The sequence below is a fragment of the Adiantum capillus-veneris genome, chromosome 18, assembly GCF_014529385.1.
Source record: "Adiantum capillus-veneris isolate H3 chromosome 18, ASM1452938v2, whole genome shotgun sequence".
Taxonomy (NCBI): domain Eukaryota; kingdom Viridiplantae; phylum Streptophyta; class Polypodiopsida; order Polypodiales; family Pteridaceae; genus Adiantum; species Adiantum capillus-veneris.
Genome location: NC_140948.1, coordinates 132,684,336 through 132,747,408, shown reverse-complemented (window position 1 = coordinate 132,747,408; position 63,073 = coordinate 132,684,336). Strand labels below are relative to the sequence as shown.

The window sequence follows — 63,073 nt, the reverse complement described above, 5'->3', positions numbered from 1 at the left end:
GCTTACAATGCTACATTAGTGTAAGAAAATGTAAATGTTTCTTTTAGATGATGAATATTTTTTTCATATCAGACTAGTTCTCTTTTTATTGTGCACAAATTTAAGTAGTATGCATGCTAAGAATCATGTTGTGATGACAATGTCTCTCAAACACCAAGTATAATTTTTTACTCTACTTTGGGAGAATGAAATGGACTCAAGATTAGACATGCTTGCGGCAACTAAGCCCCCCAAGCCCCAAATGGATTAGTCATCCATTTTGGAATGATGTAGTAGGGTAAAAAGGGATCCTCTACCCGCTAAGAAACATAACTAATGACTAAGGCTTTATTTTCTTTACCTCATAGTCGAGGACGACTATGATTTCAAGAGAGAGGTAATGTCATAAAATCTAATATCTAGCTTACCCAAATGATTTTTTCATATTAAACTAATCATTTTAATGTGGGAGAATAAGCGGGAACAAGAATTAGAATAGAGACATGTGCTTCTAGACCTATCTCAGCAGGGGACCAAAAGGAGAGATGGTTGCATCTCAATACGGGCCCAAAAGGAGATGGTCTACCAAAGAGCAATGTGTAATAAGTGCTTCTAGACTTATCTAAACAGAGGACCAAGAGCAGAGATGGTTACATCTCAATACGGGTCCAAAAGGAGATAGGCTATCAAAGAGCAACGTGCATCTATTGGAGCTTAAAAGGACTTAGAGTTAGCTTCATTAAAGACCTCCAATAGTTAGTGTTAAAAGTCCTTTGACCTTAGGCTGAGCTTGAGGTGGGAACCCGACCTAAGCTTGAGGTGCTTCTCATGCTTGATGACTAAGGTGCTTGTCGTGCTTAATGAGGAAGGTGCTTTAGAAGCTTGAGAAGCTTCCCATGCATGGGGGGTAAGGTGCTTGAGTCAAAAAGAGACCCTACAAAGGAGGGGGAAATTCCCAAAGTTAGGGGAATCTTTGACTTAACCTCCCACTCACCCAAAGGGCACCCCTTTTCTCAAAGGGCACATGGGACACATGTCAGACTCTCCCTATGCTTAGCCACATGGTGTGCTTGAATGCTATTGGTTGGGCTAAAGAGGGGTCCAATGAGCTTCTAGTTCCATCCAAAAAATATCTAGATATTTTCAAGCTATCTCTCTCTCTCTAAGGGGTAAGGAGGACACTTGTCCAAAGACTACCCATGTACTTAAATGCATGCTGCATGTGATTGGCTAGGGAGAGAGGGGTCCAATGAGCTTGAAGCATGTGGAAAGGCTAGTACTCACCCCAAGAAAGCAAAAGGGGTGTTGGGAGGGTATACACCACATACACACTCATTTTGTGGATCATTCTCACTTGGTGAAAGTTGAGGAATTCCACCTCCTTCTCCAAGATTGTGAGAAGTGAGAGCCTACAACAGCACTCTTGGCTATGGAATGCAAATCCAACCAAGATCCATGCTTCAATGCTTAAGCTTGTCATCTTCTCCATCTTCATTACTATACTATTATGTGTGCTAGCAAGAAGAGTGATGATAAGTGAGGAACTATTTCTTTCTCCTATCGAATGTTTCCTCTTCCTCTTCCCTACCCTCATTCCCCGCTAGCTCTCTCCACCTTTGAAGGTGTTTGAGGCCTTGGGACTGAGACTTGGGATAGTTAATGCTTTCTACAAAGTTTATGTTATGATTGTGATGCATGAATCTTTCCATCTTCATTGCATCACCAAGGTCACAAGGAACACAAAGATTGTATTGTACCAAGTCTCTCTTGATGGGAGAAACTATAATAGAAATGCCTATTGGAGGGGGGACCGGCTCCGTATGAATCCGGTCCTCAATTGTTGTAATGTTCTCTAAACTCTCTCTCTTGCAAAAGTATTGTTCATGCCAAGTTAACTAAGTACCATGTTTATGTTGCTACCATCAATTAAGTTCACCCGCTATGCTCACAAAGTAATCTCACAAAAGTGCTTTATCTAATTTCCTAATTCTGCTACTCTCAAAGTTCATAGGCCATTTCCATTACATAAAACCTAATATCTAACTAAACCAAATGATTTTCTCATCTTGAACTGATCATTTAATGTGGGAGAATAAACTAGAACAAGAGTTAGAATATAGACATGTGCTTTTAGATTTACCTCAGCACTGGACCAAAGGCAATAGGTCCAAATGGGAGATGGTCTAGAAAAGAGCAATGCCAGCTAATGGAGCTTAAAAGACCTTAGGGTTAACTTCATTGAAGACCTCCAAAGGTTAGTGTTAAAAGTCCTTAGACCTAAGACCTTAGAGTATGTTAGACCTTAGACAAGTTAAGTCTGTGCTTGAGGTGTTTTTCATGCTTGAGTTGACTAAGGTGCTTGAGGTGCTTGTCGTGCTCGCTGACTTAGGTGCTTGAGGTGCTTGTCATGATTATGGGACAAGGTGCTTGAGAAGCTTGAAGGAAAACCAAGGCCTACGATGAGGGGGGCGAGCCATGCAAGTAGGGGATGAGAGAGAATGACCTTCCCCTCACTCTAGGAACACCCCTTGCTCAAAGAGACATATGGGACACATGTCAAACTCCTAGCTAGGTTGTCACCATAGTGTGCGTAAAGCCTATTGGTGGACTTTGAGAGAGGTCCAATGAGCATTTAGTTTAATTAAATAGTTATATAGGCATTATCAAGCCCTCTCTCTAAAAGGGGTAAGGAGGACTCTTGTCCAACTACTACCCATGTTGCTTGATATGTGATTGGCTAGGCTTGCAGGGATCCAATCAAATTCAAGGATGAGCTACAAGGAGGGGTCAACCAAAGAAAGCTGGGGGTGTGATTGGGGGTATACTCTCTCTCTCTCTCACACACACACACACACATGATCTCATTGTCACTTTGTGAAAGTGCAAGAACTCCATCTTCTTCTCGAAGCTTGAGAAGTTGAGAGCCTACACCAACAACTCTTGGATATGGAATGCAAATCCAACCAAGAGCCATGCTTCAATGATATGCTAGCCATCTTCTTCATCTCCATTGTTATGCTATTATGCGATGCTAATCTCTATGAGTAATGTTATGAGAGGACACTACTTCTTTCTCATAAGAATACTTATTATTCCTCTTCCCTACCCTCATTTCCTGCTAGCTCTCTCCACCTTCGAAGGTGTTTGAGGTCTTGGGACTGAGGCCAGGACAAGTTAATGTTTTCATTTAGCTAAGTTACGTGCATAATTGTGGTACATGAAGCTCTCTATATTCATTGCACCATTAAGGTCTCAAGGAATACAAAGCTTGTATTGTACCAAGTCTCTCTTTATGGAAGAAGCTATAATACAAAAGCCTTTTGGAGGGGGACCAGCTCCACAAATCCGGTCCTCAACTGTTGTCAAGTTCTCTAATTCTCTATCTTGCAAAGTATTGTTCATGCCAAGTTAATTAGGTATAATGGTTATGTTGCTACCTCTAATCAAGTTCTCCCTCTATTTTCTCAAAGTATTCTCATAAAAATTCTCACTAGAGTTTTCTTAATTCCGTTATTCTAAATGTTCATAGTCCACTTTCGTTACAAGTCATCTTTGACTCTAGAAAGTTTCTCTACTCTCATAGAACTTAGCGACATTGTTCTCTCTCGAATCCTTTTGCTAAATGCCGCTTTCGATTAGGCGGGGTTTCATAGATATCGTCATCTCCAAGGTCAGTTGTTGGTCCATCCTCAGGCACTTTGTGTGAGGCTTCCATCTTGTTGTTGCTTTCATTGCCTCCCGTGACCTGCTAGCAGCATAGAGCCGGTGATAGAAGGCTCTCGATAGAAGACAACTTGCGGTAGAAGACAAAATGTGATAGAAGACAAGGCAATAGAAGACAACAGGAGAGAGATGTAACGCGCACATGAGGCATTTGCGGTGCAATCGTTGGAACTATGAATGTGCTTCAGGCCGGCTATTGCTTTGCGCACATGACGACAGACGTTCATGTAGAGCTGCAAATGACATATTGCTGACCTTCAAAGCCTAGAGCAAACAGACAATCAGTGAGCTCCACATCAACTGGCGCAACTTTTCCAAGTCTGCAACGCGTGCAAAATAATTCCCTCCACTTGAACGCAATGAACGTTCGTTGAACATGCTGAAGGGGGGGCTCCATTGTGATAGCAACGTTTGCAAGGCATTTCTATCACTGCAAGGGCGTGGTGGGTCTTGCTGATGTGGAGGTTCCTTTTTCAATGCTCCATGTGAGCAACATAAGACAGAGATAGAGTGCGCACATGCACCAGCAATGGTGAGATTTAGCGGTGAGGATGAACGAGTGCAGTCAATTGGTAGTACGCGCACATGCCTAGCCTTTTTGTGAGAGAAATGAAGAGAGAGAGAGATGCAGTCAATGGCTTGCAGAGTGCTATGTCAAATCAGAGATTCTCCAACGACTCGAACGGCTACAACCGGCGTTGAATGGGAAGGCAAACCTAGTGTTGTGCCAATTGCAGCAGGTCAAGAAACGGTGTGTTTTGACAGGGGTGTGACGAGCCTGTGGTGGGCTCATCAGTCTTTTCCATCGGACATACCCGTCGATGGCGTGCATGTGTGCAACCTGAGAGAGAGAGAGAGAGAGAGAGAGAGAGAGAGAGAGAGAGAGAGAGAGAGAGAGAGAGAGAGAGAGAGAGGAGAGAGAGCCCCTAGCCGCCTTTGCCCTGTTCATACCTGCCTCATGACACCCCCTCCCCATTCCCCTATTGCCCTCGCGCCAACCCCTACTATTTTTCTATGCTGCCCACATCCCCCCTACGATGCCTGCTGTCCACTCCCCCCCCCCCGGTTTGTGCGCTTTCAGCCCGCTCCACCTGTCCCACCAGGGCTCAGTCTAAAAAACGGACTCTCATGCTCGTTGGAAGCTATGCAAGCACAGTCAACACAGCCACGCAAGCAGTGCAGCATGTCTCCAACGTGGCATATGAAAAGCGCACATGCTAGGCTGTATTGCGTCAACACCTCGAGCGCCGATTTCAGATGCAGAGCTGGCGCTGCTACCCTCTTTGGCAATATATTATCACAACAAACGTTGCCAGCAATTAAAATTTAATTGCCATTAAAGTTGGCTCCTCCAGTGGCCGACTTGGAAGTTGGCTCTTTTCCCCTCCCCTCTCTCTCTCTCTCTCACACACACAAAATATATGGAACACATTCACACACACACACACATGGAACACATTCACTCTCACTTTGGGTGGTTCATGAGATCTCCAGTGGCCGACTTGAAATTTGGCTCTTTCCCCCTCCCCTCTCTCCCTCTCTCTCAGACACACACTAAATATATGGAACACATTCAAACACACACACACACACATGGAACACATTCACTCTCACTTTGGGTGGTTCATGAGATCTCCATCACTCACTCACACACACACACACACAAGAAAAAAATCACAATGTTGATCAAGGGAGTAGACAATTCTCTCTCTCTCTCTCTCTCTCTCTCTCTCTCTCTCTCTCTCTCTCTCTCTCTCTCTCTCTCTCTCTCTCTCTCCCTCTCTCCGCATCCATACTATGAGTTCGTTCATGTGAATTGCAAGTGCTAATTCCCTCCCTTGCGGCCTCTCAATCCAAGATGCATCTACAAATTCCTAACCCCGGTATCTTCAATTATTCATCACTACAATGGTTGCATATATACAACAAGAAATCCAAGATGAATCTACAAATTCCTAACCCCGGTATCTTCAATTCTTCATCACTACAATGGTTGCATATATACAACGAGAAATCCAGAATTGAATAATGCTCGAAGCTCAAATTTCGTGGTCTCGAGTGAATGACTTCGTAACCGGCGAGGCAAAGTCTGAGAATTTTCCTAAGTCCTTCAAAATTAGCACGCACCATAGGAGAACACCAGAACAACTTAAGCGCATCACTATCGACACATGGATTGAGCGGAAAGTGTACGTGTATCTCCAACTTCAATCAACCTCTAATCATATTGTTATGATGGTTAATCGCAATACAATTAGGAATTTAGCCTACTTCATGCCAGGTTTTGGTGTGCATTTGGACCAAAGTCATCATCTACATCATCTCATACACAAAATTGTGTGATAGAGGGAGATGGTGCACCATTTGAAGATGGTAATGAAGCATCCCCACAAGGCCCATCAAACGGAAAAAAGAAGAGGCGTCCACCACTTAATAAAGGCATGTTTTTACGAGGTTGTCAATGTCACTTCCAAGTTAAGAGATTGGCAAATGAGCCAGATGTGGGCGTCATTTCGTACATCCATCCCTGTCACACGAATAGGGATGATGAGATGTGCCATGGTTCTTGTCATGATGGCAATTCTTCAAAGTTCTCTCCTTGGATATCTATGCACAAGAAAGTTTGGGTTGCAAACATGTTGTTTTGTGGATTCTCACCTCAACAAGTTATGGAAAATCACATTCAAGCATTGCACACCCACGCCACCTTTGAAAGCACTCAAACCTGGTTGACCTGCTCTAGGAACTCCATGCTCGACCACCACAAGTCTTGGGAGCCTGGAGCATTTATGGTTGATGATGCGGAGCAAGAGATAGCCGCTCTAAGGTATAGACCTTCCAAAACTTTATTGTTTACATGAATAACTATGTTGAGGCATGCACTTACAAAAGTTAGTGGGGTTTGTTTAGCAAAATTGTATTCCATCAACCTATTCTACTTTGTTTGTGGCATGTCAAGCGATGTTGGCTAAAATATCTTATTAGAAAGGTCAAGGATTGGTCAAAAAGAGTAGAGATGTTTTGGGCTTTGGGGGAAATTATGAATATGCAGGGTGCATGTTCAACAAGGGAGGAGGTCACCAAGGAGGAGGCAAAGTTGATGCTCGAGTCCTTCTACAACAAATATAGCCAAGAAATTGAATTCACCATGTACCTTAAGACCTATTGGGAGCCCAAGACAGGTGAGACAATGCCTTCACACATATCTCATGTATCCATATCCTTATCCCATTTCTCTTAACCCTTTTTTTCCTTATGGCATAGAAATGTGGGTGCGGGCAACACGCAATTTTCCTCATGCTAGACAAGATACGAATGGTGCCGAGGCATATCATGGCCAATTAAAGTCTAAGTTCCTTGGCTCCACTAAAAGGCTTTTTGCTCGGCATGTAGATTGGCTCTTGCACAAGCTAACCACTAGTGTCTTGCACTATTGGTTCGTTCAACAATTTGAAGGATAATGGATTCAAGCGCAAAAATTCCATAGAGGTGGTTGTTGAGAACTCCTACCAATGGGCGCTTCACATTCCTAATGGGCATGTCACCTTTGTGGATTCCTCCAAGGGGGTGGCTTTTGTGGAAAGTGTTTCATCCCCTGGCCAAGGGTACACGGTATTCAACTCCGATTGTGAATGGGCATGTTGCACTTGTAAGTGGGCTGAGCAAGGAAACATATGCAAGCATCAAATTAAGGTCATGATAATGAGAGGAGATACCCAATCCTCACTTGTGAAGCAATGCATGGACATGTATGAATCATGCAATTAGGCAGGCAACCAAGAGGAAGAATGGAGGCCCACACAAAAGCATTCTCTAGTGGCGGCTCTCCTCCTACAAGCATGGGCGTACCCATGCATGGAATAAGGGGAGCATGCACATGATGATTCTTCAACATCAAAGGTGAGCATTCAACCACTCCAGCAAATCTTTGATGAATTGTTAGTGACTTTGGAAGGAGACAAAGCACTCATCAAGGAAGCATGTGATGAAATAAGGTGCACATTGGCCCATGTGAATTTGGTGAAGGCACATCATGACATGGCAATTTTTTCTACTATGGAGGATGGCTTTGGCAATACCCTAAAGAGGGCAAAGCCGTTCATTGAGAAAAGATCTTCTAAAAGAAAGCAAGAGAGGGGTGTGCAGCCCTTTACTAGGCCCGAGAAACAACACAAAGTGTCCATGCAAGCTAAATTGGATAAGAAAGCCAAAACGACAACCCCAAATGTGTTGTAAAATTACATTGTATCATTCTTGCGGTAATGCTTAATATGTGACTTTCGCTCATGCAAGTTTGTGTGTGTGTGTGTGTGTGTGTGTGTGTGTGAGAGAGAGAGAGAGAGAGAGAGAGAGAGAGAGAGAGAGAGAGAGAGTTGATATTGAGGGAGAGAAAGGGTGGTCACTTTAAGGGAGAGGAAGTGAGTGCTCATATATATGTATGAGAGAGTCAAATAATAAACCAAAACACCATGAATTAACAAAGGAAACAATTGTCTTTTGCACATGGCAAGTAGAAGGAATCCCACGTATCTTTAATACAAAGCAACATTAAATTGCACATGTATTCAATCTTGTAGATCGTCGGGTAGCAGCAACATCATTCTTTGGCACTTTTCTATGAGGCCTCTTACCCTTTCTAGGGCCAGCCACGACATGGTGAGCAATGATAGGTCCTTCATCCTCAACATCAATGGAGTTTTCCACCTCTTCCAATGCATTCATGTCGGCCGCTACCTCATGAAGCACACCTTCAGGAATGTGAGGCTCCCCTTCATGTCTTTGTACGTGAGGAGGGGTGACCAAATCAACTACAGCCACCAAACATAATGATCAAATAAATGTGTAAAGCACAACATACATGCAAGAAGAATCTTGAGTAAGATTCTTTGTGTTACCTTCATTGAGGGGTTGATCTTCTCTCTTCCCTTTCTTGCACTCCATGTAACCGGCAATGAAGACAAGGGCTAGTTTGGAGTTGTGTGGAAGGGATGGATTGAAAGATCGCAATGCACACTTTGCTAATTCTATGTCCTTATTATCCCCACTCGTAGTATGTTTCTGAGCAAGGCACTGGTTGGGGATTTCCACACTATGACCATGCTCTTTTGAGAGGTGGCGTACCATACGCTTTCTGCCTACTATGCCTACAATGACTAGTCGTAGGTCCTAACATGCCGCGAGTTTGCAATAGAATATCTTCCGGTTTAAGGATAAATAAACAAGCTCCTTGTACTACATCAATTAAACATCCCATGAGCATGCATGTTTGAGCATGTTTATGCTTGTGTGTATTAGACATAAAAATGCTTAAACGTACATGGGCATAAACATACCCGTGCTTAGACACATGCATACATTACGAGCATGCATTCTTGAATAAACCTACGCATGCGTGTGCAAGGTTGTTCATACATGCACGGTGATTATGCATGTTTAAGCATGTTTATTCTTGTGTGTATTAGACCTAAAAATTCTTAAACGTGCATGGGCATAAACATACCCGTGCATAGACATACGTTACGAGCATGCATTCTTAAATAAACCTACGCATGCATGTGCAAGCTTGTTCATGCATGCAGGGTGATTATGCATGTTCAAGCATGTTTATTCTTGTGCGTATTAGACCTAAAAATGCTTAAACATACCCGTGCATAGACACATGCATACATTACGAGCATGCATTCTTGAATAAATCTACGCATGCATGTGCAAGGTTGTTCATGCATGCAGGGTGATTATGCATGTTCAAGCATGTTTATTCTTGTGCGTACTAAACCTTAAAATGCTTAAACATACCCGTGCATAGACACATGCATACATTATGAGCATGCATTCTTGAATAGACCTACGCATTCATGTGCAAGGTTCATGCATGCACGGTGATTATGCATGGTTAAGCATGTTTATTCTTATGTGTATTAGACCTAAAAATGCTTAACCATACATGGGCATATACATACACATGCATAAACAAACCCGTACATAGACACATTAAACCTACGCATGCGTGTGCAAGGTTGTTCTTGCATGGGTATGCACGGTGATTATGCATGTTCAAGCATGTTTATTCTTATGTGTATTAGACCTAAAAATGCTTAAACATACATGGACATAGAATCTAGACATACACATGTATAAACGTACCCGTGCATAGACGCATGCATACATTACGAGCATGCATATTTGAATAAACCTACGCATGCATGTGCAAGGTTGTTCCTGCATGGGTCATAAGTCTCCGAGTACTAGCAAAAGTCTGGTAAGAATCTGGTAAGGCATCAAGAACAGTCTACACAAGGGAACTATCTAAAATGACTTCACCTACAGAAATAAGTTGCTCATTGATATCCTTAACACCAGCAAGGAAAGTGTCCATATCATCTTCCTCATGCATAATCTTCGACTCCAGCTTTTTATGTAGCAAACCAATTTTAGCCTCATTGGACTTGAATAAAGACCAACCAAAATAACCCAAGCCTGTTTTGCAGATTTTACTGAATGATGTGAGGAACAATGGTGCACTTCATAGAGAACACAATCAATGCATGAGCCTGCACGTCCTTTACATCCCAACGAGATTGTTCTGCCATAGACAAAACAACTCTAATAGCAGCAATCCTTGCAACAAGACCTGCCACATCCTCAACATCGCCTGCATCCTCAGAACCAGGACATACATCAATGCCCTGCACAATATTCCAGATGCCCTTTAACACAAGGACATGTTGCATCGTGTAAGCCCACATAGGGTAATTGTCCCCATCCAATCTATCCTCAGCAGCAAACATCTGGAACACATCTATGTTGTTGTCAGCCATGGTAAATGTTGCACCTGATGTGAAAACTGCCCGAAAAGAGGAGAAATGAAGCGGGAACAACACGTGCTATATAGAACAAAATGTAAAAGACTGTAAGGCACCTGTTATGCAAAAAATGACACTGACACAAATTTTGCACAAAATGACGAAATAGCCTGTGCAGTACTGCCTGTAGTGGAAACAGAGGCCGAAATGAGCCTGAATCAGGAATTTGAGCAGACTAAGCTCTACGAGTTTACCCGAAATTTTTGTCGACCTGCGAACGCTCGCCAAAGCTCACTGAAATCGGAGAAAATGAGCAGGCGTATGTTGGAGATGCTAGCGACTAAGCCTGGGAGGACGCAAGCTGCTCTAATACCAAGTGTTGTAATTAGGGTTGTAGAGAAATGCATACAGCTTGGAGAAGATGAAGGAAGCTCAAGGCACACAATAGAGAGTGTGTCACTTAGTGTGCAATGGAAAGATAGATAGCCCTAGAGTGATGGGCGTATATACAATGCACGGGGAAAAAATGCCCGGGCGGTCCTAGTGTGCTCACACACATCACTACCACATGTATATGGTAACACATGAGCCATCTCAATAACATCTCCCGACCAGTAAATGAAGCAATTCTTGTACAAGACTAAGCTATGAATGAACTTATAGACAATCTTGGAGATGGCTAGCTTATCGACCCCGAAGTGCTCGCTTATCTCAATCAATCCAGTGCCACTTGCTAAGCGCAATATGGACTTGATATCATCTTCTCCACTAAGATCACTCTTCCACTTATTATATTGAATGCCTCTAGGATATCATGTCAGTAAAGGTGCTCGTAGGGAAACAAGATAGCTTGTTGTAGAAGGAAAACCGGCAATCGAAATACGTCTTCGAAGAGTTGGTCATCTCCTCGTGTAGCCATCACATAGAAGTTTCACTACTTGATTTCTTGAGGTCCATAGAAGTGATTCAAGCCGCCAGCGGGTCGCTATTTGATGACCCTTTGCACAAGAATAATCCCTCTTATGATTGGGGGATGTACAAATTTTTTTTTAGAGAGTACACGAACTTTGAAACACACGCACACACCCTATGTACAACGGCCTCACAAGTAGGGAGAGAGGCATCCCATCACATGCACACACCCAATTGGGAATAGTCCCTAAGCACTTAGAACATGTCTTCAGTTCACCAAGGAGGGATTGAACCCAAGACCTTAGGCACATAGGCTATGACTCTACCAACTGAGCTAGCACTCGTTGACATGATGTACAAAACTGGCAACCAGGTGCTTGGTTGTGGGTTGCCAACTTGCCACATGTGAGCTGGCTCTTAGCTCATACCATAACTCAAGAGGTCGGTGTCTAGTTGGAGACGTAGGAGTGAAAGACTCTTAAAAGGAGTAGTGGAGCCCACTAACCGTTGAATGAATGTTCATTGAGCAATAAACGATGGGCTGAGGAGCTCTACTCAACTAATAAAAGCTCTGCGTGTTGTTTACCTGCGTGAATATGTGAGAGAAGGCTATCGTGGGGACCTGGCAAATGGTGGCCTCATTAGGTCCTCATGACTGCTTCCCAAACACGTTGCAAGGCTAGAAAACGTTGCCAGAGGAAGATATGCAGAAAACATGATGGCTACGTATATCATTTTTCAATGAATAGAAATGAATGCCCAACAAAATTGCAGAGCAATTCCTCTACAAATCACATGTGGCCAAGTAGGAAACGCTTCAGCCTATGAGGGGAGGAGACAGAGCCTTTTCAAATGTTGGCTCACAGGCTGGAAGTACGGCCAGATGTCCAGCAAAGAAGCGATCTTGGAGTCCAAATGCGAAAGTGTCACACATCATTGACAAAGAAGGTAACACAAAATTTCTGCAAGCAATTGATTTGCACAAATAATGAATTTTGTCAGGTTTAGAATCCCATATAATTTCTAGTATGCATTCTTAATTAGCAAAGATAACTATAAACCCTCAAAGAAATAGGTGCACAAAGGGGGTGAACATTGTGAAAGAAACATATACTCTTACTAGAGAGAGAGAGAGAGAGAGAGAGAGAGAGAGAGAGAGAGAGATGTCCGAACCAACCAATCTTGGCAATGAATTGATAAAATACAATGGGGGCCTAGGGTGCCTATATACTAGCCTTGGGGACCATAAGTACCTCCCTAAGGAAATTTCTATACCCAAGATTTGACAAATAAGTAAAATAAATACCTAAAGCCATAATAAACAATTGGGATCACATTGGACCATTCACTCGAGATGCTCTGAACTTTAACACCCTCCCTGCAACTCATAGTTGGATCTAGATGCGATTGCTAGCTACATTGTCGATAAATCATGGTCTAAGATCCGAATGAATGTTGAATGTCATGTGATGTCCTGTGATGTCTAATGATGTCCTGTGATGTGACTGTCGATTGGTACATGTGCTAGATGTGTGTTCCTAGTACGTAGGTACTAACAGTCAGTGCCTGCTAAGATGGCTTATGGCCACTGTCTGTTTTGCATGCGTAATCGAGGGCGATTACAATGCTTTTAAGAGGGGTGTATGTCACAAAGTGATGACATGGCTGCCCAGAAACTGAAACCCTAATTGGTGTTGAAAACCAAATTTGGAAACCTAACCCTAAAACTTGCAAACCCTAAAACCTGCCAAAAACCCTAACCCTAAATTTTGTCCCTAACCCTAACCCTATAAGGCAGCAGGGGCTGAACCTCGAAAATGTGCAAACATGTTGACGTGGCACCGTACGACAATGTCCGGAAATCACGCGTTGGGAAAAGCAGCTTTTGCTCTACGCAATTTGAGATAGAGAGAGAGAGAGAATACTCTTACTTTATTTTCTAAAGCTCATGAGAGCTTGTGAGAGAAAGAAACTTTGCTTTTATTTTTAGGCTTTTGATTTGAAGCTTTTGGGGCTCTGCTTTTGGCATCCCTTGTAAATTAAATATGTGAGTTGGGCTCCCACTCTACAGAGCATCTGGACACAGAGTTTGAGAGTGAGACCCAAACCACTCTTGTACTTTGAACACTAATTAATACAAAAAGAAATACCGAAAGGGGGGCTAGTCTTTGGGGCCAATATCTCTAGACACAGAACTCCGTTGGGCCAGTGCAAATCTATTGTGAACTCTGAACTGTTTTGAAGTGGTTATTTGGGGCTATCATGATTGATTCTTGACTTGGAGTGTCCAAGTCTGTTACAAGGACCGCTTCACTGTGAGTCTGCTCCGCTCCTAGGAGCAGCTGCGGAGAGGCCTAGAGCCAGGGATTTCAAAATGACGTGATCACACTATAATTTCAGGTTAATAACAATAGAAATGCAAAATAACAAATATTTTGTTAATTGATATTCGTCTTTTTTGACCTCTAGGGAGACCTGGAGACCGGCTTGTAGCCCGCCGGGCTAATTAGTTGGTCCGCCGGGCCCGCCGTGGCTATATAAAGGTGACGCCGGTGCTTGTGTTTTCACAAAAGAGGTACATTGAAAAGTCTTCACCAAACTTTCTGGCAGCTTTTCATATTCTCAAAGCAGTGTAGCAGTAATTTTTTAAACCCTTCCTTATTTTATTGATGTTTTTTTGAGTTTTTTGCATTAAAACTTAAAGGTTTAAAATTTCTTTTATCAAATCATCGTACGTGGATGCACTGGCACATGGTTGCAATTTCGACTAGGTGTGTCATTGTATTATTCAAACCCAACATTAGTGTTATAATGAATATCACACACAAGCGTAGTAGTGAAGCCTGAAGGGAATAACCCTCAATCTACTCAAACATGAGTAAGCCAATACAACGGTGAATCAAATATGTGATCAGTCCATCCCAAAAGTAGAGATATCGACCCAAAGATTCACCTTCCTACCTTCTTTCATGAATCAGTCTAGTCCAAAAAAGAACTAATGACACATGATTGGAGCTCTAATCGAAATAGCAAGCAAATACAGCGGTGAATCGAACATGTGATCAGTCCATCCCAAAAGTAGAGATATCGACCCAAAGATTCACCTTCCTACCTCCTTTCATGAATCAGTCCAGTCCAAAAAAGAACTAATGACCCATGATTGGAGCTCTAATTGGAATAGCAAGCAAATACAGCGGTGAATCAAACATGTGATCAGTCCATCCCAAAAGTAAAGATATCGACCCAAAGATTCACCTTTCTACTTCCTTTCATGAATCAGTCCAGTCCAAAAAAGAACTAATGACCCATGATTGGAGCTCTAATCGGAATAGCAAGAAAATAGAGCGGTGAATCAAACATGTGATCAATCCATCCCGCCCAAAGATTCACCTTTCTATCTCTTTTCAAGAATCAGTTCAGTCCAAAAAAGAACTAATGACCCATGATATATAGAAGTTCTAATAAATATAGCAATCAATTTAGCAAATATAACAGTGAACCAAGCATGAGATCAGTCCATCCCAAATGTAGAGATACCGACCCAAAGATTCACCTTTCTACCGCCTTTCAAGAATCGGTTCAGTCCAAAAAAGAACTAATGATCCATGATCAGAGTTACATTAAGTTTTAATTTTTTTAAAAGACTTCATTTTTTTACCTTTAGTTTTTATTCTAAATTTTAAAGGATGACCAAATTTAGCGGAAGAGGTGATGTGATGTGATGTCTATAAAAGGGTTATATAGAGCCGCAGGGGGTACACGACGGGCCCGGCGGGATTCTTGCTTGTCCCATCGGGTTTCATATTAAACCCGCCAGGCTTGTTGGGATTGTTGGTTGTCCCGCCGGTTCTACGTTTTCTACCGGTTTTCGTAGATCATGACATTAGATATGTTATTAACATGAAAAAATAGTGATAATAACAACAATAATTAACATTTAACAAAATGTATCATCGCGTAATTAAAATCCCTGCCTGGAGCAGCGTCGGCCTACTTGCAGAGAGGAGCGCCTGAGACAGCCCCTTGTTTGGACCCCATGGTTAGCACTCAGAGAGGCCACTTAGTTGGTAGTAGGCCTGGGATCCCATGGCAGAGGGTCCAGCACGCACTTTAGGTGACTGGCTACAGTTCTCAGGCTTGTCAGAGGAGCTTCAGGGCATCCAGCTTCAGGGCATGAGAGGGGTGCAGAGCATGTGTCAGGACATCATAGAGGCAGTACTAGCTGAGTGGCTCACACCTCTCGAGTCAGCAGCGCCCAGATGGATGGGGGCCTTTACGCGACTACAGGTTCTCATCGTTGTTCCGGCTTGCTCAGAGACTGTACCCTCCCTGTTTTTTGAGATACAGGGTGAGGGTCGCTTGCACCGAGGACTTTGAAGACTGCTCATGTCACATGACACATCCAACCCTATGTGTCCGTGGACAAGCTACAACACGATAAGGGTTCCGTCAGTCCAGTTAGTCTAGATTAGCAAGTGTTCTGGCACTTTTGTGAGTCTGTTCGCGCAGACCGTGCATGCCCATGCACTTAGTGTAGATGCGTATCCTCTGGTTGCACACAACATGATTATAAGCATTCCCATCAGAATCCTTCAAGGAAATTTTCCAATGCATTTAACCTATTTTCCCTATTTTTGACATTTTTCACTTATTAATTTAAGTGACTTTTGTCGGAAAGTAGGTAGGGCAAATCGAGTAAGTTTGTATATAAGCAAACCTAGGCTAGCACTAATTGGCATAAGAGGCAGCAGGAGCACCTTGCTCAATAGACAACTTCTCAGCAAGATCCCCTTGGTGGCGTTTTTCCTCCAAGCAAGAACCTCACCTTCACCTAGCTTTTCATCAGCAAGCACCTATTGCCATACAGCTTCAGCCCTTGGGGTTTTCAAAAACCCCCAATGTCATAGCCTCCCCATTGCTAGCGTTTTTCATCCAGATTGCATCGCAAGACAACCTCAGCCCTAGCGTTTCCAGAAACCCCAAATCGACCCCATTTACATGGCGTTTTCAGCAGATAAAGCACCAACAGATTTCAGCCTTTGACCACCTAAAGACCAACAGATTTCAGCCTGCAAAGACCAAACCACATTAGCGGCCTGCATCAATTTTCAGCCCTTAGATCGGCCTCGTCATCCCCGTCGTCGACATTGGTCTATCCTAGACATGCATCAGTCACATGCATTCAATTTGTACCAGTTTGTTCAAGCAATCGTAGACCACTCTCGCAAACGAGAGTGGGGCCTTCGAAGGAGGGTTTTACGTCTCTGGTGTTGTATTCTCTTCTCTCTCTATCTCTCAGTCTCATACACTTTCACGCACAATGTCCATTCACTTTGTTTGTGTCCATTGAACTCTCTCATTAAGAACGGAAGGCTCTCCCTTTCATAAGAACAAAAGGAACCTTGAGCACAGTTTGGAGCACTCATCTTGAGCAAAGTTCAAACATTCATTCTGTTGCACGTTACATTGGTATTAGAGCTTTGGCAGTGTTCTGTATCACTCAAGGAAAGAACCACATAATTTTTTTTTCCTGTTGCGATCGCGCAAACCCAAGTTCACTTGGGCGTGCTGATTCCTAATCGTGTTTTTGAAGAGTGACAGGAATCCCAGGAAAGAAGGGCTTGTTGCGCCTCCCCTTGTACCTCTTTTCACTCATTGAGAGCGGACCATGTACTTAGCGACCGGCCAATCGACGTGAGGTGGGAAAAAGGAAACCTTGGTGTGAGCGCAAGGCCGCCAAGGGGTGGGCCCGCGGAAAAGAGCAGAACTCGGGTGAAGAGAAGACCCTTCTAAAACACAGGTTGCAAGCGAAAGAAAACCCTCAAGAACCTCAAGACCCTCAAGAACCCAAGAACCCAAGACCTGGAAGAGTCCAAGTTCCTCGTGAACTTAAGAATCAAAGATCATAGTGCATGGTCATTACCCGAAGCGGAATGGATACTTCGCATACAAGTGATGAGCATGAGAGAGATGATGAAGAATTTTTCCCACCAGGAGGTTTTTCTGACCCTCCCCCTTCTCCATCTACGCCACGGATTGTACCAAATCCTATGGAGGTGATGGTTAAGTCGATGATAGAGATGACGGCACAACAACAAGAAACGAATCGCGTTGCGATGGCACAACTAGAAAGAAAAGCAGAACGACACGGAGCCTTGGAGCGTGAACGCCAACTCAGACAAGACACCTTTGAGCGTGAGCGTGATCAAGCGCGCTTGGCAGCTGAAGAATGACAGGCCGAGCGTGCGATACAAAGTGAACAACGTATGGAAGAGTTGGTACAACATGTTCTCGCTTCGAAGTCCGAGCCAACCAAAGATATTGGTAGGTAGTTCCTCAAGTGGCGCAAGCCGGGATGCGGACTCCAACAACCCAGTCACAGAAAAGTTGACTTTCAATAAGTATGATGGTAAGATGGATGCTACGGTTATTCATTCTTGGTTGCATCAATTTAATGCTTATTTTGCGACAACTAAGAAGACAAGAAATAGCAAGGTTTTGACGGCAGCTAGGTACCTTGCCGGTGATGCCATCAATTGGTACCACGCATGGCAAGAGGCACAATTAGCCGCGCACCCAGAGGAAGCCGACGAATTCACGCCCCTTTCCTTCAATCGGTCTAATTTCCAAGACAAGCTCAAGGCGTGGTTTATGCCACCTCAGTACCTCGCACGATTGAAGGGCGATTGGCGCCCTCTCAAGGAAAATGGTATCCCGGTTATGTCTTTGCAGCTCGGCAATCAGTTATGCAAGTCGGATGATTAGCGCAAAGAGGCATACCTTTATGGATTGGACGAATATATCAAGTATGATGTCGAGGTGCTCGATCCAATCGATCTCAAGAAGGCGGTAGCGATTGCTCTCGTACAGGAGATGAAGCACAACAAGGGAAAGCCTAAGGAGAACAAGACTTCGACAAGTACCTCCCAGACTTATCAAAACCCTCAGAATGATAAGAATGGTAAGAACGGAAACTCTTCTAACCAATCTTCCAACAGTCTCTCAGAAAAGAATTCTTCCAATGAACCTAAGGATAAGGCTAACACAATTGCTAAACCTAAGCTCACTCCAGATGAAAAGGTAGCACAAGGAATTTTAGAAGGATACATCACGTCGGAAGAGCAAAGCACTTATTCTAAGGAAGGTCGTTGTTTTCATTGTCACATTAAGGGTCACATAAAAAGAACGTGTCCTAAGCTTGACTCTAATGAATCTAAAGAATCCACAGAATCCACTTCCTCTGTGAATGCAATTAATGATAACACGAGTATGCCCCAAGTTACTCCTGACCCTCCCATTGATAAGTCTCTCATTAAATGTTATGGTCATATGACGGGGCAGCGTTTTGTCATATTGTTTGACCCAGGCAGTATGCATGATGTGATCAGTCCCTCTCTTGTTGAGAGAGCCCGCATAGAGGTTAGTCAGAAATCTCCTCTCGAGGTCTCTGGCTTCGCTCCCGGTATGGACTCTCTCATCACGAAAGAGTGCCTTGATGTGTTGTTTACAGTTCAACAAGCTGCTTTCCGTAGAAATTTTTTTGTCTCTCCTCTCTCAAGATGCGATATGATTTTGGGCATTCTATGGTTTCGTGAGCATAACCCTCTCATTGATTGGGCAGAAAATACGTTCACTTTCAATGCAAAAAGTGACTCTCCCATTGTCATTCGTTGAGAGCAAGTTGTTCATTCTCCATCTCTCATTGCTAAAGTGCAGGCGAAGATTGAACCGATTCAGGAGAAGGAGACTCTTTCAGTCTCTTCTTCTCCAAAGCATGATACACAGGATTTGCATGATGATAAGCATGATGATTTGAATGATTATGATGAGCATGATGATTTGGATGACACTGACAAGCATGATGATTTGCATGATCAAGATGTGATTTCTCACAAGCATGATGATTTGCATGAAAATGGTGTGTTAGTTGATACTTTCTTTAGTGAAGCTAACCTCATTGCAGATTTGATCAGTCACGAGGAACCGATCTTGGCTTTCGAGTCGAGGTCCAAAGAACTCCTTCAAGAAGAACCGATCTTGGCTCTCAAGCCTAGGTCCAAAGATCCCTCATAGGAAGTTTTATGTGTTTGCATGATTAGTATGCACGCATTGTTCGAGTTTTTCATTCGTGATCGTTTCCTGTATTTTAGTCAGCGTCTTTATGTGATCCCTTTTCCTAGGCATGGCATATTGTACGTCGAGCATGTTTCACGCATGAATGAGCACGGATGTATGCGGATAATTCATGAAAAGCTGAAAAGTATGCATTCAAGGAAGTCACATTTCATGTCTCTTCCTTGGCACGACACAGTTGTAGAAAGAGCACATGAAACTATGAGCACCAAGCATGGGCATTTCCGTTGTGAATTGCCACAGTTGATTGCTTTAGATCGGAAGAGAGAGATTCAATCTCATTGTTTGCGTGTGTGTGGTGAACGGTTTGACACTCCGTCTCTTTATTCATCTACATTGCATGCACAGTCTTTGAGGAAGACAAGATTTTTTCCGATCACTTCACATGGAATAGGTATGTTCATGGTTTTGTGTTGGAAATGGTTTCAGAAATTTTTTAGCCATGGAGATGAAAGAAGCATGACTCTAGACGAAGTTGAAGCATCGAAGGAGCCTCAAAAGACTTTACGTCGCTTTCGGCGCGGCCCAAAGAAGCAAGCATTGCAGACCTTTATGAAGTTCAAGTACCACACGACCCACACATCAGAGTGGGCCGGCGAAGAGTCCCTTCCAGGATTCCGGATGTTATTGGCGCTCTCCCTCGACGCCATACAATTCGGTACCAGTACCTCACTTTGAAAAGGAGGGGATGTCACGTGACACATCCAACCTTATGTGTTCGTGGACAAGCTACAACATGACAAGGGTTCCGTCAGTCCAGTCAATCTAGATTAGCAAGTGTTCTGGCACTTTTGTGAGTCTGTTCGCAGTCCGTGCATGCCCAAGCACTTAGTGGAGATGCATATCCTCTAGTTGCACACAATATGATCATAAGAATTTCCATCAGAATCCTTCAGGGGAATTTTCCAGTGCATTTAACCTATTTTCCCTATTTTGGATATGTTTCACCTATTAATTTAAGTGACTTTTGTTGGAAAGTAGGTAGGGGAAATTGAGTAAGTTTGTATATAAGCAAACCTAAGCTAGCACTAATTGGCAGAAGAGGCGGTAGGAGCACCTTTCTCAAAAGGCAACTTCTCAGCAAGATCCCCTTGGTGGCGTTTTTCCTCCAAGCAACAATCTCACCTTCACCTAGCGTTTTCAGCAGCAAGCACCTATCGCCATACAGCTTCAGCGCTTGGCGTTTTCAGCAACTCCCATCGCCATAGCCTCCCCATTGCTAATGTTTTTCATCCAGATTGCATCGCAAGACAACCTCCGCCCTAGCGTTTCAAGGAACCCCAAATCGCCCCCATTTGCTTGGCGTTTTCAGCAGATAAAGCACCAACAGATTTGAGCCTTTGATCACCTAAAGACCAGCAGATTTCAGCCCGCAAAGACCAGCCCACATCAACGTTTTGGTTCTAGACATTTTCAGCCATTAGCGTTTTTGGGACAGCAACAGAGTTACATCAGATTTCAGCGAGTAGCATTTTTGGACAACACTAAAGTAGCATCAGTTTTCAGCCCTTAGATCGGCCTCGTCATCCCCGTTGTCGACATCGGTCTATCCTAGACTTGCATCAATCACATGCATTCAGTTTGTGCAAGCAATCGTAGACCACTCTTGCCAACGAGAGTGAGGCCTTCGGAGGAGGGTTTTACAACGTCTCTGGTGTCGTATTCTCTTCTCTCTCTATCTCTCAGTCTCATACACTTTCACGCATAGTGTCCATTCACTTTGTTTGTGTCCATTGCACTCTCTCATTAAGAACGGAAGGCTCTCCCTTCCATAAGAACAAAAGGAACCTTGAGCACAGTTAGGAGCACTCATCTTGAGCAAAGTTCAAACATTCATTCCGCTGCACCTTACAGCTCATTCTATGTGGTCCAAGCTCGTCGAAATGTTTGATCAGGATTCCATGATGCAATCGATCACCCTTATTAGACAGTGCCATCAAGTTTCCAATCGGAAGTTCGACGCAATCTTTTCTTATGAAGGTAAAGGTTATTCATGATCAACTATAGTCTATGAAAAGTGCATTGACAAGTACCCAAATAGTTACTTTGGTACTCACGAATTGCCTGAGGAATGCAAGAGGTTGTCGATGGGGGTTGACGTTGTCAGGTAGCGTTAGCTGCAACTTTTCAAAACGCAGCGAGGGTGGGGGATGCACCTTGGACTCCGCCACTAAGCACCACGTCTGGGAGCATTTTTGTCACGTGACACATCCAACCCTATGTGTCCGTGGACAAGCTACAACATGACCAGGGTTCAATTCAGTTAAGTCAGTCTAGAATAGGAAGTGATCTGGCACTTCTGTAAGTCTGGTCGCAGACCGTGCATGTCCAGACACTCAGTGTAGATGCATATCCTCTGGTTTCACACAACATGATCATAAGCATTCCCATCCGAATCCATCAGAATCCTTCAGGGGAATTTTCCAGTGCATTTAACCTATTTTTTACATTTTTCACTTATTATTTTTAAGTGACTTTTGTTGGAAAGTAGGTAGGGCAATTTTGCTAAGTTTGTATGTTGGGGTATAAAGCCCAATGTGGTCGCCCAGGTAAGTGGGCGGGCCACCAGGTATGTACACATATTCTTTTGTTAAAACTTAATAAGAACTCACTATGCTCTACACATTACAGTAGAGCGAGTTCACCATATCGTCGTGCTCTTCTTCTCGCACTCTCTCTCGCGTCGCACTTCTGCTCGTACTCCTTCAACTGGTATCAGAGCTCAGATCGAGGCTCGGGGCAGCACTGCAGGAGGCTAGAGTCACCAGCTCAGATTGGAGTGAAATTCGACAGGCGAAGACACGGCGAATTTCATTCTGAGGTCATCTTGACCACCGTTCGGCTTCGACAAAGGTCTGTGCAGGCCATTTTCGACTACGTGGTCTCAGTGGGTGCAAATCCGACTCTGCAAATTTGGGGTTTTTCGGCCTACTACTGCAGGTGTTGAGGATATCGACACTCCCAGAGTGTTGATTTGTGGCTGTCTACACATCGAAGGACGGCTCACAGTTCTTGGAGGCGTGTCACATACGACACGGGCGCATCTACACACAGACTGTAGGCGACATCCACTAGTTCATCAGGTAGCTTGTGTTTGCTACTTGATATTCTAGATTTCATCCTGACATTGCAGGTACTTCCACATGGGATGTATTGTCAGAGATGATGTATGTATGTTGAGGGTTTGCTGGCTATGAGTCACGCAGCAAACAACCGCCGCAGCGGTTACAGCATACAGTGGGAAATTTGTGGATGTATGACTTTGTGGGAAGTCTATGTACTGTCAGATTTACTGCAGCCTTTGTTGAGGGTCGAGTGAGGTTTTATTGAGATGGGGGATTCTCGAATGTTGAGATCCTTTCGGTGATACAGGTCTTGGAGCGATCCCTCGAGCACCCTTAGATAGGTAGCTAGGATGTATTGACTGTGAGTTAGATAGTTGGGATTGCATCTTTGCTTTACTGCCATTGAGGCATTGTCACAGTCTATGCTTACAGGACAATGACAGACAGTACAGGTGCAGGACAGGTTTACCCGTAGCTTACAGTGTCAGAGAGACAGTGTTTTTGAGCTGTTTTTGGTCTGTTTTTTGAGTACACCAGAGCCATTTTACAAAGGAGACTCTGCTGAAATTTATGCAGAATCTGAAGCTTTCTTGGTTCATTTGACTTGTTGATATTGGTTCAGAGGTCAGTTTACAGGGGAAACTCTGCCGAATTTTTCCCAGGAAAGTAAACCACTGTGAAGCGTAGCTATGGCTGGATCACAGGACACTGCTCTTTACAATATCAAGAAGCTTGATGGAACCAATTTCCCATTGTGGAAGAAGCAGATTTGGCACGTGTTGGTACAAAAGAAGCAGATAAAACCTATAAAGCTCAAGGGGATAAAACCAAAAGATATGGGCGAAGATGAATAGGAACAAAATGGATGAATTGGCACTTTCTACCATTATGCTGACTTTGGCAGAAAGCGTTTACTTCAATGTAGCAGACGAGATGTCGGCTTATCAAGCATGGTTAAAGCTGAGTGATCTTTATGAGAAGCAGAGTGTAGCTTCACAGGTATACTGGCTTAAGAAGCTTGTTGACTTGAAGATGAAAGAAGGGACACCTATGTCTAATCATCTGAATGAATTCAACACAATCTATAGTCAGTTGTCAGCTCAAGGTGTCAAGTTTGATGAACCTGTTAGAGCTATGTTCCTGTTGATCACATTTCCGGAAAGTTGGGACACTTTTCGCACAGCTTTGAGTAATTCTGCACCTCCAGATGGTTTGAACATAGCAGGTGTAGAAGGAAGTCTGCTTACTGAAGAAACCAATAGAAAGACAATGGACAAAGGCAAAGGAACAGCCTTAGTTGTCAGGGGTAGGACCAAAGAAAAGTACAAAGGTGGAAAGAGGAATCAGTCTCCTAGCAAGTCCCGCAGTGCTAAAGGCAAGAGTGACATAGAATGCTACCATTGTGACAAGAAGGGTCACATGAAAAGAGACTGCAGAGAATGGAAAGCAGAAAAAGGCAAAGAGAAAGCTGAAGACCATGGTGAGAAGAACAAGTCCTCAGTGAAGATTCAAGAAATAAATGTGACAAACACTGTTGCAGAGTATGACAGTCTAGTGTCAGGAGACATCTACTTTTTCAAGAATACAATGGACTCAGCTCTTCTTACAGCATCTGATGGAAATGCACTGAGTGACTGGATTATAGACTCAGGGGCATCACTTCATGTGTCTCCAAACAAGGAGTGGTTTACCTCTTATGTGACCACTAAAGATCATGTTCGGCTAGGCAATGGGCAGACATGTGAGATCTTAGGTGTTGGAGATGTTCAATTGAAGTTTCAGAATGGCTCTTCTTTCACGCTGAAGAATGTGAGACATGTTCCCGCAATTACAAAGAGCTTGATCAGCACAGGTTTACTTGATGATTCTGGCTACGCCACCACTTTTGGACAGAACATGTGGAAGATATCCAAGGGTTCTATGACAGTAGCACATGGAGTAAAGTCTGGAGGACTTTACATGATTTATGTATCAAATGTCTCTAAAAATGTAATCAATGTAACCGAGCAGCCTAACGTTTCTTTGTGGCATAGCCGGTTAGGACATATGTCCAAGAAGGGAATGGAAATCTTGTCTCGTTCTGGTTATTTGCCTGGATTTTCATTTAATGATTTAGAATTCTGTGAACATTGTCTATATGGTAAGCAAACACAGCAGTCACATAAGCATAGAAGCAGTAGAAGAGATACACAGTTGGCACTTGTTCATAGTGATTTGCGTGGACCTATGCCTAACCTATCTCTAGGGGGAGCTTCTTACTTTATGACATTTATAGATGATTACTCGAGGAAAGTATGGGTTTACTTTCTCAAGCACAAGGATGAAGCGTTTAGTGTTTTCAAAACGTTTGTGACACTTGTGGAGAATCAGAGTGGCAAGAAGCTTAAATGCTTACTCACTGACAATGGTGGAGAGTATGTTTCAAAGGCCTTTCAGGACTTTTGTGAGTCAAAAGGTATAAAACGTGAACTTACTGCTCCTTACAATCCTCCTCAAAATGGTGTTGCTGAGAGGATGAATAGGACCATACAAGAGAAGGTCATAAGTATGTTGTCTAATGCACAGGTGCCAAATGGGTTTTGGGCTGAAGCTGTATCAACAACTGTTCATCTTGTAAATAGATCTCCTAGCAAGGTTTTGCAGAAGCATTCAGTGCCAGAGATGGTATGGTCAGGCAAAATGCCCTCATACAAGCATCTCAGAGTCTTTGGCTGTGAGGCATATACTCACGTTCCAAAGGAATTTAGCAACAAACTTGAGCCAAAGAGTAGAAAGTGCATCTTTCTAGGCTATGGTAATTCTGGTGAGATGGGGTACAGACTTTGGGATCCCGAATCCAGAAAGGTTGTCCGTAGCAATGATGTTCACTTTACTGAATCCAAATATCATTCTAAACCAAAGAGGGTTGAGGAGATTAGAAGAGTTGTCTTCCAAGAAGATGGACCTGCACGTGCAAGACAAAATGTCAGGGCTCAAGAGGAGCAAGGACAGGATAGAGTGGAACCACAAGTTGTGGCTGAGCCTGAGCCACCTATTGTGCGTAGATCTGGACGTGTCACGTGACCTCCTGATAGGTTTGTTCCATCTATGAATTATGTCATGTTGACTGATTGCAATGAGCCTTCATGTTACAAGGAAGCAGTGCAAATGAAGGACTCCGGGAATTGGCAATTGGCCATGCAGTCAGAGATGACAACTCTGCATAAAAACAAGACATTGAAGCTAGTTAAATTACCACGGGGCAAAAAGGCTCTACCCTGTAAATGGGTTTACAGGTATAAGATCACCGCTCATGATAGTCAGCCAAAGTACAAAGCAAGGCTTGTTTCCAAGGGCTTTAAGCAAGAACAAGGCATTGACTTTGATGAAGTCTTCTCTCCGGTGGTCAAGATGACTACATTGAGATGCTTTCTTGCATTGGTTGCCATATTAGATTTGGTGTTGCACGAAATGGATGTCAAGACAACGTTCTTGCATGGTGATTTAGATGTGGAAATTTACATGCAACAGCCAGAAGGGTTTGTTGAGAAAGGCAAGGAAGATTGGGTATGCCAGTTGTTAAAGAGTCTTTATGGCTTAAAACAATCACCGAGGGCATGGTACCATAAATTCCACAAGTTTATGCTTTCTCAAGGCTACAAACGTAGTGAGTTCGATCACTGTCTATATACAAAGAAGTCTAAGGATGGTAGTTGGCTGATCCTTATTTTGTATGTGGATGACATGTTGATTGCTGGCAAGCACTTGGAAGAAATTTCATCTTTGAAGTCAAAGATGGCAAAATCGTTTACATGAAAGACATGGGTGAGGCAAGTCATATACTTGGTATGCGCATTGAGAGAGACAGATCAAAGAAGTTGATTTGGTTATCTCAAACAGAGTATATTGACAAGGTTTTGCAACGTTTCAATACGGAGAAGGAAAAGGCACTGAGTGTTCCATTGCCACCATATGTGAAACTTAGCAAACAGGATTGTCCTGTGTCTGAGGAAGAACAGGCTGAAATGGATAAGATTCCATATGCGTCTGCAGTGGGTAGTTTGATGTATGCAATGATTGCTACTCACCCAGACATTGCATTTGCAGTGGGAGTAGTAAGTCGATACATGTCAAACCCAGACAAGGAACATTGGGAGGCAGTGAAAGGAATATTGAGATACCTGAAAGCTACAAAGAGTATGCGTATATGCTATGGGAGTCAGGAGCTAAGTGTAAAGGGTTTTACAAACTCAGATTATGCAGGTGACTTAGACAACCGAAAGGTCTACGTTAGGTATTTCTTTACATTGGATGGTGGAGCAGTATCATGGCGTTTTAGATTACAAGATTGTGTTACTATCAGTCTACTACAGAGGCTGAATATGTTGCAGCATCAGAGGCATGCAAAGAATCAATTTGGATTAATCGACTAGTAACAGATTTGGGAATCAAAGAAGAGATGCCTGTGTTATATTGTGATAGTCAAAGTGCTATACAATTGGCTCGCAATCCAGTTTATCACTCAAAGACAAAGCATGTGGATGTGAAGTATCATTTCATCAGGGAAATGCTCGAGGATAAGCAACTTCAGCTTGTCAAAGTTCACACCACAGAAAATCCTGCTGATCTACTTACAAAAGGACTTCCCTCAGAGAGCTTTGCGCATTTTTGCAAGCAGTTAGGTGTAGGGTAGTACACCACTTCTCTACATCTCTTGTATATTAGCTTGTATAGTAGCTTCTCTCACACTTAATGTACCACATTGGACTTTAAGTGGGAGGTTGTTGGGGTATAAATCCCAATGTGATCGCCCAAGTAAGTGGGCGGGCCGCCATGTATGTACACATATTCTTTTGTTAAAACCTAATAAGAACTCACTATGCTCTACACATTACAGTAGAGCGAGTTCACCATGTATGTACACATATTCTTTTGTTAAAACCTAATAAGAACTCACTATGCTCTACACATTACAGTAGAGCGAGTTCACCATATCGTCGTGCTCTTCTTCTCGCACTCTCTCTCGCGTCGCACTTCCGCTCGTACTCCTTCATTGTATATAAGCAAACCTAGACTAGCACTAATTGGCAAAAGAGGCAGCAGGAGCACCATCGCTCAATAGGCAACTTCTCAACAAGAACCTCTCTTGGTGGTGTTTTTCCTCCAAGCAAGAACTCAGGTCCCCTAGCGTTTTTCATCAAGCATCGCCAGCATAACCTCAGCCTTGGCGTTTTCAGCACTCAGCAGTCCATCGCCATCAAGCTCAACAAATCATCGCCAGAAACCCTAGCATTCCCAGATTTGCAGCCTCAGCCCATAGCGTTTTTCAGCAGATAAAGACCAGCAGTTATCAGCCTTGACTGCCTCAAAAACATCAGATTTCAGCCCGCAAAGAGCAAGCCACATCAGCGTTTTTGGTCCCCATGATATTCAGTCAGTAGCGTTTTTGGGAACAGCAGCAAATCAGCGCAGAATCAACCATTAGCTATTTTGGAAAGCAATTCATAAGCATCAGATTTCAGCCCTTAGATCAGTCTCGCCATCCCCGTCGTCGTCATCGATCTAGCCTAGACTTGCATCAATCACATGCATTCAGTTTGTATCAGTTTGTGCAATCAATAGTAGACCACTGTCGCCGACAAGGGTGGGGCCCTTGGAGGAGGGTTTAACAAGGTCTTTGATGTCGTATTCTCTTCTTTCTCTATCTCTCAGTCTCATACACTTTCGCGCACAGTGTCCATTCACTTGTTTGTGATCATTTCACCCTCTCATTAAGAACAGAAGGCTATCCCTTCCATAAGAACAAAAAGGAACCTTAGCACAATTTGGAGCATTCATCTTGAGCAAAATTCAAACATTCAAACCGTTGCACCTTACATTGGTATCAGAGCTTTGGCAGTGTTCTGTATCACTCAAGGAAAGAACCACAAGAATCACAAGAATTTATTTTGCTTGTTGCGGTCGCACGAATCCAAGTTTTCTTGGGCGTGTCGATTCCTAATCGTGTTTTTGAAGAGTGATAGGAATCCCAGGAAAGAAGGGCTTGTCCAGTCTCCCCTTGTGCCTCTTTTCACTCATTGAGAGCGGACCGTGCACTTAGCGGCCGGCCAATCGACGTGAGGTCGGAAAAAGCAACCTTGGTGTGAGCGCAAGGCCGCCAAGGGGTGCGCCCGCGGAAAAGAGCAGAACTCGGGTGAAGAGAAGATCCTTCTCAAACACAGATTGCAAGCGAAAGAAGAACCGCAAGAACCTCAAGACCCTCAAGAACCCTAAGAACCAAGACCGCAAGAACCCAAGTACCTTGTGAACTTAAGAACCCAAGACCACAAGAACCCAAGACTTCAGTGGATGGTCATCACTCAAAGCGGAATGGATACTTCGCTTGGAGGTGATGAGCATGAGAGAGGCGAAGAAGAATTTTCCCCACTAGGAGGTTTTTCGACCCTCCCCCTTCCCCATCTACGTCAAGGATTGCACTAACGCTTATGAGGCTTTCGACAAGATGGTGATGGACATGAAGTTAGACCGCGACGCACGAAAAGCAGAAAGAGAATAAAAAAGAAAGGCCTACGAAGGGAAGATGGCAGCCATAGATTGTGACTACGAAAAAAGCGTGGCAGCCATACAGCGTAAGTACGACTTGGAAGCCAAAGAAAGTAAAGCTAAATTGGATCGTGAGAACAAAGAAAGTCAAGCCAAATTGGATCGCGAGAACAACCAAAGACAAGCAACATTTGATCGCCAGAACCAAGCAAGAAAAGAAAAGAGCGACCAACACATGAAAGAGTTCTTGTGACTCTTTTCTCAAGTGCAGGTACAGATGCAAGAGATTCAGAAGAAGAAGACTCTCTCAGTCTCTTCTTCTCCCAAGCATGACACACAGGATTTGCATAATTATGAGAAGCATGATGAATTGGATGATAATGATGAGCATGATGATTTGAATGATAATGATGAGCATGATGATTTGGATGACACTGACAAGCATGATGATTTGTTTGATCAAGATGTGATTTCTCACAAGCATGATGATTTGCATGAAGATGACGTGACTGTTCACAAGGATGATGAGTTAGTTGATGCATTTTCTAGAGAAGCTAACCTCGTTGCAGATTCAATCAATCACGAAGGATCGATCTTGGCTCTCGAGCCTAGGTCCAAAGAACCCCCTCGGGAAGAACCGATCTTGGCTCTCGAGCCTCGGTCGAAAGAACCCTCACAGGAAGTATTATGTGTTTGCATGATTCATACGCACGCATTGTTAGAGTGTTTCATTCCTGATCATTTCCTGTATTTTAGTCACCGTCTTTATGTGATCCCTTTCCTAGGCATGTTGTACGTTGAGCTCGTTTTACTCATGAATGAGCACGAATGTATGTGGATTTCTCATGAAAAACTGAAAAGTATGCATTTCAGAAAGTGACATTCCATGTCTCTTCCTTGGCATGACACATTTGTAGAAAGAGCATATGAAAGAATGAGCACCAAGCATGGACATTTCCGTTGTGAATTGCCATAGTTGATTGCTCTAGATCAGAAGAGAAAGATTCGATCTCATTGTTTGTGTGTGTGTGGTGAACGGTTTGGCACTCCGTCTCTTTGTTCATCTACATTGCATGCATAGTCTATTAGGACGACAAGATTTTTTCCACTCAATTTACATTAAATAGATATGTTCATGGTTTTGTGTTGAAAATGGTTTTAGGAATTTTCAGCCATGGAGATTCTTGAAGAAGAAAGAAGCATGACTCTCGACGAAGTTAAAGCATTGAAAGAGCCATACAAGACTTTCACTTTCGGCGCGGCCCAAAGAAGCAAGCGTTGCAGACCTTTATGAAGTTCAAGTACCGCACGACCCACACATCAGAGAGTGGGCCGGCGAAGAGTCCCTTCTAGGATTTAGTATGCTATTGGCAATCTCTCTCGACGCCATACAGTTCGGTACTAGTACCTCACTTTGAAAAGGAGGAGATGTCACGTGACATATCCAACCCTATATGTCCATGGACAAGCTACAACATGACTAGGTTCAATTCAGTTAAGTCAGTCTAGAATAGGAAGTGATCTTACACTTTTGTGAGTCTGTTCGCAGGCCGTGCATGTCCAAACACTTAGTGTAGATGCATATCCTCTGGTTGCATACATCATGATCATAAGCATTCTCATCAGAATCCATCAAGGGAATTTTCCAGTGCATTTAACCTATTTTCCCTATTTTTGACATTTTTCACTTATTATTTTTAAGTGACTTTTGTTAAAAAGTAGGTAGGGCAATTTTGTTAAGTTTGTATATAAGCAAACCTTGACTAGCACTAATTGGCAGAAGAGGCAACAGGAGCACCATCGCTCAACAGGCAACTTCTCAGCAAGAACCTCCCTTGGTGGCGTTTTTCCTCCAAGCAAGAACTCAGGTCCCCTAGCGTTTTTCATCAAGCATCGCCAGCATAACCTCAGCCTTGGCGTTTTCAGCACTCAGCAGTCCATCGCCATCAAGCTCAACAAATCATCGCCAGAAACCCTAGCATTCCCAATTTGCAGCCTCAGCCCATAGCGTTTTTCAGCAGATAAAGACCAGCAGTTATCAGCCTTGACTGCCTCAAAACCATTAGATTTCACCCCACAAAGAGCAGCCCACATCAGCATTTTTGGTCCCGAAGATATTCAGCCAGTAGCGTTTTTGGGAATAGCAGCAAATCAACCGCAGAATTCAGCCATTAGCGTTTTTGGACAGCAGTTCATAAGCGTTAGATTTCAGCCCTTAGATCGGTCTCGCCATGCCCGTCGTCGTCATCGATCTAGCCTAGACTTGCATCAGTCACATACATTCAGTTTGTACCAGTTTGTGCAATCAATAGTAGACCACTCTCGCCGACGAGGGTGGGACCTTCAGAGGAGGGTTTTACAACGTCTCTGGTGTCGTATTCTCTTCTCTCTCTATCTCTCAGTCTCATACACTTTTGCGCACAGTGTCCATTCACTTGTTTGTGATCATTGCACTCTCTCATTAAGAACGGAAGTCTCTCCCTTCCATAAGAACAAAAAGAAACCTTGAGCACAATTCGGAGCACTCATCTTGAGCAAAGTTCAAACATTCATTCCACTCCACCTTACAGTTTTAAAACGTAGTTGTAGGGGTGGACCGAGCGCTAATGGTGAGAGGCGCTGAAGATTACCAACGTTTTTAAAACACCGTCGACGATAGCTTCTCCTTCTCACCTCTTGCTCTTCTCAACGCGTGCGTGACGACTCCAAATCTTTAATACCATGTCAAAGTTGACAATGTGGAGGCAATGAACCAAGGAAGGAGAGAGAGAGAGAGAGAGAGAGAGAGAGAGAGAGAGAGAGAGAGAGAGAGAGAGAGAGGAGATTTGAAGAGACCAGACCTTGGCAATGAATTCATGAAATACAATGGGGGCCTAGGGTGCTTATATACTAGCTTTGGCAGCTATAAGTACCCCCTTAGAAAATTGCCCTACCCAAGATTTGACAAATAAGTAAAATAAATACCTAAAGCCAAAATAAACAATTGGGATCACATTGGATCATTGACTTGACATGCTATAAACTTTAACACCCTCTCTATTTCAGTGCGCGGTGCAGAGCGTGCGAGTGCGCGAGGTGCGGTGTGGGAGAGGGGAAGAGGAGACTCACAATGTGGGTTAGTGGATATCTCACGTTCTAGGCATTGAGTGAGTCTCCCTTATCCTTTTATCTGCCTTTACCCCAACAATCTCCCACTTACAGGAGAATGTGCCGATAAGTGGACCTACTAGCTAACTACTAGTATATACAAAGGATATAGGTGAGAGACTCTCTCAACCTATGCCCAGTGGCTCAATCATTCTCTCTGCATGCAACCGTATCGGTTGTAGTGGTAGGGAAACGTGCGTATTTACGCCAGAGCCTGCATGTAAATGTCACAGACAACTCTGTATGGTTCGCTAGAGGACAGAGGCAAAGGCAAGCTTGACAAGGATGAGAGTACTAGTGCCCAGTTAGCTGCCTTGGTACCCACGATGTCTGAGAGCATTTGTTATAAATGCGAGAAGACTCTTTGTTTGGCTCCGAAATGCGAAGCCAAAGGCAAAAGCAGGAACACACAAGAGGACAAAGGCAAAGGCAAGCTAGACAAAGATAATGGTGATAAAGAATTGACAAAGGAGATTGGCATGGCACATGTGGTGAAGACCACAGTGGTCACAATGCCAAATCTCTAGTCAGTTGGCGGTTGCCGCAACTAGCTTCATCCAGGAAGAGGCTTGTGAGCGGCAAGGAGGGGCAAAATGAAGCTCCCTACAAGTGATTGAAACCCATGCTTTGGAGTTCAACGGAGTTCAAGGCACATGCATATGGCAAGGAACCAATCAGACATATCTAAGACACTATGGATTGTGCACCAATTCATTCTTGTTGGCTAGTTAAGATGTGTTTCAAAGTTCATTGTCTAGGAATGCTTGGACGTGATGTGTTCACAGTTCACGAATGCGGATTCTTGGACATAGTGTGGTCTACAGTTCAATTTTCTATGAGGCAAAAGGGACTCAAGATGGCATTCTTCAAAGGTTAAAAGATTGGTGAAGGAATAACCGAGGTGTATCCAGTGGAGTGTACAGTTGCTGGGTGTCTACTATGAGCCACAAAATAAGAAGAAGAAGAAGACAAATTTTAACGTTGTAGCATCTCAAGTGAATAATTTAATGTGAATCCAATATTTTTTTTGGCTTAAGGTATTTATTTTACTTATTTGTCAAATCTTGGGTGGGCAATTTGCTAAGGTAGCACCACCTTGCCCCCATTGTATATCATCAATTCATTGTCAAGGTTGGTTGGTTCAGCACTCTCTCTCTCTCTCTCTCTCTCTCTCTCTCTCTCTCTCTCTCTCTCTCTCTCTCTCTCTCTCTCTCTCTCTTGCATTCTCCCCATTGCCACATCGTTGACTTTGACAGAAAGAAAAAAGGGGGGGAGGGGGGGGGCAGAGAGCGCGTGGAGGAAAGGAGGGGGTGAGCAAGTGAGAAAAGGAGAGGGAAGGGGGTGATGGAGATGGCGGCCGGTGAGCAAGTGAGAAAAGGAGAAGAGGAAGGGGGTGATGGAGATGGCGGCCGGAAGAGGTGTTTTAATAGGGGTGTAGCAGAAAGAGATGTGTAATACCTTCCCTTGAAGAACTTTTGACCACAAGAGTGTAGGTAAAACTATGGTTCTACAACAAACTATGGTTCCTTTAACACTAGGTTGGTAACCTAACAGGACATAAAAGTGTCCTTTGCAGGGTTTAAGAAAAACTTTACAATTCCTAGAAGATGACTCCATTCACAAAACCCTTCATTGACCACATTCACAATACCCATGTGCTTTTGGAAAAATTATAAGTATGGTAAAATGTACAATGCAATGGGAGAACCGAGGTATCAAAGTAAGTGCATTTGAACAAACAGCAAAAAACAGGGAATCTCATTAGTACATCACTTGGTATTCTAAAATAAAAATTGGTCTAGCCATTCTGACATTTTTCGAGGGATCTACAATATTATAGCTTTCAAATAAATGAGTGCTCACTACCTCAAAAATTCTACTAGATGGTTTACATTTTACTCCAAATTAGCATGTTCTTTAGACAGTTTGGGGTGTACGCACATGTCGGGCTACAAATACCTAAATGAGAGTTCAATTTAGTATACCATCCACTTCATGAGAACTATAACTCTTTCCTAGATGTCTTTGACACAAAGAAGCCAATTATTTGCCTTTTACATTCATAATGAGAAGGAGATTATTCACGACATTCTATTTCCCAACTACAAAACACTGTAATACTAGTAGGTTATATTGCAGAGGAAACAAATTGGAGGCTTGTATCAAGCTCTAATGATAAGGTATATATAATACACAATGAAAAAGAGATGGCATGAAAATAATATGCACAATAGCAATTAAAAAACATTATAGAACAAAGTATTTTCTTCCTCAAAGATAAAGAAATCTCTTAGTAGAGCGGTTCAAAGTAACACAAAGATAACATGTCAAGGCCCCAACCTATAACCAAAAACAAATGCTTCCATCTCAACATGCATAACTTGTTGGTATTATCACCACACTTCCACAAACTTGCACATACCACTCTTCAACCAACGTAAGTTACAATGAACATAGTTGCAAGGATAGATAGACCTAATGAACAATAGCATACAACCATTTGGAAAAGAACCATATGTACATTGGCCAAAATAGTAGCCATAATAAGCATTCTAACATCTTCAAAACTATTCATTGCATTGTAATATAGCCCTAGCCATAACAAGGCAACAATGCCATAATAACCATAACTTGGCACATGTTCCAATTCCATGTTTCAACAAAAACATAAAAGCTGACAAAAATACAAGGCAAGATAAAGACCAAGACAACTAATATATACCTAGATGAATCCAGGAAAAGATCAAATTCACCTATAACAAAAAAGTACAGCTATAAGCTCATGGTTGTCAACCACAAGACGATATAACCCTTTAGCTACATCATGCATAGTATCCACAAATACTACCACGCATGAACATATACTCCCACACACACACACCCCACACGCACGCACCCATGAGCATACACCCATACAAAACTCTGCGAACCAAGTTTCTGTCATTTGCTCTAGAGATGAAGGGTAGATTTGGCCATGATCAAGCCTAGCACAAAACAAAAGCATTAGATAGAAATAATTAAACCAACAAAGATAAAATTGATAGGGCTATTCACCTATCAACAGGTCGCATTAGATAGAAAGAATTAAACCAACAAAGATGAAGTTGATAGGGCTATGCACCAAGACGACTAAAGCCATAATAACCATAGCTTAGCACATGTTGCAATTCCATGTTCAAAATACATGGCAAGATAAATTATCATCTCAATACATATGCATAAAGCACCTCACAAACTTGATGCAAAGATATACATGGTGAAACACACTTCACAAGGCAAAGACATGAAGAAACCTAATCACCAAGTCTGGCACAATTTAGAATCCCTTCCATAACCAAGCATGTCATGAGTCTGATGCAAAAACAAAAATGCAAAGCACAATTCCAAGTGACAAAAGACTTGACAAAATGCCTCATATAGGTGATACATAATATCCATGTCGCACTAAAACTGGCCAAAATGTCTATCATCACTATCTGCTACCACTGCAATCAAAACACAATCTTCCATGTAATAGTTTCTTTAGCCACTACATGTGTATCCGCTGCTACCAAAAGGAAGGTATAAGTCGTTGCCTGCAGGATACCATAAACATGACGCAAAGGTGAGTAGGCTTATGATGCCATAACCATATCACAAGTGGGAAAAAACCATGATGATACATCCATACAAGCAAGAAGAAAGCTAATACAAAAGGTTTTTGCATAATAGACATACCTAACAAAACCCAGCCATGATAAGAAACCAGCTATAAACAAAAACCAACCATCGCCGAACACCAGCCATGAACAACAGCCAGCCATGAACAAAAACTAGGATTTTGCAGCAAAAACCAGCCAATAGCTTGAAACCTGCAAACCCTTTCCTGCAAACAAACAAAAAAAGGAGTCAATGAGCACAAAACCTGTTCTGTAGCAAAATACACCAGCATTCTGCAGCAAAAACCAGCATTTTACATCAAAAACCAGCCAATAGCATCCCACCTGCAAAAGCTTTCCTGCAGACAAACAAAAAAGGGAGTCAATGAGCACAAAAACCAGTCATGTATGAAAAAAATACCTACACATAAAGAGAGAGTGATACAGAGAAGTTACATAAGGGCGGATGACGTCGTCTAGAGACTCTTGAGCGCCCATCATAAAGAAAGTCGATAACAACCCTTGCATGGAATTCCTTGAAGCAAGGGTCAGCACACATAACCTTTTGACACTTACCACACCCCCAAATGGTGCGTGATGGCTTTGAGCTATCAACCTCCTTATGCTCCGAAAGAAGCTTCTTTCGCTTAGCTGAACAAACGACACAGTACTTGCTGGCTACATCATGCAAACGGATAGGAAAGTGACCATTGTATGCATCCTCAACAACTGGCCTCTTGCATACATAAGGCCGAAATGCATTGTCCACCAACTGCTCATGCATATGGAGCATAAATTCAAATCTACACACATCCTTTTTGCCATACATTTCCTTCCATATAATCCAACAATTTGTAAAAACAGAATCCATGAGACCCCAAAAACCTGCATGCCACCACTTAAAACCGTGCATTTTACTTTGCAAGCTATAGCCACTACCAAGAACCATGCTATGAAAGACATCACAACCAGCCTTGCATGCATTATATTTCACGGCAAGTGCCGGACATGAGAAAGGCAATCTCTTATCAGCAACCAAGCGCAACACCTCACCTTTTTGCACACCATAGCAATTAGAAGCAAAAAGAATCTCTTTTTTGTCCATCCAAGAACAAGCAACAAGACCTTGCTTCTTACAATAAGCAAACTGACAAGCACCCCGTGCTCTCTTACCCAAATGCAACATTTGGGTGGCGGGAAAGTGCTTCCTGTTACATACATAAGTGCTGGTGCCACCTTGACCTTCACTTCTTAGGTGCTCCAAAAGCTTCACAGATGTGAAGTACCTATCAAAAAATACATGGTGCCCTTTTCTTGGCAATGTCTTCACCAAATTTGCAACAACATAAAAAGACAATTCAGTACATGGCATCTTGTCGATCATAGATTTGAAATGCAAAATTGTACCCCGTGGCAGAGTCACATAGATTCCAAACCTGGATACCAAATTTATGAGGCTTTTTGGGATTGTAAACTCTACATGGATTCAATTTACACTTAGAAGGAATTATGCGTTCATCCACAGTCACACATTGACCTAAATTATAATGCTTTTCAAAAGTGTAATTCAACCTCTCCTCTAGCTCAAGCAATTGCCATAACTTGTGCTCTCTAGTTCCCCGAGGTGGTCTTTGTGCATTGTCCCGTAAATGCAAAAACCTTTTGATTTGCTGGAATGTAGTTTGACTCATCTTTTCACCAAAATTAGGAAATAGAAGGGAGACTCTTACCTCATCTTTCCAATAATGTTGCTTTGACGGCATGTAGTGTAGTGCCATGCCCAAAGCTACACCCATGAAACGTAGGAAAGAATGCCGATCTATTGGAGCCCATCTTCGCATGGAGTCATGCAACCGGCCACACCTTTGCCTCTCTTTCTCGGCATATGCATTAGTCTCACTAATAACATGATCAACAAGGTCAAGTGGAAAGAGCATCAAAAACAAATGAAACTCACAAAATTTACGTGGCATATGTCCCAAGTCTAGTCCCTTGACACCATTGAAAGGTGGAAGAGCCCGAAATGTACCATGTGGCTCTTGCTCTAATTCATCACCACTCTTCCACTGTGGAGGAATCACATCAACAAAATGTGCATCTCCATCAGGAGAGTCATCAAGTACAGGACCCTCGGCTTCCAATATTTCATTGTCACCACATTCAACCCCCTCACCTTCTGATGCATGCTCATCATCACTTTCATCATCATTAGCAACATCAAATGGGCTGCTTGAAGGGCCAGGTCTGCCCCCTGCATGAGAAGGCTTACATTTTCTAGGTCGGCCACCACATGCAGATTTACTATATTCTGGTGATACATTTTCAGGTGTGCCATTTGCAGGCATGCATGATGCTTTTGGTCTACCCCGCTTATGTGATTTAGGTGGTCTTCCAGGACGCCTACCAAGTGGGGTTGGGTCAAGTGGAGTCTCTTCAGCCTGTTCTTCAACATGCGTTATGTTCTCTTCCCCCCCAACAAGCGGGGAATCAAAATCATTGGCAGAGAGCGCGTGGAGGAAAGGAGGGGGTGAGCAAGTGAGAAAAGGAGAGGGAAGGGGGTGATGGAGATGGCGGCCGGTGAGCAAGTGAGAAAAGCAGAAGAGGAAGGGGGTGATGGAGATGGCGGCCAGAAGAGGTGTTTTAATAGGGGTGTAGCAGAAAGAGATGTGTAATACCTTCCCTTGAAGAACTTTTGACCACAAGAGTGTAGGTAAAACTATGGTTCTACAACAAACCTTCCTTTAATGTTGTACATAGGTAGTGAGCTAGCATTGTCAGCTGGCCATAGACAGTGCCCTGAAAATGGCGTCGGAAGAGAGAATTAGACCCAACAATAGAGATGCATGACAAAGAATTCTTATGGTAATATGCCTTTTCTAATGCATTTGGCATAAGTATCTTTCTGAAAATTCTAGAACTTGAACTCATCCATTTGAGGTGTGAAATTTTAGGTCTTCTAGAAGGAGGATTTCATGAATTTCAAGAATGAATAAAATCGTTGGGAGATCGAAAGTCCAAGAGCTCTACAATCTTGACTTGTGTGAGTGTGAATGGGCAAGTGCATCATGAGCTCATGTGAACAATTTGTACTTGTATTAAAATGGGGCTTGCAGAACTCAAAAATAAATGGAATCGTGATACACAAAGGAACTGTCCAATCTTGCATGAGCCGATCGGGCTTTGAGTATCTCCTTGGGACGCTTGATTAGCAACAATCATCACACGGTTTTAGCAGCACAAGTAGATTGGCCTTAATGAAGGACAAGTAAATTAATATCTCTGAGTGGAGATCGTTTTCGGCAGGAGAAGAATAGTGGGAACTTTTTGCCCTCTGAATTGACAAAGGAGATTGGCATGGCACACGTGGTGAAGACCACAGCGGTCACAATGCCAAATCTCTAGTCAGTTGGCGGTTGCCGCAACTAGCTTCATCCAGGGAGAGGCTTGTGAGCGGCAGGGAGGGGCAAAATGAAGCTCCCTACGAGTGATTGAAACCCATGCTTTGGAGTTCAACGGAGTTCAAGGCACATGCATATGGCAAGGAACCAATCAGACATATCTAAGACACTATGGATTGTGCACCAATTCATTCTTGTTGGCTAGTTAGGATGTGTTTCAAAGTTCATTGTCTAGGAATGCTTGGACGTGATGTGTTCACAGTTCACGAATGCGGATTCTTGGACGTAGTGTGGTCTACAGTTCAATTTTCTATGAGGCAAAAGGGACTCAAGATGGCATTCTTCAAAGGTTAAAAGATTGGTGAAAGAATAACCGAGGTGTATCGAGTGGAGTGTACAATTGCTGGGTGTCTACTATGAGCCACAAAATAAGAAGAAGAAGAAGACAAATTTTAACGTTGTAGCATCTCAAGTGAATAATTTAATGTGAATCCAATATTTTTTTTGGCTTAAGGTATTTATTTTACTTATTTGTCAAATCTTGGGTGGGCAATTTGCTAAGGTAGCACCACCTTGCCCCCATTGTATATCATCAATTCATTGTCAAGGTTGGTTGGTTCAGCACTCTCTCTCTCTCTCTCTCTCTCTCTCTCTCTCTCTCTCTCTCTCTCTCTCTCTCTCTCTTGCATTCTCCCCATTGCCACATCGTTGACTTTGACAGAAAGAAAAAAGGGGGGGAGGGGAGGGGGCAGAGAGCGCGTGGAGGAAAGGAGGGGGTGAGCAAGGGAGAAAAGGAGAGGGAAGGGGGTGATGGAGATGGCGGCCGGTGAGCAAGTGAGAAAAGGAGAAGAGGAAGGGGGTGATGGAGATGGCGGCCAGAAGAGGTGTTTTAATAGGGGTGTAGCAGAAAGAGATGTGTAATACCTTCCCTTGAAGAACTTTTGACCACAAGAGTGTAGGTAAAAACTATGGTTCTACAACAAACCTTCCTTTAATGTTGTACATAGGTAGTGAGCTAGCATTGTCAGCTGGCCATAGACAGTGCCCTGAAAATGGCGTCGGAAGAGAGAATTAGACCCAACAATAGAGATGCATGACAAAGAATTCTTATGGTAATATGCCTTTTCTAATGCATTTGGCATAAGTATCTTTCTGAATATTCTAGAACTTGAACTCATCCATTTGAGGTGTGAAATTTTAGGTCTTCTAGAAGGAGGATTTCATGAATTTCAAGAATGAATAAAATCGTTGGGAGATCGAAAGTCCAAGAGCTCTACAATCTTGACTTGTGTGAGTGTGAATGGGCAAGTGCATCATGAGCTCATGTGAACAATTTGTACTTGTATTAAAATGGGGCTTGCAGAGCTCAAAAATAAATGGAATCGTGATACACAAAGGAACTGTCCAATCTTGCATGAGCTGATCGGGCTTTGAGTATCTCCTTGGGACGCTTGATTAGCAGCAATCATCACACGGTTTTAGCAGCACAAGTAGATTGGCCTTAATGAAGGACAAGTAGATTAATATCTCTGAGTTGAGATCGTTTTCGGCAGGAGAAGAATAGTGGGAACTTTTTGCCCTCTGTTGGTATAAGAAAAAAGCAATTAAAAAATTACAAGCCATGGTAGTGGATGAGTATTGCCTTGTGGCAATTGGGATAGTGCTGAACAGATTGGAAGCTACTTGCAGGAGCTGGCCTGCAACGAGGGTGACCCATGTTTCATTTTGGAGCAGGTTTGGTACTTGAGATCAAGGTCACCTGCAGTTGATATAGAAAGGATCATTGTGGTTGTTTAAGGTTATGTCGTGTTTTTGGGTATATCGTATCTAAATACTCATACACAGACATTTTCTCATGTCAAGATGGTCATTCACGCATCAAGTGCATAGCTGCGTGTTTAGAACTTGCCTAGGAGTGCGGCATCCAATCCTCTGCCCTCAAAAGGCAGAGGTAATCTCTAGACTGGCAATTGTTTGTGTTAATTATGTCATCCTGTTATTACATATTTATTTGAGGTACTCATTGTTCTCTTGATCCAACACTTCCGATAACTTGCAATTGCATGCCTGTTAACTTTTGGCTTCTTGTTTGAATAGCCCAGGTTGTAATGCACTGATGACAAGAGGCTTCCTTTGGTTGACAAAAGACCCGCAAACAATTGCCAAAAACCAAGCCAGGCTTAGAAAGTTTGATCATAAAAACAGCTTGGCAGTTAGCTTGGCTTAGAACGTTTGATTAGAAATACTACTTTGTAGCTTAGCTTTGAGTAACTAATACGTCACAAACTCAGGGGAATAATGCGTGCTGTAAATCTGATCGAGTTCATGTTGGGTTTTACCTACTGACATGCATTCAATACAAAGCACATTCAAAGCAATACAATGAGCCCACTAAAAGACTTATTAGCATAAGAATGCAAAAGTAGGTGTACATCCACCATATATGGTGAGTAGATTGGTTTCTATGTACTCCATTGTTGGGGTCGAATGGCCTCGGATTGAAAGAATAAATGAATCTTGACAGAACAATCTCAAATTTCTTGTGCACAATGCCAAAAGCCCTGAACAAGTATCTAACGTATATGAAGATGGGCATTTACGCATTACGTGGGCACCTTCATGGTGCCAGTTTTTAAACTTAACTACAATATCTACATCCAAACATCTGCCTCAAATGCAGAGGGAGGTAAGTAATGTGTAGACAAGCTGTCGCTTGTGGTGATTATGGTGAGATGCAGGAGTACATGCCTCTTAAGTTTGGGCTTCTAGTTTGGAATACCTAAATGCTTTATAAAATACACTGATGACAAGAGGCGCCGGCCACTTTGGTTGACACAAGAGCCACACACAATTATCAAAAACCAAGTCAGCTAGCTTTGGTTAGAGAGTTTGATAATAAAACAACTTGCCCTTAGAAAAGATGTGTGAAAGACAACTGATCAGTGTGCTTGGAGTCGAGTCACTAATCAGTCAGGGGAACAATGAGTTGGTAGACGGCTGTACTAATTTCGATTGAGTTGACATTGGCTCGTATGTATTGACATGCATTCAATAGGAAACACGATTTAAGCAGCATGAAATTATGGAATTGAACATATTTCATATATAAGGTGTATAGATTGCTTGCTAGGTATGTACAATGTTGTCCCGAGAATGAAAGAATGAATGAGTTATCCATCGAAATGGATGAATGAACAAATGTGCGAGGATGTGTGTATTGGCTGGCATTAGGCAATTGTGTAATATTATAGCATTTCTGATTGATCTACCCAAACAAGGAAGCAATTTGTGTGAAGAAAGGTGGCTCATGCTTCCTAATTGTGAGTATAGTTGGCGTCGATAGCAATCCGGTGGTTGCTGATGAGGCTGGTGCTGGGGATGCTACCCACCTGCATACCACCCTTCATGATAACCACATTAGGCTGCCTGTCGCGAGAGGCGATGGAGAGCGTCACGCTTTCCCCAGGGCCTACTTCCTCGCTTTGGATCTCAATTCCAGTGTGGCACCGCTATTGTTGACGAAAGTAATGCGAGACATGGTGAGCAGAGAGAAATGAAATGAGCGTGGAGAGAGAGAGAGAGAGAGAGAGAGAGAGAGAGAGAGAGGGAGAGGTTTGTGAGAGGTCCGTGTGCAAGCGAGAGGAGTTGATGGTGCTAGGTTGGCTTAGATGAGTACAACGATGCTGCTTAAGAAGCCATAGAAGTTGTTACTGCAAGGAAGCTGCTGTTTGAGTCTAGTCATGCAGCATGGCGGCCCTGGATGCACCTTCGCTCTAGCAGCTAGGAAGGTGAAGCTGTTTGAGTCTAGTCATGGGAGTCAGCTAGTCCTTCAATATTACGCTCGCTCTTCTTCTTCTTCGTGTGCCTTCGGCCTCCACCACGTAGCGAGCTAGCCAGCATGCTTGCTTGTTGACGACGGCAAAGCCTCATGAAACGCGATTATTCCTCTTGGCAACTCAAATGAAGGATCGGAAAAATTCTATGTATGCTTCTTGCCAAACGCTTACAAGGGTTTTATGTCAATGAGCGATAGTTTGAGATATCACAAAGATGATAGTAATTTCTTTTACATTTTAAATTCAAAAAATTCATTAAATTGATATTTGCCTTTATACATCAATATGATATCTCTTTGTTGTACCTGACCATATTGGATTGGAGATAAAGGAGGAGAGAGTTTGCGGAAGCAAAAGAGGAAGGAGTGCCTATACAACCAAAGTCGACCTCAAAACTTTGTCCACGTTAAAAATAAGATCTATTACATATATTTAGTCTTTACATGCTACCTACAACTTAATCGCTTGATTAAACTTTGTCTACATCAAAAAATAAGATCTATTACATATATTTAGTCTTTACATGCTACCTACAACTTAATCACTTTATTTTTGTGGTGCATATCGAGTATGGTTTCGGAGATCAATCTCAATCTCACTATGGGAGGTGTTGAGTCTAACATTCCCCTCTTTAAGACCGATTACATAAAATTTTGACAGACCGATGGACAACATGTGGAGGACTCTGACACACCACGTGAAAACAAGAGTCGAAGCCCTCCCTGGACAACATAGGGTGCACATAATTCACTGGGACAATAGACATACTCAGCCTCAGACATCAGTGGGGTGCACAACATAAGGCTGAGCTAACAGAACAACTCATGGACATGTAGGTAGGGTGGCCTTATCTTCTGTACATACATAGGCGGTGTCTATACCCCTTACAGTTTTATTGACATGACATAACAACTTCAAACAAACTAAAAAGTGTAGACATAAAAAACAGGATCCTGAAAAAGGTTGGGTTTTACCAAGTTGAATTGGTTGACTTCACCACCTGGTATTGGTTTGATGACTTTCCAAAAACCCGTTTTCCTTAGGTATCCTTTGATTTTCATATGCCAGGTACTAAAGCTGAAGGTACCACTAAAACTTTTGGGAAACTTGGTCGTCATAATGCAGGAAAGAGTGAAATCGGAATGGCAAAAGTTTTGTTGGAACATTTTTGAGCAACGAGAATCTCAAATTCCAAAGCAACTTGATCATGCTAAAAAACTTTTGAGAAGCTGACAAATTTTGAACCTTTTTGTGCTGCAAAGAACAAATCTTTCAAAGCTAAGTCCACACAGAAATATACTTTTGTAGTTTCGTGGAAACTCATCAATGATGTCAAAATGCTGAAAATCTTGTAAAATGTGTGAAGCACCTCTAAAGGACCAAAATAGAGCTAGCCATATTCTGAAATCAACATCTAGTGAACTAAAAATGAAAAAGACCAATAAATCTTGTCAGCAACATTTATAGAAGTGGCAAGTGTTTTTTGTTTTGAATACCCCTATACAAGCCCATTCTGGGATAACGAGTGTGTCACAAATGCCTTAGCGTCCCATCCTCATTGATGCAAATCTTGCTCATTAGGAAGAGTGTGGCGTCTAGGAAGGCCTTTTTATTTAGCAATCCAAGGGAGTGAAACCTCTGGTATTAAGAAAGCAATCAAAGGATAACTTTTAAATTCAAACAAACAAAACGAGGGAAAGGGGGAACATACCCAAAACCCAAAAAAAGGCCCCTATATAGCAAAGGGTACCCACGTCACCCCTTTCGTCTCAGAATGTACCTTTAGAAACACCCAATCTCACTCGCAAACTGACGCTTGTACACAATTCAACATACACAATACGCTCGTTAGAACGCAGCATAACACACACCCAACTTTTCGCTTCCCCTTGTAAACAACACTCCTCTCTCTCCCCCTTTACACAACACGAGGAACCGAGCGGGGTAAACACACGTGCACGCACATAACTGGCTTAATCACGCAAAGGAGCAATAGAGAAGAAAGGGGATGGGAATTGACACCAGGGAAAAGAGATATGGTAATTGGGCTCCCCTTGCTTGCTTCCTTGACAGAGAACTTACAAAAAAGTATTCTTCTCCCTTCTCTTCTCAAAATTAGAGAAAAAAGCCATGAAAAAGTCTCAAAACATCTCCTTAAAAGGGGAAGTTTTTCCTCTTTTTAGTAAAGTTCTTAAACAAACACATGTTTGGCTTCTTTTAGTAATCACCGCATGAGAGGTTGCATGGGGAGCCCCCCTCGGGAGGTCGGCCATCTGTCCCTCTCCTTGTTTGGACGGCATGTGGGAAAGTCCCCTTCCTATCCATTAAAAAGGGAAGGACTCCTTGGGTCCCCATTGTGTGAACAAAGCCTGTGGGGAGCCACCACTATGCAACCATCATCGCCAACAACACGCACCAAAGCTGCCAACACAGTGTAGCACAGCGCCGCTGCACGCGCACTCGAGCACTACCACAACAACACCCCACGGGCAAGGAGGGGGAGGGGGCCATACCTCCCCTCACTCCCCTTGGATACTTCAATAATGGACACTTTGAAGTATACATACCCTAGTAAACAAGCACTCACCAATGCATATGGGACCATATGTTTCCATGTGGCAGCTCCTCATGGACTACACCCTCAAGGGACAAAAAAAACTATGAAACTCATCCCAAAAAAACCGTCTTCTTAGTGCCACTTTGGAACTGCTCACATTTCTTTCTCCAGTGTTAGATGATCAACTGGTAAAGCCCTACTGAATGCCCATATTATTAGCTTTGAACCACAAGAACCACACTATGAATCGACCCTCCCAAGATCGCTAATGAATGGCCCTAAAAACAAGGAAACCCATCTACAACCAGCTCTCTATTGCCAACTACACTACCTTTGTAATCCATGGCGAGCCTGAGAAGACATCTGATGGCATGCTTACGAAGGCAGCCAAAATTATCTTTCTGTAACCGAGCTGCCAACCGTTGCTTTGTGGCATAGCCAGTTAGGACATATGTCAAAGAAGGGAATGGAGACACTCTCTCATTTGGGCTACTTATGATCTTTGTCTTTTTTTTATTTTCCCTTTTGTGAGCACTGTCAATATGGAAAGCAAAGACGGATACATCGTACACATTCTTTTGACAAAGAAAGAAAACCCTTAGAGCTTGTGCACAGTGATTTATCTGGGCCTATGCCTTCTAAATCCCATGGTGGTGCGTCCTATTATGTTACATTCATTGACGATGCAACACGGAATGTTTGGGTTTATGCCATGAAGTCTAAAGATGAGACATTTTCTTGCTTCAAGAAGTTCTTATCTAGTGGAAACTCAGTCTGAACATAAATTGAAAGCTTTGCACTCAAATAATGGTGAGAATATGTCTCCAAAGAGTTTAGAGACTTCTGTTCAAGTAGGGGAATTAAGCGTGAGTTTACAGCTCCTTATACCCCTACACAAAATGGTGTTGTGGAATGAATGAATAGAACCATCCAAGAGCGGATTATGTCTGTGCTATCACAGGCTAATTTACTGCAAGCTTTTTTGGATGAAGTATTATACACAGCCGTGTACTTGATCAATAGATCACCACATGGTTCATTAAAAATTCGTGTACCTTTGGAGTTACGGTCAGGACATAAATTGTCTTATGAAAAACTCCACACATTTGGCTGTGAAGCTTATGCACATGTACCCAAGGAGTTGCATACTAAGCTAGATCATAAGTCCACGAAATGCATCTTCATTGGCTATGGTGTAGATGGTCAGTTTGGCTATCGTTTATGGGATCCAAAAAGTCGATTAGTGATCCGTACCAGTGATGTTGTCTTTAGTGAGACTAAGATGCATAGACAGCCAGTGAAAGAGGTTGAATTCTGGAAAGTGACATTTTTCGATGTACCACCTCCTATCCAGACAACTCTCGAGCCAATTACTACACAAGCTAGTGCGAGTTCTGATCAGCCGTGGAGATCTCAAAGAGTCTCACATCCGCCAAAACTTTTTGTTCCAGGCGTGGATTTTGTTTTGCTGACAGATAGTGGTGATCCTTATTGTCACAAAGAGGCTATGCTAGCCAATGATAAGGTTTAGTGGGAACATGCTATGAAGAGGGAGATGTCCAATATTGCAAAGAAAAAAACATGGGAACTTTTTCCATTGCCAAAAGGTAGGAAAGCATTGCCTTGTGAATGGGTTTACAAGAAGAAGATTGACAATTACAAAGCTCGTTTAGTGGCAAAAGGTTTCAAGAAAGAATATGGTGTCGATTTCCAGGAAATATTTTCTCCAGTGGTCACACACTGAGAATGTTGCTTGCTTTGGTTGCCACTGAAGATATGGAGCTTGATCAAATGGATGTCATTACAGATTTCTTACATGGTGACCTTGAGGAAGAGATTTACATGCAGCAACCTGAAGGGTTTGTGCTAAAGGGAAAGGAACATTTGGTCTGTAAGCTTGTGAAAAGACTCTAGGGCCTGAAGCAATAATCGAGACAATGGTATCAAACGTTTGATGCATTTATGCGTTCCCTAGGCTATAAACGCACTAATGAGGATCCATGTCTTTACGTGAAAAGACAACGCAATGGACAACTTATTATGCTTATCCTCTATGTAGATGACATGTTTATTGTTGATCATTCCAAGAAGAACATTGCTGACTTGAAAACCAAGCTGAAAAGTCAATTTGAAATGAGAGATTTGGGTGAAGCCAATCACATTTTGGGTATGTGCATTACTCATGACCGTAGGAAGAGGTTGTTGTACCTTTCTCAAAAAGAGTATGTGCACAAGGTTCTCGATTGTTTCAACATGCAGAAGGGGAAGGCTTTGAGTACTCTATTGCGTGCATATTTGAAACTTAGCAAGAAAGATTGTCCCAAATCTGCTGAGAAAAAAACTGCGATGGCTAACGTTCCTTATGCTTTAGCTTGTGGTAGTCTCATGTATGCCATGGTGGGTACAAGACCTGACATTGCACATGCAATAGGAGTTGTCAGCAGATTTATGTCTAACCCTGGTAAAAAGCATAGGGATGTTGTCAAGTCAATTCTCAGATACTTGAGTGGCACTGCAGATAGATAGTTATGCTATGGTCATGGAGAGTCATCCATTCATGGATTTGTAAATAGTGATTATGCAGGTTGTGTTGATAGTCGTAAATCAACAACAGGTTGGATTTACACATTTACTGGTTCTGCTATTTCTTAGATATCCATTATTCAAGACTGTACATCAATTTCTACCACAGAGGCAGAGTATATTGCATTGAGTGAGGCATGCAAAGAAGCTATTTGGCTTGTTCGCCTAGTGAAAGATCTTGGATTGGAGCAGTGTACATCAGTTCTTCATTGTGATAGTTAGAATGCTATTGCCTTGGCTAACAATCGAGTGTTTCATTCCAGAACAAAACACATTGATGTGCGTTATCACTTCAGTCGTGAATGCCTGGCAAACAAGCGCCTTGATTTAGTGAAGATTCCTAAATCAGAGAACACAGCAGATGCACTCACTAAAAGTATCTCCAACCATCCATTTCAGCACTATCATGAGTTGATGGGCATTGGGTGAAGAGTGTTCTCTTCCATTCTTGTGGTCTCCCACATTGGCCATCAAGTGGGAGAATGTTAGGTTTAATGGCCATGTGGCCGACCGCCCATCACTAACTACTATTAATCCTAAGTGTACAGATATACACTTGTGTGAGCCACGAACACTAAGCACAATGTGTATTGTGCCTTAGTGCATAAGATAGAGAAGAAAGAAAGGGGCACAATGTCTATTGTGACTTAGTGCATAAGATAGAGAAGAAAGAAAGGGGCACACAATACATGTCGGCTCTCCCCTTCCAACCTGTGTGTGGCTATGGTGGTGAGTGTGTGAGTGTGTGTGTGTGTGTGTATTCCTCTTCCATTGTGCTCCTGGATCCTCCCCTTCAAGATGCATATCAAGCAAGCATGTTAGCTTTGGGACAAGTGTCCCCCTTTCCCCTTTGAGAGAGAGGACTTGATAAATGAGAAAACAATTAATTAAATCTACTAATTTATCATTGGACCCCTTGGGTGGCAAACCAATAGGCTTTAGGAACACCATGAGGGCAACATGAGGGGGAACTTGACAAGTGTCCCTTTTGCTTTCTTTGTACCAAGCTTGCTTTGTGTGAGGGTGTGTGTGTTCTCTCTCTATTCCCCTCTTGTAGGCGGCTCGCCTCCTCCTTCTAGGGATAATGATTGGATTTCGCACACCTCACCTCAAGAACCTTAGTCATCAAGCATGACAAAGCACCTCCAGCTTGGGTGGTGTTCCCACAAGGACCTCAAGCTCCCTAGTCGGCAAGCACGACAAGCACCTCAAGCACCTTAGTCATCAAGCACCTCAAGCACCTTATTCATCAAGCACCTTAAGCTTGGGCCAAGTTCCCACCTCAAGCTCGGCCCTAGCTTACCTAAGGTCAAAGCACTTTTTATCACTAAACTTTGGAGGTCTTTAAAGATAACCCTAAGGTCTTTAAGCTCCATTAGCTAACGCTCTCTTTGACATATCATCTCTCATTCGGGCCCCTTTACCATTGGCCCCGGATCGACATATACCTGAAAGCACATACCTATATTATAACCGTTTTTCCCGTTTATTCTCCCACATTAAATGATCAATTTAATATGAGAAATTCATTTGGGCTGGCTAGATATTAGTTTTTATGACATCCCATAGAGAGTGGCAGCACCAGGCTTGTCTGACACCACATCACCGGCATCCTCTTCGATCTCCTCCACAGATGCCAAGGTAATCGGCAAATTGTAGCCCTCCTACATATGTGCACTCCGAGGGGCTACCTCTATGACATACCACCAGTTTTGTGTAGACTTTGTAGGATGGAATACCACCTACAAGAGACACATAACTTAATTACATGAGTTCTTCCATAGCATCACTTATCTAAAGTTGGGTGTTAAATATTTACAGACTTACTTGTTCACAATGCTTGGGTAGTACGGAAGTGTCTCGAAGGTTGGTCCACTTTTTGGTTGAGTCCACCTCAAGGAAACCTGACTCTTCTCTACACACATTAGTGTTGCAACCATCCATGTTTATCTTGGACACCTATAAAATAAACTGCAAAACAAGTCTAGCAATGGTATTAAAGTACACACACGAATATGCCACGCAATGTGCACTAAGATTGATCAAGTGATTGGATCATGAGTTTAGGCCAATATGACAACTCATACCATAGAGAGAATCTCTTACCATAGAAAGAATCTCTTTATCCTTGGGGACAGACTGTCATCACACATCTCCTTTTGCTCTAACCATGCTCGAGCAGACATCCTTGGTAGTTCTTTTTTCCAAAAATCATCATGTAACTCGTGATTCTCTGGAAGATGCGCTTGATGACCTTCATAGATTTTCTTCTTGAGTGAGGGCGCTCGACGTGCATTAAATCTAGTGCCACATGTGACGCATGCTCTATATCCACTTGTCTGGAGCCTTGCATGTATACACATGACAATAAATCCACATGAGAAAAACAAAGGTTTAATGTGTGAGTTTGAGTATCATCTGAGCATTTTGTTAGTCCGAGATAGTCATGCATGGTCCACATCAAAATGCCTCTGATCAAGGCATTGTGTGTGTCGCCTCATATCCACCACTTCTATGCCAATCCACAATTGTTGTAGCTCTTTTGATAGTGGACAAAGATACACATCCATATTCTTCACTTTATACCGCCTCGACACAATCAAGCTTAGAAATAGGTACCCCTTCTTGGTTGTTAACCATGGACGATGTTGTAGTTGACAATGACAACTGACCATACAATGTAAGATGTTGACCTCTGAAAAAATGGATGTATGAAATCCATAGCCGGGCCAAGGTGCAAATTTTGAGCTTCCTTCGCAAAATTGGGCCATGTGCCATCTATATGCTTCAATGTCATGCAATCTACAGGGATTTATAGCAGCACACTGTCCGAAGATCTATTCTCCTCGTGCCATGTTGCTAGAGTGGCCATGAACTTGCATTCAAAGAAATGCTTGATGCAAGGCAATAGAGGAAAGGGTTGCAACACCTTCAACGGAACTTTTTGTCCATGGAGATCTACTTGATATCTCTCGGAATCACATTTCAGACATTTTTCCATGTCTATATATTCCCCTCTGAAAAGAATACAGTCGCTAGGACAAGAGTGAATGAGATTGTAATCCATCCCCAAGTTTTTCAATATCTTTCTTCCTTCCTCTCTGGAATCTGGCATCACATTATCAACTGGTAGTATATGCTCTTTGAGAAATCTACACAGAGAAAAAATGCAAAACATTTGTGTACGTAATTTGGTACATTATACATTTAGTGAAACATTGAAGTAGATACATTGTAATAGATAACCTAAAAAGTGCTATGACGCTAGTGTCACTCCATCCAAACTTTGTATGCATGTTGAGAAGAACCAGGAGCACCTTCAATCCTTCACTCATGCTCCACCATACAATGGCGTATTGGCCTCACTTTTCATGTCATCATAGATAGGCCTTTTTGAATCCATGATCGTCTCGATCATTTCATCAATTTCGGACTCAGACATGGCCTCGTTGGGACTTTCATTTGCATGATCACCCTTGGAGCTGTCAAAGGTTGCATCTTGTGGTCTCACATATGCTGCTTGAGTAAAGCGCCTGGGAACACGTCTATTGGGCTGCAAAATGGCTGCATATTGGCTAGTGTTAGAGTCCAACGAGTTGTAATTGGCAACAACTCTATCTATAATAGATGGGTCAAACTCGACAAATTCGCAAACATGCTGCAAAGAAACGTGTCTTGTCCATCGCACAACATGTTTGCATTGATTATAATATCCTTGTTGAGAGATAGGCATTTTAGTTGGACGGCCCCACATCACCATCACTACTTGTAATGAATGTAAAAACATTGAACCTTGAACTTAAATTTAATGCTCTCTTACTCTCCTCCGTCTCTTATGTCTCTCTCTCTCTCTCTCTCTCTCTCTCTCTCTCTCTCTCTCTCTCTCTCTCTCTCTCTCTCTCTCTCTCTCTCTCTCTTGAAATCAAGAGACCATAGATCACACTGTAAACTACCTCACATTCTCTAGCCATGGCCGATCCCCGCACACCTCGATCTAGAGGTGCACGAAGATGAGAAACACCGAGTTAAAATCTCGTCTTTATTGGTGCTTTGAAGAAGAGCTTCTTTATTATGCTTCTTGCTCAACATCTTTTCACATCAACTCCTTGTTCCTTGTTTGAGGGATTGCTGTGCACATTACATGCTTCCCTCCATTATGAGGTAATGTGCCGTTGAAATCTTTTCAACCTAATTCCGCATCCATAGAGAGAAAGAGAGGGAGAGAGAGATAGACAGAAAGAGAGAGAGAGAAAGATAGAGAAGGTAGAGAGAAAAGCGTAGAAAGTCATTTTCGAACTCCATCTTGGGGACGTAAAAAAGGTCTTTTTCAAATCACTTTACAGAAGCCTTTGGACTCTCGCATGACACACCTCTCAGAATGGTGGCTTCACTTACAACCATTGCTCTTTACTTACTTGCAAGATCACATGCACAAACGGCTTGTCCGCGAGCCGTTTGCACATGTGAGCTTGCAAACAACTACATACCTAAACTCATGTGAGGTAGATGCAAACTACTGCTAACATAACCATAAACCTAACTCTAAATTTAAACCATAATCTTAAAGCTAAACTTAAATATAAAAACTAAATCCAAAATCTAATCATTAATCTAAGCATAAGCTCTACCACTAACTATCTTTAAATATCCCCAGCTACGCTCTAAGCCTTTTAAAATATAGAGTTAAATCCTAAACGTAAACCCAAAGCTCTAACATTAAATCTAAACCTAAACTCTAACTTAAATATAAAAACTAAATCCTAAACCTATGACTCTCTCTCTATCTCTTTTTGTCTCTCTCTTTATCTATATAACTCTCTATCTCTCATTCTCTCTCTTTTTGTCTCCTTCTCTCTCTCAATGGATGTGTGTTTGTATCTATGTGTGTGTATTTCTCTCTCTCTCTCTCTCTCTCTCTCTCTCTCTCTCTCTCTCTCTCTCTCTCTCTCTCTCTCTGAACATGAGCGTCACAGTGTAACAAAGAGTATAGCGACACCTATAGAGACACCGATAATTTTCCACATTTTAGCGTCGCACTACGAATGTCGCTACGTTGAAGAACCTCTTGTAGTGATTGAGGAGATTATATAGAAGGAGAGGAGATAACAGTTGACAAGGAGGAACTGGAAACAAGACAACTTAGGGAGATTGAAGCTCAACTCCCTTCATTGTTGAGAAGTGTCAATCCCAATGGTTTTTGGGTGGTTGCCTTTTTAGAGAATGACCTTCTTCAAACGAAATATTGTGTGTTCTTGGATGTTGATTCAATTGAAGTTTTTAAAGATTGGCAAAAAAAAATCAATGAATGTATTTTCAAAGCATCTTGACAATTTCTTGCATTGAGGAATTTTATTGACAATTAATAACTATTCTTGATTTTTTTTTGTAGATTATTGATGCAGGAATATAAGTTAGATGTCCAACGTAAAGTGGATGTGGTTGATCTAACCATCTTCCCTTTTTTGAGAAACGATACTAAAAAAAAGAGTTGGCTAGCCAATATTTATTTTAGACGTGATAATCTTCTATGTCCCTATTATGAGTGGTATGTTTTTTATGGAAGCATAGTTAAATATGAGGGTTTATTCTTTGAGGCTTTTACCAAAGTCCTTTGTAGCATCTATGATATAAGTGTATTTGTCCTATAATTAAGCAAATGCTACATATGCTTTGGATCTTTGCTAGAAGTGCTATTCAAGGCTGAAAGAGGAAATTGAGCAGTGTCTTCCCATCAAAATCCTCATGGATGGCATGCAACTCTTAAATGTGAAAGTATGGTGTTGCTAGGTTGTAAACTGCACATTTGTTTGTAAAGTGAATTAATGTTTTCCCTTGTGTTTGTGTATCCCCTCATGAAAAAGAAGTCTTTCTCCAATGGATGAAGAGTGGTCACAAATGCAAAGGTAGTGGTTGAATACACCTATTGCAACCCAAAAATAAAATGAGGATAAGCATGTGACCATCTTAATATATCTCTTACTTGAAATCCTCTTGTTGATAGCTAATACACTCATCATTCTTCACCAGATTAATAGGGCTGAAGCATGTATGGGTGGTACCAAAAAGGGATGTCTTGGACAATCCTTTGGTAGCCCATCTACATGTGTTACATGTAAAATAAACTACCATGTTATATATCAATGGATATATTTTTCATGTAGAATCTAAAACTATAAAGGCTCGTCGAAAAATGCTCGCCAAAAGACATTCCCATGCAGGATGTATGATCATGTCTAAGAGCTTGATATTATCGAGTGACATTGCAAAGCTTAAGTGGGACATCTATTAGGTGGCTCAACAACACACAAGATAGCCTCACCATGGTAGCATTACACCAAACATGTGCTACTGCTTGGATGTTGAACAATCATCATGCCATCTTCAACAATGACTTATTTTATTTCTAATCTCTCTCTCTCTCTCTCAACCCCTAGTACGGTACTCCTCCTTTTTATTCATTAAAATGAAGGGTGTTTCTAGTATAAGCAAATATATTTCAATTGTAAATTGAAATTTTTGAAAGAACATAAATACCACCAAATTTTATCTAAGAAATTATCAAGGACTTGTGAAAATACAAGTGTTTCTCTAAAAGAGGAGATATGTATCCGACCATAAACATGATTGGAACAAGTGGAAACTGATGATGATTCTTCTGATCACAAAAACTTAGAATGTTTGTGAAATATGTGGAGAGTGGGAGGCAATGAAGAAGCCATATAATTTTTTTACAAATTCAACATGAACTAACAAAATGATCAAATTAAACAAACCAAAGCTTTGAATGTGAATAGTATACATATGAAAAAGTGCATTTGCGAAATCTTGTACACTTTTTTCATATACATTGCGCTTTTATAGCCCACAAATCAAAGTGTAAGATGCTAAAAATGTATCACATAAAGTGAGGAAAGGAAGACTACATATTGCATCCACAAATTTTGCAACAACACCAAGTCTCACAAGTGCAAAAATAGACAAATAAATTTTGTAAAGCTATATCCAATGCATGCAAAACTTGCTACCAATCTCCCTTCACTAAATCCGAGACATTGTTGACATAATTAAAAATATTTTTATTTGGGAAGGCTCAAGAGAAGTGGTCATTATCACAATGCGATGTAATGTGATTTGCGTAGCATTGCTATCAAAGCATTCTACATTAGCATCTATAGTTAATGTGTAAAACATACTAGTAGAATCCACGCTAGAAGTATCCCAATGATTGCATTGGTGTGTTTCTTTGAAGTATTGATTATAGTAGCACACAAAACAAAGTAGAGGACATAGGAGGTTCAACAACCATATTAAATTTTTACCAAATGCAACAAGAGCCAATAAGTTTCAAATGAAAAAAGTCTTTGTATCAAAAAATGCACTTGTTTTCTATGCATTGACCTTGTATAACCCAAAAATAAAAGTGTAAGATGCCACTGCTTATCACATAGTTAAAATGAAGAATATATATTGCATCCACAAACTTTTCAACAAGGCCCAAGTCTCATAAGTGCAAGAATAGACAATAAATTTTGTCATGCTATATCCAATGCATCCAAAACCTATGGTATAAACAATCTTATAATCTCCTCCATTGAATCGGAAACGTTGACAAAATTGATAATATTTTAAGTAGGGAATTCTCAAGAGAAGTGGTCAAAGTAGTATACACAAGCCTCAAAGTAGTTTACATAGTTATTTATGGTAATTGTGCAGATGTAAAGTTAGGATTAAGGTGGTATGATTAGAATAGCATTCATAATGAGAGATTAGAGAGAGAGAGCACTTGGACAATGCACAAAGTAGAAAAACAATTATCAATACTTGATTATGAAATGGAACTAGTAACACTACTAGCGTGTATACAATGTGTGGCTACTTATATAAAAGTAGTAAATGGCTAGGTGCACCTCTCAAGCGTAAAGAGGAATCTCCCCATTAGGAAAAGTTTGAGGTCATTTTTGTTTCCTTTAAATGTTTAGAGAGAAAGAGTACTCTATGCCAATGAGAGAAGGGCTTTCATTACGGAACCTTCATTTTAAAAATTACTTGTGATTTTCTAAAATGAGTTTTCTTTGAGCCACACTCTGAAGTAATTTTCCATTACGTGATCTTTTTACCTCAAGAAGGTCTCTTTCACCAACCAAAAAGAGTTTTTTGAATATTTTCATGGCATCCTTTTCCCTCCTATTTCTACATCTCTCCTTATTCCACCACATTCTTCTCCTTCCTCTTCGTGCTTCCCTCTCTTCACCTCTATCTTTTGTGTGTGCTTTTCTCCTCAAGCAATGGAGTTCATATGGTCTACATGCCCTAGCACATCAATTGAAACCATCACCACTTATGGCAGATTAGATGAACACAACCAATGGATCCCAATATCCACGAACAAGGGTAGCTGGATTATAATGCAACAGAGTAGGAGAAGAAAAATCTCATCCAAAAATCAATTCTTGTCATGTTGGAAAGAAATAGTGAAAATTTCAAGTTTATGGATCCAAGAAGACATTGAAGGAGGTTCTAGTGTATCATTTCTACATGCAAACAAGCTTCACCTCCATCTTGGGAACTCTAGCCTTACTTTGCATAGAGCTAACTATAAGTGGTTCATATCTACATACTAGATTGTTTATTATTTTTTGCACTTTTCTTTGGCTTGTTTGTGGTTCTCTACTTCTATGATAGCTACTTTTTGTATTTATTTGTGCTACAATGCTTATTTTAGGACTCTATCCCTCAAGCATAGAGGAATGGAAATCAATGGAGTGTGTCATGGATATTTTGGATGTCTAGCATGGCTCTATTGATAAGGAGATTTACAAAGAGAGAACTAATGGTTCTCTGGCATAAAACGAGGCATTCTTTTTTGATCATTTTTATGTTCCACCAAAATCCATGATTGAATTTCTTGGTTGGAGCTGGTACCTCCTGCTCCCTAAGCTTTTTGCTTCGAAAACCATTCAGAAACCATGTACGCAACCTCTTCTCGGATGGCGGTTCCTGTAACTGTCTAGTTAGCTCCTTGATTTTTTCCACATAACTTCGGACTAAGAGATTCCGCTGCTTGATCTTATCTAGTTCACAGAGGATATCTTCATCATCACTGTTGTCGGAATACTCTAATCTGAAGGCTTTAAGCAGTTTGTTGTAGGATCTGAGCTGACAGGAGGGGTAATGGTAGTACCACTTTCTCGCTGCCTCCTTCAAGGTTTGCGGAAAGTATTCCCCCCATTCATCTTCATTAATATTTTTCAGTTCAGCATACTGCTCAAAAGCCTGTATGTGAACATCTAGATCATCCTTCTTACTTCCCTTGAATATTGGAAAAGAAATTTTCAGGGAAGATGTGTAATCATTCCGATTACCACTGATTCTGCCACTTCTCTTCTTAGATTCAGAACGGCGCTTGGGAGTCTTCTTATAGTTATCAATATCGCCATCCCAATCAATATCTGTTTCTGTCTCTGTGTCAGTGTCCTCTCTAGCCTGTCTGCTAGAAGTGCGGTGACTACCTTTACTTCCCTTGGTACCCTCATCCCCCTGCCTGGACCAAGAACTCTTGGCTTTCCGTGCTTCTCTTTCTGCCCGTCCGTGTCGAGAATGACTAGAATGATGTGAGTCCTGCGTCTCATCAGCCTTACTATGCTCCTCGTGTGCCTCAGTGTCAGTCATCTTCTCTTGCTTAGGGTTAGACTCTCTTCCCGACTCCTCAGGAATAGGATCAACACAGATGGTAGATTTCCGGCCACGAGTGGGTTTGGGTGCCATTGTTGAAAACTTCCAACTGGGAGAAGATTATTTCAGTCAATGAGCTTCACCTCGAGCCACCATGATCGCCAAAATGGAATTGGAGCTAATCTCTTGAGATAGCTAATTCCAGTGTTAGAAGATTTCAGCTACTGGTGATGTATTGTTCAAACAGTAGACTGGACAGAGAATCAGAAACTGAACAGGAATTTATCTACTCGAATAAGAACCAGACTATGTATTAAGAATAATATTCAAATTCAGATCCAGAGTACTGAATACAGAGTAAGTGTAACTGGAATATCTGCCGTGATTGGAATTACAGATGAAAGATTACAGTGAATATGATGTGATTTACATATAGATACATCTGACAACAACTGCCAATGATTGACAACTAAAGTAGAAATGCCGCCAAAATGCTAACTCTACTATGCTCATGATTATGCTAACCCAATTGCTAACCCGATTACAATGTAATGGGCCCTATTTATATGCCTTAGGTTTACCATGGTAATTACCGTGGTAATTACTGACTAATTCACTGCCCGTCTCATAAGAGAGTGTTCCCACTTAGTGAAACTATCTCAGCCGTTCCCACTTAGTGAAACTGTCTCAACCATCTACACAGGGCACTGCCCATAATGGCACAGTAAAAAATAAAATCATGCGCAAGACTGAGGAGCTTGGTGACAAGACGGTCTGACAGAGGAGAAGAGCTACAAAACGCGAGAAGTCACCGTTGCTAGTCGATTATACTTCACACACCCAAATTCTACCTCGTTGACCCTAGAATTAGTTAATTCCTTGCATGCAAGACACATTAAAAAACACCCTCACACGCCAATTTTTCATTGGCCAAAGCCCCTATGGCCATGGGTACAAATTTCCTCCCCTTAGACCCTACCTTAATGGCAGTGGCAACAAAAAAAGAGGGGGGAGAGAGAGAGAGAGAGAGAGATAGAGAGAGAGAGAGAGAGGGAGGGAGAGCTCCCTTCGTGCCCCTCGCTCACCTGTCTTGTCGCCTTGTCGTGGCATGGGCCCTTTGAACTAAACGTGCCCCTCGTCTCCCTAATGCTTCTGTTTTGCGCCAAGCCCGTCGCCCTTCCCTGCTGTGCGGATCCTCCCCAACTTGCCTTGCTCTCTTGCCTTGCCTTTTCCCTCACCCTCATTCATTTTTCCTTCCTTGTTGGCGCAGGCCCTGTAGGCGGGGGCTTTTTTGTCCAGCACTGTTCTGCCGCTACCCCTTTCCCCTTCGCCTTGCTGCTCCTAGTGCCTTAGCCTGCGCCACGCCCTTTTATACTAGTCCTGCCCACCCCTCCTGCCCCTTCTTCTTGTCCTCCCCTGCTATCCTGCGTTCTTCCTTTTCCCTACCCTACTCCTTTCGATGTCGCCTTGCTACCTTGCGTCGAAGTCCTCTCGGCTTTCCTGCTGTCCTCCTTGCCTTCCCCCCCTCAGGCTTCTCCCTTCCCCTTCCTTCCTCCTCCTCGTTGGGATGGCAGATGGTGGCACAGATAAAGGCCCCTCAAAATCCCCCCTGAGCTTCTCCAAAGACATTGAGAGAAGCATCAGGGAGTATTACGCGACTCTTCAGGAGAGAGGCCTCAGTGCGGGTTAGTAGGGGGAACAAGGCAGATTAGAGATTGACTCACAGCTGGCCTCAGCCCTTCAAAGGGCATTTCCAAGATTATTTTGCCAGGCAGAGGATGTTTTATTATTGTTTTGTCTTCAGAGTCAGTTGCACACTCGGTGGTGGCCAGATCCCCGGATTTGGTTTTTCCTACTTTTTGTTGTACCTTGGTACTCGGATTTTGACCTCCTCTTTTGCTGAGCAGCCTCAGATCCTGTGCTTTGCTATCAGACTTGCTTTTTCCTCAACTCCCACTCCCAGCACAGTTCAGAGTGCTTGCTATCCTTTAATAGTTCGGATTTGTTTTGGACACGCAATTTCTGGACTCATTTGATATTGATGCTACTGCACCCTCGATGAAGGTTGCGACTACTCCCTTCCAGGAGTTTCTAGTCTTTTCCAAGGCGGAAAGATACATAGAAGTGTACGGTTCGGTTAGTGTACGTACGGTACGTGTTGCCGTACATTAATTTTTTTTAGTATGGTATGGTATTTTTTCGCAACACAAAATATTGAATGTGTCTGCAGTTTCATAAGAGTCAAGACTAATACTTTACTTCAAGAGTCAAAACTAGGCTTTAGCAGAGCTACACTAGTCTCTACTTTAGCATGATTCAGACACTTCCTAAACATGATTCGATTACTTGAGGCTTGACAAGCATTGGTTTCTTGCAGGAGCATGATCTCTTTCCCACCACATCTTTGGACTACCTCTCTTTATTTGTGTCGTCGAGGGGATCCAAGAGAGGGAGGGCAACAGCTATTTATCTTTCGAAGGTCAAAAATAGATGCTTTTTTGGACTTGATGTTGTATATATTTTCAATCAAAATTAGAAGAGAGAGAAAGAGAGAAATGTTATGTAGACGTCTTCATAGGCCAAAATGACCTATGAGACCAAACTGATTCAATTCTTGTGGATCTAATTCATTGTTTGGGTTCAAAAATAAAATGAAGTAAAGTGAAAGACTAAACTCAAAAGACTAAAATCGTCAGGCTGAAACCATTTTCATCATCATCAATGCTCGAGGATTTCCGACATCAGGCATTGATCGAGAAAGTATTGCATCGGTTTTTGAAGAGCTTTGTTAATGTCCGTCTCTGTAAATAGTCGTACTAGGCGTCTCCCATATTGTGCTAGAATAGTCTTGATTCTTTGATGGAGCTTCCGTCAATGTCGTGGCCATCCTCGTAGACATGGACGTTCCCGAGTTCAGTGGCTCTGTCCACTAATATACCTCTAATATAAGTGGGCTCTGAAGTCTGTTGTGAAGTATGTTTGTTAACAACGGCTAACACATGCTACACAGATTATGCACCAAGCTAAGGACATGCTATGGATATGCACAATATTTTCTATTCACATTGTATAAGATCTTGGGATCTTTTGAGATTTTCAAATTGTATATGCTAGAGGGTTCAACTTAATTCCATAATAGAAAATCTTGTGATGCATGTCTTTATAAGAAAGTCTTTTATGCAAAGAGGCTTCATTCTTGAGTATCCATTCTTGAGAGCTCACTCTTGAGTGTTCACTCTATGGATGGCCTAGCTTTGAGAAAATTCTCATCCTTAGAAGGTTAGTGTTAATCTTTTGTAATTAGAGAAACACTTCTTGATTAATTTAATCTTAACTTTTTTCATTAGTCTCAATTCTTCTATATTTCATTATGTCATGAAGTAGTTTCACATTCTCATTATTCTATATTTGAGTGTGTGGTGATGACTTCTTGCTTATTGACCACTCTCATAATTCTATGAGTATTCAATTTGTGATATTTAACATCTCTAATTAGGTTGATTTTGTGGGTTCTTAATCTTGTGATTAGAATATGTGCCTTATTGTTTCCTCATGTGTGGATAGGTTTAATGAGACTCAAGCACCATTCACCCCTTGTGTGTGTAGCTTTTGATTAAGTACTTTGATTGACATGTGGTGATTAGAGAGGCCAACACTAATGCAAGAAGTGTGTGCTTGTCAAGAGAGTGTTTTGAGATTCAAATCTATGGCAAATTGGACTTTGGTGGGCTTGTGTGTATAGGTGATGCTTGATTGATGATTATGGTGTGATTAGAGTTAATGATTCATGGCTAATCTCTATTACATTGGAAGAACATTCTTTTGAATCTTCTCATTTAATACATCCAATGATGTTCATGCCTCCAAGCTCTAGCCGGGTTGTCGATCCACGGATTGATAATTTCGTTGGTCTTAGATTGTGATTAGGTGATGCTACGATTTCAAGAACCAACATAAAATCGTCGTATCGCTTAATCACAATCAAAGACTAACAAAATTATCAATTTGTAGATGGGCAACCCGGCTAGAGTTTGGAACATGAGCATCATTGGATGTATTGAATAAAAAGATGGAAGATTCAAGAGAATGTTCTTCCAATGCAATAAAGATTAGTCATGAATCACTATTTCTAATTACACCATAATCATCAATCAAGCATCACCTACACACATAAGCCCACTAAAGTCCAACTTGCCATAGACTTGAATCTCAAAGCACTCTCTTGACTATAACACACTGTGTTGGACTCTCCAATCACCACATGTCAATCAAAGTACTTAATCAAAAGCTACAGACTGTCATGGATGCTTGAGAGTCAATCTTTGTCTGCATAATCGCTAGAAGAATCTAGAAGGATCTAGAAGATTCTAGAAGTTTCTAGAAACATGAAGAATATTTCGAAAGAATCTAAAAGTTTTTGGAAAGCTCTAGAAAGTTGAAGGATATAGAAGTTTCTAGGAGAACTAGAAGGATCAAGAAGTTTCGAGAAGCTTGGAGAAGAATCCGAAAGAATATAGAAGTTTCTAGAAAGCTCTAGAAAGTTGAAGAAGGATCCAGAAGGTTCTACAAGGATCCAAAAGGCTCTAGAAGGATCAAGAAGTTTCTAGAAGCTTGGAGAAGATTTTGGAAGAATCTAGAAGTTTCTGGAAAGCTCTAGAAAGTTGAAGAAAGATCTAGAAGGTTCTAGAAGAACTAGAAGGATCAAGAAGGTTCTAGAAGATTCTAACCTCCTCAAGAAGAACCTAAAAATTCCTAACCTCCTCAAGCACTAGTATAAATAGGGTCTTGGGCCACAAGCCCCTCAGTCTTATCAACACCAATTGTGAGGCTCCTATGAGAAGATCCCTCTTCTAGTTCTTATGTTCAAGTCTTGTCCATGCAATCAAGCCTAGTCTTGTACTCAAGTCATGTAATCCAAGTCTTGTATCTAGCTCTCTTAATAAAGTATTAAGTCTTGTAATGAATATTAAGCTTATCATCAAATCCAAGTTCTTGTACATTGTGAGAGCCTCCTCTTGCTCTCTTCTAGCTCTATACGTGCTCATAACAGTTTGGCAAGACTCCCATCTCTTAATCTTCTCAAGCCATCATGGAGCCGACGATGG

At 42.1% G+C, this 63,073-nt stretch overlaps 1 protein-coding gene and 1 pseudogene across 1 annotated transcript; one reads left to right on the top strand and one right to left on the bottom strand.

Moving 5' to 3' along the window:
- Window positions 1-2,454: 2,454 nt before the first annotated feature.
- LOC147436451 (uncharacterized) lies at window positions 2,455-7,938 on the top strand (annotated as a pseudogene).
- A 312-nt stretch (window positions 7,939-8,250) lies between these two features.
- On the bottom strand, window positions 8,251-8,928 carry LOC147436450 (uncharacterized). The gene is made up of 2 exons (XM_086488169.1): window positions 8,598-8,928; window positions 8,251-8,510 (listed from the first exon to the last, which is right to left on the bottom strand). The coding sequence occupies exons 1-2, from the start codon at window positions 8,824-8,826 to the stop codon at window positions 8,251-8,253; spliced, it is 489 nt and encodes a 162-aa protein (XP_086344295.1). The 5' UTR covers window positions 8,827-8,928.
- Window positions 8,929-63,073: the final 54,145 nt, after the last annotated feature.

Excerpts from the sequence above, each read along its gene's own strand:
- LOC147436450 (XM_086488169.1), bottom strand. The coding sequence starts at position 8,826 with ATGGTACGCCACCTCTCAAAAGAGCATGGTCATAGTGTGGAAATCCCC. Across the intron at positions 8,511-8,597 it reads AGATCAACCCCTCAATGAAG|TTGATTTGGTCACCCCTCCT; the intron begins GTAACACAAAGA and ends TGGTGGCTGTAG.